Genomic DNA, 62,327 nt, shown 5'->3' with positions numbered 1-62,327 from the left:
AACATCTGTACCAGTCACAGTAGTTAAGTAACATCTGTACCGGTCACAGTAGTTTAGTAACATCTGTACCAGTCACAGTAGTTTAGTACCATGTGTACAAGTCAAAGTAGTTTATTAACATCTGTACCAATCACAGAAGTTTAGTAACATCTGTACCAATCACAGTAGTTTAGTAACATCTGTACTAATCACAGTAGCTAAGTAACATCTGTACCAATCACAGTAGTTAAGTAACATCTGTATCACTCACAGTAGTTTCGTAACATCTGTACCAGTCACAGTAGTTTAGTAACATCTGCACCAATCACAGTAGTTTAGTAACATCTGTACCAATCACAGTAGCTAAGTAACATCTGTCCCAGTCACAGTAGTGTAGTAACATCTGTACCTATCACAGTAGTTGAGTAACATCTGTACCAATCACAGTAGCTAAGTAACACCTGTACCAGTCACAGTAGTGTAGTAACATCTGTACCTATCACAGTAGTTGAGTAACAGCTGTACCAATCACAGTAGCTAAGTAACATCTGTCCCAGTCACAGTAGTGTAGTAACATCTGTACCTATCACAGTAGTTGAGTAACATCTGTACCAATCACAGTAGCTAAGTAACATTTGTACCAGTCACAGTAGTGTAGTAACATATGTACCAGTCACAGTAGTTTAGTAACATCTGTACCAATCACAGTAGTTTAGTAACATCTGCACCAATCACAGTAGTTTAGTAATATCTGTACCAATCACAGTAGTTTAGTTACATCTGTACCGCTCACAGTAGTTTAGTAACATCTGTACCAATCACAGTAGTGTAGTAACATCTGTACCAGTCACAGTAGTGTAGTAACATCTGTACCAATCACAGTAGTTTAGTAACATCTGTACCGGTCTCAGTAGTTTAGTAATATCTGTACCAGTCACAGTAGTTCAGTAACATCTGAACGAATCACAGTAGTTTAGTAATATCTGTACCGGTCACAGTAGTTTAGTAACATCTGTACCGGTCACAGTAGTTTAGTTATATCTGTACCAATCACAGTAGTTTAGTAACATCTGTACCAATCACAGTAGTTTAGTAACATCTGTACCAGTCACAGTAGTTTAGTAACATCTGTACCAGTCACAGTAGTTAAGTAACATCTGTACCGGTCACAGTAGTTTAGTAACATCTGTACCAGTCACAGCAGTTTAGTAACATCTGTACCTGTCACAGTAGCTAAGTAACATCTGTACCAGTCACAGTAGTTTAGTAACATCTGTACCAGTCACAGTAGTTAAGTAACATCTGTACCAGTCACAGTAGTTTAGTAACATCTGTACCGGTCAGAGTTGTTTAGTATGTTGCTTAGGGAATTGATGGGCATCTAAATATGACTTGCCTATACGTATTCTTGTATGAAGCCGTGCAGCGTCATATTTTTTTATAACTATGATTTTCATCTTTATCAATCAATATATGAATTTACTACAACTGAGTACTTAAGTATGGCGTTTAAGTATGAAATTTTGATAAATAATGTATAGATAATAAACATTTAAGGATTAACGTGAATGATTTTTTACGTTATTGAGCCATAACATAGAAAAGGAATGTTATCTGAATAAACCGCAAAGCGTTTTATGAAAAGAGAATATCGCAAAAAAATCGTTCAAGTTTATACTTTTGATGTAATTCTAATATAAATAAAGAAACAATTAAATATGTTCAAACATTAAATTTAATAAATCACGCATCAAATGATGCAATACTCAAAATCAATTAAAACAATCAATACGCCGACGTCATAACGAAAGTGTTAACATCATCCAATCAAAACGCTTGTAACAGTTCTTTCGTTCGAAAGTATAGCACTTTCATCATTTTTCTTTATGTTATGAGCTGATAACATAAAACAATAAACCAGTAGAAATGCTTGTTTCAAACAGAATTAAATTATAACAGAATAGCTTTAACTCCGAAATAAATAGTTCTCTGATCGAAAGCTAAGGGGAGAAATGACACACACAATGTGGCAGGTAATGAAGTCTACGATTACATCAGAACAATTTGACAAATAAAGAAATTACTTAAAATAATTTAAATCTCTGGTTACATGTAAACCTAAAACAATCCAGGGGAATCGGGAAACTGTTGCCGAAAGACTCGTTTGACCTTTTAGACCTCATTAAATGTGTAGACGCGTGTTTCGAGAACTGATATTAGAGAAATATAAACAGAATCCAGATTAAAAACTACATATTACGTATGACCAGGTGATACCAATTGCGACTATGACCAAATTTTTAACAAGAAAGAAAAAAACAATTTCTGTTGGAGAATATAACTACTGTTCCCTATCACGTGATCTGTTCTAGGCGAATCATACGAGGTGAAAAACGAGTCCAGCACAATTTGGATTTTTTATTTTGCCCCAATCCCCGCTCAGAATCGCCCTTCTGTGACGTCATTCTCGTTTTATTACTGAATGTTTTGTTTTCGGACACGTTCAAGCGAGTTTTACAAGTCACCTAGCTGTTCTTTGATTTTGTTTATGAATTACGAACAATGTGCACTTATTCTGCATGTAAGTCAATGATCAATGATTGAACAGCCATATTGAAGATTTTCATAACAAAGATTTGTTTATAGTTTGAAAACTTGAACCAACTTCTCTTTAATCACTTGACAGATACATCATAACAAACAACAACACAAGAGCAATGTACCAGATGATAGCATCTCTCTTGGATATAAATCCTCATGTCACCCCAACATGAGTCAACAACTATATAGAAAAAAACTCTCTTGATCTCCGATATGACTAGTTTTAAGAAACGCACAAGTACCTTTACATTCTAGCTGTCAAAAAAGTGAAATTTACATTGGAATATTGATTTATCGGCCTTGCATAGATCGAAGTAAAGACTGTTTAGATTGTTCTGATCTTCCCAAGAATAAACAGTGAGAGTATCGCCCATAAAACTCTCGCCACAATAGTGTAGCTCTATTCTGTGTAGACCTTTCGTCAGATTCTCCTCGAAAGGTGGCAAATCGCCTTTACGTGATGAATGGTGCGCGGCGTCAACGACATAACGGGCGTATGACGCCCAATTTGTGTGACAATAAGCGTCCGTATCGCTCCAGGACACGTGACACTCATACGAACTAGCATTGTCTGGACGCGCCATCTTGTCAAATTTCAGGGAAACGTGTTCTTTCGCTGACGCGGCGTATTTCTCCCGCCACCAATCCGGAAGTGGTTTCGGTCGCCGTGTCTCTCTATCGATGCTCACGACCTGTGTGACGCTTGACGATAATAAGACTTTTTCTGTCGAATCAAACATTTTGGTGATCGTGTTTAGAGACGAGCTTCCAATGTATCCTCCTAGAACATGCATTCGAAGAGGTGTTTTTTTGATGGAGAAATCGTAAAGTTCTTTGTAGAAAATTATTTCTGAAGAAATCATGAATGTCATCCTATCACTGGACATTTTTGAAAAATCTCTGAACGTTCTGCCTGATTGGTCTAGAGGGTGGGAGTGAGCGAAGAATCTAGCCGCTCCCATCAGCCTCATCATTTGCCAAAGTTTGGGTTGACCTGAAAACATAAACAAAACAATATATGAACACCATGTGTGTCCGGGTAATCAAAACCCAATCATCTGTAAGCCTCGAATTGAGTGAGTGCGGGGAACATAAATAACGCCAGTGGACAGACAAGAGGGATGCTATCGGACAATCGGTCAGAACGAATGACTGCAAAGTATAAACAAGAGGGTTGTAGCCTTGTCATTACTCTGGTGTTTTGTGACGCGCGAAGTAACTTGGTGAGGGGGGGGGGGGGGGTCATCCACATTGACCATGGTCATCGTTAGCAATAGCTCCCTCTGGTCGCGTTTGTCATCTTATACATACGACCCACACCTGTAAGACTTCTAACTGTTAAAAGTCTGGTGTTGGGACCAGAGAAAATGTATGCTTAGTCTCTCACCTAAACATCTATCAATGCTCTGCGTATATAAAAATATGTAAAGGACATCATCATTGACCACAGCTACCGTGTAACACGAGACAAATTAAAGTAGAGAGATGGGCGACGATCGGTCAAAGTACATGTACATGAAAGAAAAAAACCCTAATGCAAAACGCAAATGGACACACAAGTGCTGAAAAGATGTGAAAGCTGCGAAACTACAATGGAAGTAGGATTTAACTGAGGACATCCGGAACCGATTCGCACCGGAACCTCCAATGATTACAAATTCTACAATGCATGTTTTTCCCGTGACCATTTTATTACTTATTGCTCGATATCTATATTTAGGATTTTGAAAACATGTCATTGGTCACATGTCGGAGACAAAGGTGATACTACATGTAATAGCGTCTGGGTCGGTTATACAGAAAATAGGGGAATCGATCGTGAACGTTAACATTGAATATAAAACGCATAGTGTGTTCTGTTGTTATCAAAGCTATATTCTTCAGTATGTTGTTTCCATTACATGTATGGAAAAATGTTAGAAAAATATATCAAAATAATCAAAATGATATAACATTTTCTGTTGTTTGAGGTTAAATATTTCACATTTTACTGACGTTTTTGTAGCATTTTGTCAGACAAATGAGTGATTGCGACATAGATAAGATATCCAATTTTGAATCTTGAAGTCATAACCATGCAAAAAGACATTACGTCATACACTGCAAGGCGTCGTCGTCAACAATTAATTCCGTGCCTTATTCTCGTACAAACCTACCATTGACGTCATAGTCGCCGGAAACCATGCCCGGATGTTGGATGACAGCCTTCACCGCATCCTGGTCCTCGGAGATGAACGTGCAGTCAAGGATATGGCCGGCCGCCAACTTTCGGATCTCCCTGGTAATCAGGAATTGTCGAGTATAAATACATTTGCAGAAGTAAAATGTTCATTAATTTACTCAAATGGTGAAACATGTATGATGGGAAAACTATAATTTTACGACCATAAGATGATATACGTACAAATCCCGTTATCAAAATGCAGTCAAAAAAAATAATTAAATAGACATGACTTAAAGTACTTGTAAACATACACGTCCACAATGTTCCGAGGTGCAAGCTTGACAGAGAATTTCGGAGTCTAGAAAACGTTCGATCCCTCCAGTTTAAACATTTAACAAAAGGGTCTACTATTCCGTCTTTTCGTATTGCAGAGTTATCTGCACTTGTGAGCAGATATTGATTGTAACGTCATTTGTTTGTGAGAGTAACGTCATCAATTTTTGAGAAAACGACGTAATTTTCTCACACAAACCAATGACGTAACAATCAATACCTGCTCACAAGAGATGATAACTCTGCAATACGCAAAAGCGGAATAGAGATTCTATGGAATTTAGCCTCTTCTATTCTAGCAGACTATTTTTCTTGACCTATACTTGTTTCTTCGTCTCTGGTTCTACATTCTATCACAGGTACTAGCCTCGTCTGTCAATATACCTATAATATAATAGGGTGTATTGCCAGACGAGGCTATAGTACCTGTGATTCTATTTGAATCCTCCTATTCCAACTAAATAATACTGGGTACATGGGTATTTCTAAACATTTTCTTCAGGTTGGTAAGTATTGATTATGAGAAGTTCTTTTTTTGGTCATTTGTCTGATGAAGGTGACAGTGTACATATCACGTACTAGTCATCGAAACGTCACATAGAAAGTTTTATTGGTTGTGTAAAAAGAACTTCTCATAATAATAATAAATAATATCACATGAGGTATTAGGTTACAACTGTAACGAGAAATGATGGTCATCCGAAACTGCACTAAATTAATGCAGTTCAATATCACAGGGACCTGAGAATTTGTTACAGCTATATTTGACACCTTAACTAAGGTGTTCAGAGTAATTTTACATGTTTTGGGGGTTTAAATCGACTTTCGGTAAAAATGATCATATATACGAACACGACTGCACCGGAGACAGGTGTCAGGACTATACTGTACATTGTACATGAATAAACGTGAATTAACTTACAATATGTAAGCTACCATCCTGGTTAGACTTAAACTACATCCAGAACATAATAAATTATACATACAATGTAATAGGCCTATAGGAGAACACTATTTTCCTATATTTAGTGCCGTACGGTTGATGGGTGAAAATATAAACGTATACGTGTACATATGTATGTCGTACGATTGATGGGTGGACACATACACGTATACATATATATGTATGTAAAGCTTGCGGTACATCATGATGATCAAGAACATCCATTCAATGAAATATATCTCTCACTCTCATCCTTTACCAAACAAACCTCAGTTTCTCGGCTCTGGCTTTATCCATGCCTGTCGGACTAGTGGTAGCTGGTTTAGATATAAAGTTTGTGATGGTGAGCTCGAGGTGACAATGTGTGATGTGCACGCCAGATCTACCTCACCCTGTTCATGTGTCACATAGGTTCGCTCCATATCTTGAACCCTACGGAGAGACACGGGTAAGCGGTGTGCTGTAAATTTCAGTGGCACCCGTTTGTTCCGGCGGCTCCGGCGGATTACTGGCTAGATATATATATATAGATGACTATGTCATATAAGGTCACTGATAATGGTAAATACTCTTTCACTACTTTACCAACTTCCATTAAGTTTGTGGAAATATTACTAATACTTAATAATTTTCTCCATCGTATATATATCAACTTGGAGTGAAAAGGGTGGTTAATGGAAATACGTTACGAAATTTCGGCTGTTTTCGGAGAAAATATATCATAAATATTTTAATTCCTCGAGCCCATCCCAGCATCCTTAATTAGTTCCTTCAGATGTGGTAAGCTGACTCGAGCAGTAGAAACCAGGCGATATTGTAACCCAAAAGTCCCTTTTGACCAAAGACGTGTGCAAATATTGTAATTTAAACGTTATAGATGAAACACATTCTTACATGACTTTGAACATATAAAAAAATCCGTTTTAAGATTTTAAGTAGTATGAATAATGTAGACCAGGTTTGTGGGAATAAGAATTCCTTGAATATCAAAATTTATCTTCCATTTTATGTAAAATGTTTAAATAGAAGAAAACATCCACAAATGTAATATTTGATGTCATGAATATTATTAGACTTTCATATAAAGAAATATAGTGTCTCGTAAGCTGGTTTGGCTTGGAGTGTTTAAATGTTATGTTATTGATGTTATTGATAAAACGTGTAAAGACGATCATGTATCAAACTGAAATGAAATAAGCTATTTTATTTTATTTTGATTCATATTTAAGCTGGGGTACTGGCATATACACTAAAGAATAAAAGTAAAAAAAAAAAAAAATGAAAAAAAATGAAAATGCATAACTATACCTTATAATGTTTCAGCTTTTGCTTACAAATATTGACAATAAGCTCAAAATGATTTAGCTCGACGGTGTATCTATAGAATATAACAATACCTCACTTTTGGCTTTGATGTTGAACGTTCGCGCAGATGAGGAAGGCGATGGGTTCTGTCGCCATGCCAGGACATACCAAACGCCTTGAAATTGGTTGTTGTATTCGCTGCTTAACGTTCAGCATGTAAGGTAATAGCAGCAACTGGTTCACCCGTTGTCAGTATATGTAACCGGGCGAAACGCTGTGCTGGGTGCCTTTGGCATGGTAGTTCACAACATCCACGCAGAGTTATGGTCCTTGCAATCCCTTTAGTGTGTGTGTGATTGAAAAGGAACGACAACTCTGGGTAGAGATGAAGTACAGTAGCACTATAAAACCGGTATCAGATCGGCGCTATCGTAAGGAGGCAAATACACATCTATACCCTGCCTCCAACACACATGCACGTGACCAAAATAGTAAACAAATATGAAATCATGTTGAAAACGAAATAAAATATTTCAAAATTACAATGAATATTGTCTTAAGACATGCCTCAGGTCGATGTTGCTAAGTAAGAACCAAGCGAGCTTTCACAAGGTCACTGTCCGGCTTGTCCGCTCGCTTCAATTAAACATAAAATGTCGCTATCAGTACCATCAGCTAAGTTTGTCTTTCCAGCTGTAACATGAAGTCGACCATCAATATCTTGTTTACTCTTAGTTCTTTCTTCGCTACCAACAAATAACAGGAAGGCGATATAAGCTTAGCGCGAGGACCGCATTACTTAATTTTCTTATTGAGCGGACAAGCCTCCGCGGCGTGACGTCATTAAAACGAGACCAATAATATTTTCTTATGATTTAAGATTTTTTTTATGATCGTTGATATACAAAACATGACATAGGAGATTCATATCTTTTTAGTGTCGTCATTATTTTTCTATAAGGACAAAAAGACGTGAAAATGTAAAGACAGGCTTTAAAATGATTTCAGGTGCGGTTCGTAGACATTATAAAGGCGGTTCATCTTTTTATTGAAATTCAGTTGGCATTCATTATGTCTGTATGAACCGTATCTGAAAGTATTTTAGAACTCAAAAATGAACTTTACTGTTGATAGGATGTTTAACCCTTTACACCGAGCCGATATATATCAATCTTAGGAGATAAATATTAGTCTAAACTTTGTCGTCAATTCCTTCTTTGCGTATTGCAGAGTTATCTTCTCTTGTGAGCAGGTATTGATTGTTACGTCATTTGTTTGTGAGAGTAACCTCATCAATTTTAGAGAAAACGACGTAATTTTCTCACACAAACCAATGACGTCACAATCAATACATGCTCAAAAGAGAAGATAACTCTGCAATACGCAAAGACGGAATACACGTACACTGTGTCTATTTTCCTTTCACAATACAACTGTCTAAAGCCAGATAATTCTGGGATATTTTACATCTATAATAACGTCAGTGTGATCTAGTATTACCTCTGTAACCCCGGATATCTTTAATGTGGGTATAAAATTGCCCCAACACTCATTTCACAACAAACCCAGCGATATGTTGCCGACGGTGTTGAGAAGAAGCACGAATTTAGCGAAGCAGATGCTTTATAATCGGGGCAACTTAGCTCACAAACGTCTGTATTCAACAGATAATACCGAGAAGCACGGGTACGTACACGTGCATCGAGTCCTTTTATTACGTGTAGCATTAAACCACGTGGCTGTGCAAGTCATGGTGACCCCGACCAGATCGTCTAGCAGCTAGCTAGCTGTCAATTAATATGCCTAGACCTACACATGCACGTATTGATAGACGAGGCTAGTATACCTGCGGTACTGCATGTGTTGTGGTCAAGCCAATTAAGTACACGTGTACCCTGTCGACTTAATTATCATGTTGTACATATAGAGCTCTAAGAACAAGGTCACATTGATAAAACCTTTAAGTTTTATGGCAATGTTGACAAAGAAAGCACATAATTTAGGTAACTTTTTTATTGTTCATGTTATATATATATTATATAACAGTAAACACGACAATTCTTTTTCTTCGAGATGTGGGTTCTATTCATTTTGTATCCGAATATATGGATGTTGAGTCATTCCTACTTAGTGTCTTAAAGGATGTAGCATATTTGGGCGCCTCATTATTGACGTCTAGGTCCGTATCTAGCCCCTGTACCGTGCCTCAGCCGCGCGCCCTTTTCACAGTCAGGTGGTCGATCTTTGAATGTGTTCGAATTTCCGTCAAGACAAAATCGTTCGACTGATGATGATTGCTTTTAACTCATGAACTCAACTATATGTAATATCAATTAATATCAATTATCAATTGATATCACAATCGCCTAAAGGCATATGAAATTATTGAACACGTTTAATAAATTCCATATGACATGGACGCAAACATTTGGACGCGACATAAAGTGTGTTTTAGTAGCTAAAATTGAATGGCTTCAAGCGCAGGTGGATGACATGTCGGTTTGATTTATTACCGCGGTTTTCACTTCTAAAATCTCAGTCCACCAGTTCTCTGGGAGATGAGGTCTTTCTTGAAACAGGGTGCCAATTCTTTTGAGTACGGATGTTCTCAATTTTTCAAGTTGCCTGGGTTACTGGCTTTACCTGTGTGAAGTTAGTGAATCATTAAATACTTCTATTTCGTTGACACAAATGTCGTATTTTGTCGATTATTTATGATAATGTAAGGACAGGAAGATGTCTTGACGTTTTGGGAAATGACGACAGGAGCTGTGAACTTAACTGATAAAGCGTCACGCATTGTGTTGCTAGGTACTTCCACGGTTGAGGCAGTTGTATTATATATATATATTACATAGATGATTAAAAATTGAACGGTTATCTAGCGCATCGTCTCTGCTGGACGAATGTTTTAAAGCTGACTGACGCTGACCACGAACTCTTGATGGTGTCGGGAGAGAAATATTGCTGGGGTATATGGGTATATATAATGAAGCCTTTCGTCCTCAGACATTATTTTACAATGTCATGATCACTTAATCATGGAGTTGATTTGCACCAATACAAGCGAAGATCGATTTGTGAGTACATGCAGTCTTGCGCTCTTTCTAGCAAGGAGTCTGTTCTGTTTCAAACAGACACCATCAGAAATTCAGTATACACTTGGGTGACTCTCCAAAATTTTGGCTGATGCGTTTTTATGTGTACATGCTTTGTGGCATAATAAGTTACGTGTCTTTGTTGTTCTAGGAATAACCGGAAGGAGGCTTTATTGGCACTGAACTACCGCCTTGAGCACGTGGACAGCACTGTACCGGAAGCTGTGGTTAAACATCCGGGTCTCTCCTACAACGACTACGACTCTAATGGTATACAGGCTCTCAGAAACATCAAAGGCGGATTAAGGTTAAAGCGCCATGTAACGAGAACGACATCAGTCTAGAGATATACTAGCGGAAAAAAGAAACTGTGCATGCCTAAAATGTGTTATAAAAATGAATGTGTATGACGTAGAACAACAAGGTTTTCAGGGACAATTTATTTGTTATTTATTAACAGTTGCATTCCATTTTCCACGTTATGGAATCAATAAGTTCCGCTCAGGAGTGACGTAAACACAGCAGGTGTCAATACTGAGCTCACAAAGTTAATACCTGGTATGTCCACCGTTTGCCTGAATGCAAGCCTGGCAACGTCGACGCATGAAGCCTATCAGACGGTTCGAAAAAAGCTTGTGGGATGGCATTCCAGATATGTATAAACGCTGCAGCCAAATCAGCCAACGTCACCGGTTGATTAGGTAATGCCCGTAATCTGCGTTTCATTTCATCCCAGACGTGTACAATGGGCGACAGATCGGGGGATACATTAGGCCAGGGCAACACGTCAACGTTCTGTTGGGCCAAAAAGTCCATAGCGACACGAGCTGTGTGTGTCCTGGCGTTGTCCTGCTGTAGCGTAATGTGACGTTGCTGCCCTTGCACGAATTAAACGACGTGGGTCCGGAGGATCTCGTCACGGTACCGTAGCGCGTTCAAATTCCCGTTAACAACCACCAGAGGCGTTCTCCCATTGGCTGTGATGCCGCCCCAAATCATAACGCTGCCTCCGCCGAAAGAACGTCGTTGTACCACACACGCGTCACGGAAACGTTCTCCAACGCGACGATACACTCTGGAACGGCCGTCACTACTCTACTATTCAGGTGGACTCGCGTCTCGTCCGTAAATAAAATACATGCCCAATCCCGTCGAGTAAATCGCAGATGCCTTCCGTCGCGGACGGATAGCTCGTTCACGCAATCGGTTCCGTACAGTTCTCGGGCTTATTGGTAGCAACCCAGGGATTGTCCGTGCAGTCAAACTTGTCGTTTGGAAGCGATTTCTCAAATGGACAAGCTGAATATGGTTGTCCTGTTGACGTGACGTCACACGTGGACGTTCCGCACGAGGTCGATCGCCGACGTGGCCAAACTGTTGATGTCGTCTCCACAAATCCCTGATTGTGTTTTCGATGGACATGAAAACGTGTAGAGACAACGGCTTGGCCCATACCAGCTTGAAGCATACCAATAATCCGGAGGCTGTCATTTTCATTGAGCCTCGGCATAGCATTAATCACAAATTAAAACGTTATAATGCTGTTTTCACTGTTCACTGGTCTCAACAGAGTGACCCAACAGTTGAAATATAAACCTGCATTGTCGAATTGGATGGCTGGACGAGAAAAACGTGCAAACTGGTCAACGCCTATAGAGATCAAACTGCACGGGAAAAACTGTCAATGACACACGGATAGTGTGTATGTGTCATACTCGGTAATGTGTGTGCATTTTCATGTATATACAGTTGGTAATACATGTTCTATAACAATTCTCCGCATGCACAGTTTCTTTTTCCCGCTAGTATAGATTTTCCTTATATGGTGTAAACTTTTCAAGGTCACACGAGCATGGTTTCTAGGCGGTTTCCTTTGGATGTTGAAGCATTTTTAGCATTTTATCAAATGGTAGAACAGACATTTTTGTGAGGACAATATGTGTTTTCTATCGTTACCATTTCTGTCCATGGACAAAGAAATTATGCATGTATTTCCGTCTAAGTTCATCGAGATTGTTGGTCTCCGATTAATATCACAGCATTATGGAAACATTAATGTGTAATAGCGTTTTATCATAATTTCAGAACAATATTATGTGGCCATATAAATGCGCTAAATAATATCTAGATTTTTTTATAACAAAACTAATATGCAACTGAAAAAATGTTACACCAATTTGATTGTTTGTTGTAGGTCAGCCAAAGATATGGATGATAATGAAGATGTTAGAGTCTATACGTTTCTTTGCTCATCACTATCCCCTAGACGACACGGGACGGACTTTCAGAGACTACGAACAAATGACCAAGGATTGTCTCATGTTTCTGGTCACATCGGAGTTTATACTTAGCAAAGGAATATACAGGCCTTCCCCGATTACACCCTGGATGAAAACCAGCGTTAAGGGCGGTTATGTAGGAAAAACTTCTTTGAATGCCTCGACGGAAATGAGGTGTGAAAATAGTGGACAAATCATGGCTTCCAATATCAACCAAATCGTCTGCGTGGACAAGCGAAGCAGACGACCCATGCCTCTTCCGTTGTGGTGGCGGGAAAAATATTCCGAATCTGGGAAAAAGCACAAGGCTTTAAATATCAACAAGTTTGAAATACCTGACGAAACCTGTATTTATCATACTAATGTAGCTTGGAGTGATACCGATTTAAACCTCCACGCCAACTGGACAGCCTACGCACGTTTTGCGGTAGATGCAGCCCACCACTGTTACCAAAATGGCGCGTTGCAGAATTTTGAGGACAATTTTGCCAACGGAATTCACAAAGTTCAAATTTATTTCTATGGAGAAAGTGTTCAGGGCGATAAACTGGCCGTGCATGTATGGGAGGACAAAACAGACCATCGTTTATTAATGGTGGACATTTTCAACAAAGGTCAATCTATTTGTCAAATTAAGCTGTTTTTCCATTAAGTTCTTTTCGTTACATGTAGACCTGTTCAGACTTACTTTTATATTTTATTTGTCAGTTTTTATGTCACATGTCATACAAATACATACTTCAGAAATAATCAGCAGATGAACATACGATGAGGGAGAGGAAGTGCGGACACAGTGTGAATAAACAGAGGGCCACATTGCCAAAATTAATTGTTTTGTCCATTTTTTTCGAATCTTGAGTTACAATATATTCCATGCTGGAAAATCATATTGATGTTGATATATTCTATTCTACCATGCTAAAGTGTAATTGAATCTACATCAATGTTTATAAGGCATCGCGACCTATATTATAATCTGTCAAAACATTTGTCACGTATTTATTTATTTATCATTTATGCATTTCACCAACAAACCGATATATCAGCTGATGTCATGATTTCTTCAGCAGGAATCAGTGGTCAAGTTATGCGACATTAACCTATATAACGTAGACTCATGTCGAATCTTTTTGATATGTACATTTACGTACACGCGTGTCCACTCAATAAACCTAATTCCTCCAAGACCAGTCACACGCGGCTCACATGTTTAACCTGCAATACCGACGTATAGGCATTCGGAAGAGCGATATGCGCGTGCGTGTCTCTTTCCCAACAGAACACGGTTAATAACCAAGAGAATTAGTCATTACATAGTGAATGATGTAGAATTATTCAGGGAATTAGATTGGATAGAATAGCCAATGCCTGTTCTGAAAATTCAAGGGGTGGCATTAAATATGTTTTACCCAGGGGTTGATTTTGACCCCTAAAACGTCTATTTTTCCCATGAGTATAGGTCAAAACATGGCCGCTGTAACAAATTCTCGTGAATATGTAGTATGTTTAATTGGAGTGCACATGATTATATTCTGACCTGGTCCGAGTCAATACTATGGGTGGTCATGTACATGTGTCACAGTGGTTAGCGCACTCGCCTCTCAACAAAACAGCTAGGGTTCGATTCCCAGATGAAATTGTGGAAAGGTATGGTCGCCTCCCCGATCACGTGGGTTCCTGTGGGTCAGGTTTCTTCCCGTTAAGACCCTCTGCGCACATCCATCCAGGCCAACAAGAGTAATTAATAAAAGTACGAAAAAAAGTGTTTCATAATTGTTTTAAAATAAATGTCGAATTAGAGAGTTATAGAAACGTTGGATACCATTCTAATATTTTAAGTACAAGTTCAATATCCATGGCGATTTAATTGGTGTCATTTATCAGGGAGTTGAAACCTTGAAACCAAGGAGACCTTGGAGGGCCGGCCTTAAAGTGTAGTAAAGCACGAGATATGGACGGAAAGGGAGTGGAGAGAGAAGAAATTTAAAGAACGTGTTTGTTTGTTTTGTTTCTGTGTGTGTATAGTTCTATGATATTGTACAAATTAAAACTGGGCCTTCATAGGTTGCACCTAAATACAAGTCAAACAGAAATATAAAAACGAAGGTACGCAGGTTTTGAAGGACAAATACATGAGAGAATTGAGTACAAAGAAGATATTTTTGAACGTTACACGGGCAATTCATTGATAATTACGGAAAAATAAACGCATGTAACTGTGCAGTAAAACTATTGTTTTATTTATGTAATTATTCGGTGAAAATACCAAATGGTACCCGACTTTGACATTACACGTAAACGTGAGTATACAAAAAGACGACAATTATTCCCACAGTGGCGCATAGTATTATATTAAAAGTTCTTTTCTGTGAATGGATTGACAGCTGGGATTTCCTATGATGTACCTAGCTATATGTATGTACAAATTCTATGTCAATTTATGAAACAGTGGGTACATATGCTCTGGAAACCAGTCAGAACGGACGGACACACGCACACGGACGCACGGACGCAGCGAACGGACGCACGGCCCCGACCTCGTCGAAGCTGGGATATAAAAACTGTCATTTGCCAATTTGGTGATCACATTTGTTATCACTTGTACACCACAGGGGCTCAGTTTTGGGATACTTTTATACACATTCTAAAACCTTATCAGTACAAATTGAGGGTACCGAGGTAGGTTTTAGAATGTGTATAAAAGTATCCCGAAACCGAGCCCCTGTGTTGTGCGCATGCAGCATAAAAATAGCTGTATTAATAATTGTTGGCCACATTCATAACTACACATTGACATATTTAGATACATTTATCAAAATATAATCCACATCGTTAAGTAATTTGCAGCAAAGCTGACCGACAGTACACTGCCGTCATATATATAATGGATTCGAATAATGAACATTTAATTACATTGAGGTTGAACAAATATGATATTTTATATGATATAGTGCAGTTCTGTATAAAATTATAAACATATGTAGGCCTACTTGTACTTTTGTACAGAATCAAAATGGCCATATAGGTACTCTGCACAGTTGATCACAACGTTACATAGAGAATAATGCATGCCCTTTTCAATATCACACCCAGTATCGACCCGAGACTGCAATATCAGCCCTCGGGCTGATATTGGTCGAGGGTTGATACTTGGTGTGATATGGAAAAAAGGCATGTTTTATTATGTTTATTACATACTTACTAATAAAAGCTACTATCTTATGATCTTTTTTTTTTTAACTATTGAAAAACGAAAAAAAATCCAAAAGGGTTGTGGTACGGGGTTTTGCGAGCTGATACGGAGAGGACTGATACGGATTTTGGGGTGTGATACGGTGGGGTCTGATACGGATTTTGGGGTGTGATACGGCGAAGGCTGATATGGGTTAGAGCAATTGTGTCGTATCGCATATACAGAAAAACCACATATTTATTAGTAAGTATGTAATAGATTTGATTATTCAATTTTGTTAATAATCACATTTATTACATACTTACAAATAAATATGTGTTCTTTTTTGTATATGCGATACGACACAATTGCTATGAATGGGGTAGCACGTGTGATTTATAAATAAGGTGTCAGTTCAAGCTATCACCTATCGTTGTCATACCCCAGTCACAGTCAGGTGATGGAATCGTGACGTTTGAAGGGACCATACATTAATTACCTATGCATTTCATGTTTTCTTTTCGATTCTTGTTTGCATATTTACAAAACTGTATTGATAATAAACACTCAATAGTTTAATAAAGATGAACAGTAATGTTATATTGTAAGACTGGTGTATTCGATCCATTATAAATAACGTAATCATATACGAAATTATAAATGGTCCCTACCGGATGTGACGTCATTCTTAATCACTCTTGCTCTGTTTACTTCCTGACATCGGTGTGAAATCCGTTTCACTTCAGTTTCTCCTCAAATAACAGAATAATCAGCGAAAATGAACCGACTATTTGGAAAAGGCAAAGACAAGGCTCCACCACCGAATCTCAATGACTGTGTAGCGAACGTGAGTAATCAAAGGAGATGTTCATTCCTCAAAATACGCAATAAAATGCATATGACCAATTTTCACAAAAGTCATGTGCCCGTCACTTTGGAATGTAATTCCATATCTGCATTTATTAAAGTTATCTGATTCAGTAGCAAAATAAAGCTGACAAATGTAATATCATATTGCCATAACTGGTGTCTATATAATATGACAATTTTGATCAGGTCCAGTACACTCTGCCGATTGAGCTATATAGCTGTAAAGACCTATAATAGCTCTATTGACCTATCTGAAATAGGTCTTTTGACCTATTTTCAAGTGATTTTCTTTTTTTAAAGAAAACGAAACAAAGTCGCTTTTAAAAGAAGATTGTATCATTAGGTTGATAACAAAAGACATTAAATATAAGTATTCTTTTAAAAAAATAATGGTGTAAAAAAATCGGAAATTTTACATTTATGAAAAATGAAAATAAACATCTAACTGTATGCTCTTTGTAGTCAACATTACCATAAACCTTATTGTTTTATGCGACTTTGCTTTAATTTAATGAAATTTGAAATCTGAGAAAATATAGCTCAATACAGCTATAACTTATAGGTGTATATAGCTATATAGGTCTTTAAAGCTATATAGCTCAATCGGCAGAGTGTACTGGACCTGTCAATCTATTCGAAAGTGAAATTACCCTTTGGCAATCTATAAGGGATGCCAATGAAATTGGTACTTGTTGTTGGTAACAGAAAAACTTGGTGTGATTACAACTTAATCGTATCTAAGAGATATTCAGGTTTTGTGTATCATTTTGTACACCAGTTGTTAAAATAAAACAAGCATAAATATCTACCGCAAAAGACGCCTACAAATTCTCTTTTTTTCCCAAGAACTATTATCACCTGGAACTCATTACCAACGTCACTGGCCCTTAGTGAGGAATTACCTTCTTTCAAGTCCTCACTTGAAGGTTACCACCAGTCTCTCTACTAATTTTGCATCCTCGATATGTACATAGTTTTAATATAATATTTACCTAAAAATTATAAAACAATGTTATTTGAAGTGCGACCTCCCAGGGTCAATTGCACTTCAACCTTGCAGTTCTGATCCTTGTAATGGATGATATAAAGAAGAAGAACATTACCATTTACTAGGCCGAAAAGGCCGGGTATTAATATTAGTACTAGTACTGCTGGTGCATGTAGCAGTATACTAATACTACATATCAATATCTATGATGCTATCTTGGAAACATTTATGATTACCTGTTACAAACGTTTATGCTTATATTATTTGTCAAGTGAGGTACTTAATTCACCCATTATTTTGGTTAAGTGTCTTAAAGTTTTATTTATGATTTCTTCTTCTTCACAGATTGACAGTCGAGGGGAGTCTATGGACAAAAAGATAGGCAGACTTGATGCAGAATTAAATAAATATAAAAATCAGATGAAAAAGATGAGAGATGGACCAGCCAAAGTATGTATATATTCATATTATAGCACTTTTAGTTGATTCTTGACACTTAGTAATTACAAAACTCAAATAACATTTTCCTTGTATTTAAGAGTGTCAAAACACGTGTCATATAGAAATGTCCTGTCAAACCCAAGAGTCAGTTGTCATTTTGGGGGGGAGGTAGGTGGGGGATGATCAGGTTTTATAACACTCTCCTTTCACCAAGGTGACCAGGGTTCAACCATTTCACTGAAATGTACATAGACTTATATATATGGGGCAAAGAAGTAATTCCAACAGTGTGGACAAGTTTAGGTTGTCAAATTTTCTATTGTACTATTTTAAGTAATTCGTATCCTACGGACATACCTCCATTAGGATCCAGTGTTATATGGGATTTTACCGTCTATATTACTTCTTTGACCCATAGGCTTATATATGTATATACCTATATATATCCGAATCAATCAGTCGATATAATTGTCATCTCTCACATATTTTAACACGTTGATGTACATCAGCCTTATTTTTATTTGTCCATGATTTGACTGCTGGAGTTGACAGACTACATAATTATCATGCTAGTTACCCAAATGTCATACTTGAACATGTAGACTATACAAACTTGTTATCTTGACATCACAAATTTCATAATCAAAATATATATATCCATTCTTACGACCATTTCCTTTTGTTCTGTAATCATATCGACACGTTGGTTTTCATCGGGTACTTCAGTTTCCTCCCAAACTAAGACCCACGTCCTGCACGCTAAAATCTGGGCCAACAATGCACATTATAACAGTCTGCTATCTGAATTTATAACAGTATAAGAAAACTAAAATGATACAAAATGACATGTTTTCCGATCATTCATATTAAGGTTACTAATTGCCTCTAAGATTGTGATATCTGTTGTAGGATTGCAATTAACACATTCAGTTAAACCTGGATACATGTCTAGTTTATATGTAAATTTCAAGATTCTATTTATAGGCAGTGTTCAAGACTTATAATATGGTATATATGCATTTATAGGAATGAGAATATAGTAGAATACATTTATAGGAATGAGAATATAGTAGACTACATTTATAAAAATGAGAATATAGTAGAATACATTTATAGGAATGAGAATATAGTAGACTACATTTATAAAAATGAGAATATAGTAGAATAGATTTATAGGAATGAGAATATAGGAGAATACATTTATTGGAATGAGAATATGGTAGAATACATTTATACGAATGAGAATATAGTAGACTATATTTATAGGAATGAAAATATAGTAGACTACATTTACATGAATGAGAATATAGTAGACTATATTTATAGGAATGAAAATATAGTAGACTACATTTACAGGAATGAGACTATAGTAGACTACATTTATAGGAATGAAAATATAGTAGACTACATTTCTGGGCTTGTGTTAACCAAAGTAGTTTCTGAATCCTTTCATTATTTCTTTCTTCCAGAATATGGTCAAACAGAAAGCGATGCGAGTGCTGAAACAAAAAAAGACGTGAGTACGGAACATTCATAGAAAATCAAGAATTACAGAATACAGAGTTATGGTTCTTTGTTAGTACATTTCATAATAGAGCATTCAATTCAATTTCCTCTTAAGTATGTACCAATTCGTTGGCTTATGGGAATGAGAATATGGTAGAATAAATTTATAGGAATGAGAATATAGGAGAATACATTTATTGGAATGAGAATATGGTAGAATAAATTTATAGGAATGAGAATATAGAAGACTACATTTATAGGAATGAAAATAAAGAAGGCCTCATTTATAGGAATGAGAATATGGTAGAATACATTTATAGAAATGAGAATATAGTAGACTACATCTACAGGAATGAGAATATAGTAGACTACGGTTACAGGAATGAGAATATAGTTGACTACATTTATAGGAATGAGAATATGGTAGACTACATTTATAGGAATGAAAATATAGTAGACTACATTTACAGGAATGAGACTATAGTAGACTACATTTATAGGAATGAAAATATAGTAGACTACATTTACAGGAATGAGAATATAGGAGAATACATTTATTGGAATGAGAATATGGTAGAATACATTTATAGAAATGAGAATATAGTAGACTACATCTACAGGAATGAGAATATAGTAGACTAAATTTACAGGAATGAGAATATAGGAGAATACATTTATTGGAATGAGAATATGGTAGAATAGATTTATAGGAATGAGAATATAGTTGACTGCATTTATAGGAATGAGAATATGGTAGAATACATTTATACGAATGAGAATATAGTAGACTATATTTATAGGAATGAAAATATAGTAGACTACATTTACATGAATGAGAATATAGTAGACTAAATTTATGGGAATGAGAATATGGAAGAATACATTTATAGGAATCAGAATATAGTAGACTACATTTATAGGAATTAGTATATAGTCGAATACATTTATAGGAATGAGAATATGGTAGACTACATTTATAGGAATGTGAATATAGTAGAATACATTTATAGGACTGCGAATATAGTAGACTACATTTATAAAAATGAGAATATAGTAGAATAGATTTATAGGAATGAGAATATAGTAAACTACATTTACAGGAATGAGAATATAGGAGAATACATTTATTGGAATGAGAATATGGTAGAATAGATTTATAGGAATGAGAATATAGTAAACTACATTTACAGGAATGAGAATATAGGAGAATACATTTATTGGAATGAGAATATGGTAGAATAAATTTATAGGAATGAGAATATAGAAGACTACATTTACAGGAATGAGAATATAGGAGAATACATTTATTGGAATGAGAATATGGTAGAATAGATTTATAGGAATGAGAATATAGAAGACTACATTTACAGGAATGAGACTATAGTAGACTACATTTATAGGAATGAGAATATAGGAGAATACATTTATTGGAATGAGAATATGGTAGAATAAATTTATAGGAATGAGAATATAGAAGACTACATTTATAGGAATGAGAATATGGTAGACTACATTTATAGGAATGTGAATATAGTAGAATACATTTATAGGACTGCGAATATAGTAGACTACATTTACATGAATGAGAATATAGTAGACTACATCTACAGGAATGAGAATATAGTAGACTTCATTTATGGGAATGAGAATATGGTAGAATACATTTATACGAATGAGAATATAGTAGACTAAATTTATGGGAATGAGAATATAGTAGACTAAATTTATGGGAATGAGAATATGGTAGAATACATTTATGGGGTGATATCTGTTGTAGGATTGCAATTAATACATTCAGTTAAACCCGGATACATGTCTAGTTTATATGTAAATTTCAAGATTCTATTTATAGGCAGTGTTCAAGACTTATAATATTGTATATATGCATTTATAGGAATGAGAATATAGTAGACTACATTTATAGGAATGAAAATATAGTAGACTACATTTCTGGGCTTGTGTTAAACAAAGTAGTTTCTGAATCCTTTCATTATTTCTTTCTTCCAGAATATGGTCAAACAGAAAGCGATGCGAGTGCTGAAACAAAAAAAGACGTGAGTACGGAACATTCATAGAAAATCCAGAATTACAGAATACAGAGTTATGGTTCTTTGTTAGTACATTTCATAATAGAGCATTCAATTCAATTTCCTCTTAAGTATGTACCAATTCGTTGGCCATTTTGAAAATGTATATTTTAAATGAGAATTAACATCTTCCCTTCTTTTGAATTCTTTAATCTAAAGGATGACTGCTACCTGCAACGTACAAACATAATATAATTATTAGTTACATTTCTTGTCCTTCATGAAAAGCCAAAATTACACCTTTTTTGAAACTAGATTGATCACTTAAATTGTCATTGTGTCACCATTTTTAGGTCACCTGAGCTTTAGCTCAAGTGACCTATTGCTATCCGTTTTCGTCCGTCGTCGTCCGTTAACATTTTACATTTCAAACTTAAAGTCAAGTTCTGCTGGGCCGATTGAACTGAAAGTTGGTAGGAATGATCGCCTCATGGTCCTGACAAAGTGTTGTTATTTTTCGGGTCGATCAGAAATCCAATATGGCCGCCACGGCCGCCATTTTGAAAACCTATTTCAAACTTAAAGTCAAGTTCTGCTGGACCGATTGAACTGAAAGTTGGTAGGAATGATCGCCTCATGGTCCTGACAAAGTGTTGTTATTTTTCGGGTCGATCAGAAATCCAATATGGCCGCCACGGCCGCCATTTTGAAAACCTATTTCAAACTTAAAGTCAAGTTCTGCTGGACCGATTGAACTGAAAGTTGGTAGGAATGATCGCCTCATGGTCCTGACAAAGTGTTGTTATTTTTCGGGTCGATCAGAAATCCAATATGGCCGCCACGGCCGCCATTTTGAAAACCTATTTCAAACTTAAAGTCAAGTTCTGCTGGACCGATTGAACTGAAAGTTGGTAGGAATGATCGCCTCATGGTCCTGACAAAGTGTTGTTATTTTTCGGGTCAATCAGAAATACAATTTGGCTGCCATGGCCGCTATTTTGCTACTAAGTTCTAATAGGCCGATCTCACTTAAAATTGGTCTAGGAATGATCAGCTCATGGTCCTGACAAAGTTAAGTTAACATTATACTATTTTTTACTCAAATTGGTACATATTTCAACAACAAAAATAAATACTGTTAACTCAGGTGACCGTTTAGGCCCATGGGCCTCTTGTTAGTTGTAGCAAGTTCATTTTTGCTGTACAACTTCATACTGTTCAATATGATGGTGATAGGCAACAAAATGGAAAAATGTATATTATTGGTATTTTAATTTTAACATATTTAGTGTAACTGAATCACTTGATTTTTGACCCTGAAAAAGGTGAAAAACACAAATAATAATCAGAGAGAACAAAGAACTTTTTTTATATCAAAGCATTATATCTGCACAAAATGATGAAATAGGGGTAAATAAAATTACTTTTCCTAGTTAAAAGAATAAGTTTTGGATTTTTTCTGCCATAGTCTAAAAGAAAATACTATTTTTATTAATTCTGCAAACATTCATACATATCTGGTTACACATCTGGAAGATATTGTATAGATTTGTTCTGCAACTGGCGGTCAAAACCAAAACATTCACCTAAAACCACATATCATGTGAAATTGGTATCATTGACAGATCATAGCACAAAATCGAACACACAGACATATAATTCTATTTGTATTTTCTACTATACTATTAAATCCTTTTTCCAAAAATGCATATAACAAGAAAAGAAACTTTTGACTTCTCAGTTGAGTGCATTCTTAATGAGAACAGACTTGTAAATGTAAGATCCTTTTATGTATTTTGTGTTATTTTTCTGCAGGTATGAAAATCAAAGAGATAATCTAATGCAACAGGGTTTCAACATTGAACAACAAAGCTACGCAATTCAGTCATTGAAAGATACCAAAACCACGGTAAGTATTGTACATTGTACATTGCAAAGTGTCAAAACTTTCTACTCTTGCATTAATCCCTTGACGTGCTTTTCCTTAATGTAAACATCACATTTGAAGTAACATTGTTAAACTTATTCCGTCTTTGCGTATTGCAGAGTTATCTTCTCTTGGGAACAGGTATTGATTGCTACGTCATTTGGTTTGTGCGAGAAAATTACGTCGTTTTCTCAAAATTTGATGACGTTACTCTCACAAACAAGTGACGTAACAATCAATACCTGCTATCAAGAGAAGATAACTCTGCAATACGCAAAGACGGAATAGCTGAAGATGATGTTGTGCTGATACTTTTGACAATGTATCTGTACGTGTACCACTGATGTTAGTTTCATGATATATAGCGGGATTAGACACTAACGATCTGTTCTTGGAAGTCCACAGGACTAGCTGACTAGGTTATCTGCCAGTCCTATATCAATGTTAATAGGCCAACATTTCCTTAAGGGAACGTTTTCACCAAGAAACATTAAAAGTAATTGACCTGAGGGGATATGAATTAAATATTGTCATATATAAGAATATGGTGAAGTTTTAGGAAACTTTTGACAAATATACAATATGTCTGTATTTTGAGCAATTTTCCCCCTAAAAATATCGTTATTTTATAACCTTTTCTGTCAAATGATATTGCGCTTACATACTTTTATTAACAAGTCCAAAGGACCAGTTAGCTTAGATGATTCACTGGTACTTAGTGAAAGCTACAAGTCTCGGGCTAGAGGACTATTGTTAGTGTCAAACCCTGTATTAATACACCAGGGACTCACTCTAGCTCTAAATTATCCTCATGAATTAAAGAATTTATCTACGTATATTGAACACTCTGCATGTGATAATTGTTTGTGTACAAATAACATAGCTGTCAACCCTCTCGGGATCATTAGGAGGGATATCGGGACTCCCTCTGTTTGACCAAAATTTACCAATATCCCTCGAAACTCCCTCATTCAAGTCTAAACTCACACAAATTAAAAATCTACATCCTGTGGTCAAATGATCTCCTAGTTACTGCAGGGTGTGTGTAATGATCATAACAGGTGTGTCTGAATCAAATAAATGCTTTTTGGAGTTATTTTGATACGTAATAAGGGGGGAAAAAATTGAGCAAAGCAGCTTCAGTCGTGTTTCATGCACTTTCTTCCTCATTGGTAATGTGGAACGAGGGAGATCTCCCTCATTGGAGTTTTTTTGAGGCTGACACCTATGCAAATAACTATTATAAAGAACCAGAGCGTTCCTGGTTTAGAACCTGAACAGTTACCATTTTTGTTGTATTTTTTTGACATTTTCTTACCGTTTTATCATATAAGGTGGATGCCATGAAGATCGGAGTGAAGCAGTTTAAGAAGGAGTACAAACATGTCAACATTGACAAGATTGAGGTGAGTTAATACTTAGGCTGACAAGCTTGAGGTGAGTTAATGACAAGATTGAGGTGAGTTAATACTAAGGCTGACAAGATTGAGGTGAGTTAATACTTAGGCTGACAAGATTGAGGTGAGTTTATACTAAGGCTGACAAGATTGAGGTGAGTTAATACTTAGGCTGACAAGATTGAGGTGAGTTAATACTTAGGCCTACAAGATTGAGGTGAGTTAATACTTAGGCTGACAAAATTGAGGTGAGTTAATACATAGGCTGACAAGATTGAGGAGGATTTATACTTAGGCTGACAAGATTTGAGGTGAGCTAATACTTAGGCTGACAAGCTTGAGGTGAGTTAATACTTTGGCTGACAAGATTGAGGTGAGCTGATACTTAGGCTGACAAGATTGAGGTAAGTTAATACTTAGGTTGACAAGATTTAGGGGAGTTAATACTTAGGTTTACAAGATTTAAGTGAGGTAATACTTAGGCTGACAAGCTTGAGGTGAGTTAATGACAAGATTGAGGTGAGTTTATACTTAGGCTGACAAGATTGAGGAGGGTTTATACTTAGGCTGACAAGATTGAGGTGAGTTAATACTTAGGTTGACAAGATTTAGGTGAGTTAATACTTAGGCTGACAAGATTGAGGTGAGTTAATACTTAGGCTGACAAGATTGAGGTGAGTTAATACTTAGGCTGACAAGATTGAGGTGAGTTAATACTTAGGCTGACAAGATTGAGGTGAGTTAATACTTAGGCTGACAAGATTGTGGTGAGTTAATACTTTGGTTGATAAGATTGAGGTGAGTTAATACTTAGGCTGACAAGATTGAGGTGAGTTAATACTTAGGCTGACAAGATTGAGGTGAGCTAATACTTAGGCACAAGTTCTTACTTTTTCCTTTACATATGGGAGGTACAAATATCTCATGTGAGATAATGTTTTCATCCACCTGTATTTATAATGTTAAATAGAATCTATCACTCCTGTGTGATGTAGATACAGTAATCTCGACCCCTGGGATAAGATTTCTGTCATATAGTGCTCATCAAATCCTCCTGCTAAGAAAAATATCAACCCTTGGGATAAGATTTCTGAAATATAGTGCTCATTGAATCCTCCTGCTAAGAGAAATCTCAACCCTTGGGATAAGATTTCTGTCATATAGTGCTCATCAAATCCTCCTGTACCTTCTGCAGTACATCACACAGGAATGATTGATTGTTTTTCTTTTGTACTTTTCTACCAAAAAAACTGGTGATGTTGTCAAACCCAGTGCATTACAGTGCCACCATCAAAGGAGTGTGAAACGTGTAATAAAATTGATGATGATACCCTGATTACACTGCATTAAGTGGTGAAGCACTGAGGCAATGGTGATATTTACAGAATCAAAAACAAAGTGAGCAGATCAAGGGTCACGTTTGATATACCTACTATCACCCTCCTTTAACCCATTGGGAAATGTGCAGAGGACATGATCTTACATCAGTTTAAGTCTTACAGTAAGGCTTCATGGTACAGTGGAACCAACTTATTATGATATCGGTTATTATGATATATCGGTTATTATGATATTTTCCCCATGTTCCGATTTTTTCCTTCTTTAACTAAGCAAAAATTATCGTTTATTATGATATGGTCCAAGGTAGGACCCCGCTTATTATGATATTTTTTTCTGCCGTTTATGGATTTTATAAGGTAAAAACTCAGGTAAGTGTGTAACCAATAAGCATTCATACCAGCATAAACATTGTAAAAAAGCTGATAAATCCTAATATAAAAAAGAATCAACATAGCAATTTCTCTTATTTTTTAGGATTTACAAGATGAGCTTGAGGACCTTACGGAACAGTCGAGCGAGATACAAGAGATAATGGGCCGCAGCTACGGAATGCCGGAGGTGGACGATGACGAGCTGGAGGCCGAATTAGATGCCCTTGGTGATGAGATGGGCCTTGACGAGGATACCTCCTATCTTGACGATGCCGTCGCCGCGCCCTCAATACCCTCCTCAGAACCTGGCGCAGACAGTTCACGGGTAAGATGGGCCAAATTGTCACCTCGATTAAGTCAGTGATACATATACAATCCTAAAAGCTTGATTGAGTCGGTGATACATATACAATCCTAAAAGCATATCATTACAAAAAGGTTGTAAATGTGGGTTAAGAGTTGATCTGTTGAGTTTACTCATTCACCCCTGAAATTTCATAATGAACTATTCCAACCTTTGAATTGGAAGAGTGCAAATGTGTCTTCAGGGTGAATTAGGTAAGGGGCGTAAAAATGTACTGTTATAAGACCAAACAAAGTCTTCAATAGGTGATGTGGATTATGCTGCAGTCTTTATATTAATTTGTGGTTCTATTCTGCTCATTGTTTTAACTTATAAACATAAATGACCTTTTGTTGGATAAATCATATTTGACAGTTAGAGGAATGTGTATAAAAATGTTGGAAGTCTGTCTTTTTAAAAGATAAAAGCTTAACCCTTTCACCCCTATGTAACTTTAGTGAACTCTTCCATGCATTGATCTGGATGAGTCCATTATGGTCTACAGTGGTGAAAGGGTTAATATAAATTAGACACGTTATATAGTGACAAAATATCAAAGGGAAACAAATGAACAAAAGCGATTATTCCTTTGAGCGTACATATCTCTTTCTTTATCTGTTGTATGTATAATATGCATTAAAACTAAGGTATACTGTCCTCATTCATTTACCACCTCTTTTTCTGCCAACATATTTCGATTTCCCTTTTTCTTGTTTTCTTAATCATTTCTTTATACCTTTCCCTCAATCTATTGCCAGACTCCATTATAATGCCAAAATCTTTCTGGACAAAATAGTGGCATTATAACGAGGTTTTACTGTATGTACATGTACATGTATTTCACCCAGGTTTTACAATATCAAACTTTCATGGTTCAATGATTTTGACCATGTCACAGATTTGATATTTTATAGTACTGATGTTACAACAGTTAACCCGTTCATCTCGTTGACTGCCAAACATATTTCAAGATATCATTGTCCTTTAATTTTAATGCTTTATACACCTCCCTCTACATATTGTCCGGCAATTATAAAACATGTTGCTAGGCAAATGGTAGCATTATAATGAGGTTCACTGTGTATGAGTTGATGTACCTGCTTGTTTGAGGTGTCAGCATCAGTAACGATGAAAGTGAGGCATGTAGCTGCCATGTTAGCAAATAAGCAGTTGCATGGACATAAAAAAATACTCAAGTGTACTGTCTAATTTTATTAAGTGTGCTCAGAATTTTTTCGCCTTTTCTAATTTTTCCAATTATAAAGTATATATTTTTATAATGGCTGCCATATATACACAGATTCCTTGTAGCAATTCCTTTTATTTTATATAAATAAATGTATAAATGTTTATCACTTTAATAGTTTGAAAATAATTTACCACGATAATTTTTTTTTTTTGCAGGATGTACCGGTGGATGAGTTCGGATTACCACAGATTCCGCAGGCAGCAAAATAGTGTAGGGAGCGGTATTTGTATGACTGTGTTTATGAGTACCACCAAAACTTAGTGACAAGATGTGAAAAATCGATGCAAGGTTTTCATCACACGTTAATGTGCTGATAGAATATGATGTAGGGGAAGTAACTCCTGAAAAACAAACCTACTGTGATGAATGGTATGATGGAAGGGAAGTAACTCCTGGAAGACAGACACCAAATAGATGGACAACTACCGGGCAATCTCATTAATCGTTATTAACTTTTAAACTTTATTGAAATCATGGCAGAAAATAATTTTTTTCCAAATCTACACTAACATAGATTCATGAATACTTACTATGGTATATTTATGATCAGAATGTATGTTTTTTGTCTGCAAGTGCCAGAAATTTTGAAAAATATCCAAGCTAGAACCCCTCGTTCCTTTTAATGGAAACCCTCATCTGTCTTTGTTTATTTTGTATAAAACATACATGGGAATATTTTTTTTCTGATCATACACAGAACTTGTACAGAGTGATCATGGAGGGAGTATAATCATTCCTGCATGCAGGCTAAACCTGCATTGATTTAAAGGTGTATGCCACATTTTCCCTGTCGGGCCTAAACAGGTTTTATTGTAAAGCAGCACATCCCATGATTTATAATTGCAACAATTGATAAAAGAAAAAAAGGAACAATTTTAGTTTGGTTGAAAAAATGACTATCAGGTATGGTAAGTTTCCATTGTAATGTTCTGAGTCCATTGGTTTTAACATGTCCATGGTGAAAAATTCTGATATTACGATTTCATTACCAGCGGTCAGATCGTGTTGCCTTTACCTGAGAGTTAAAAGAGTACCAAGATGGTACTGGTTAGATGTTTGTCAGTCCAAAAACAGTCTCAAATATGGCTTGCCTATGAAATGGATGACGCTTCATGTTTTCTCAAAACGTGAGGCAATCTTTTTACATATAATCATAGATTTCAAATAGCTCATTATTAAAACTCTTTTGTTTTGCATTACACAAAGTATTTCAGATCAAATCGAAACAACTATTTATTATGAAGATTTATTACTGAATGCTTTGCTAGCGAGTTATTGTGAAACTTGTTAAGTGTTTACAAATAGATCATTGTAAATATTAAACTTAAACTAAAATCACATCTTGTTTGTTTGTTTTTGATTTACATTTAAGAAAACATGGATTAATATTTTCCTCCAAGTGGCCGTGTATTGTATACAATGCATACTTGGTATGTAAGACATTGTGTGTATAAGGGCATTTAGTTGACTCTAGACATTAAGCAATTTCAGAAGTCAAATAGAATTTCCCCTGCGTTTTGGGGAGCCAAAACACATGTCAAATTGACATGTCCTTCGAATTCAAGAGTTAAAAAACATAGTTGAAGTGTTATACATTTTCCTCAAATAAATGACCTTGACCTACATTAAAGATCACAAGGGTCAAACGTGTTTAAAACCTTTAAACATCTTCTTCAGAATAACCAGAAGGCCCAGAGTACTGATACTTTTCCATAGGAATCTAGGACAGAGTGATATAAAGTTTCGTCATATAAATTATATTGACCTACATTCACGGTCACAGGGGTCAAATATGTAAATATCTTTAAACAGCTTCCGCAATACCAGGAGGCCCGGGGTGATGATATTTACAAGGAACATTCTTGGAAAGAGTAGTATAAAGTTTCATTTAGTCTGGAACATTCTAAAGCCAAGGAGATCCAATATTTTGAAAAATGTTTGCAAAAGTACGTTTATTGAGAATATTTTCCCCATGATTGCTCAAATTCCAGTTAGCATACGGGACCTCTGGGCCTCTTGTTCTCTGAAAGCCCTGTATATGATCACAAAACTACCTGATATGATATAAATGGTACATAATTGTACAATTCACGCCCGGTTATAGTATGTTAACCTGGTTATAAGACAATACTGAAGGATAATTGACTTGTTTGCCATTGGTAGTAGCCCACCTGGTAGGACCGAGTTACCTTATGCCGTGGTGCAGTGGCCTTCATCTGCTGGTTCGAATTGTCCGTCCAGCGTCAACATTTTACTTTAAACAAATACGTTAACAAGAGGTCTACGCATTTGTTGATATTTGGATAGTAGCATGCTGGGATGAAGGGCTATCGCGTTTGTTCAAATGAGTGACCTTCACCCATATTCAAGGTCATGGTATTGAATTCTTCTGAATAACCATAAAGTCTAGGGTGATGCTGTTTGGACAGTAGCATTCTTGAATGAAGGGCTATCAAGTTTGTGCAAATGAATGACCTTCACCCACATTCAAGATTATGGGGAGTCAAATATGTTGACAAACGTTTAATTAACTTTTAAATAACCAGGAGGCCTAGGGTGATGATATTTGTCCAGAAGCATACTGGAAGAAGGATTTGAGTTTGTCCAAATGTATGACCTTCACCTACATTCGAGGTCACAGGTGTCCAATATGATGGAAACCTATAAACATATTTTGACTAAACAAAATATCTATGGTGATCTTTTGACAATAGCATACAGCCTATGAGACAATGTCGCAATATAAAGTGTTTTAGTGTTTGTAATATCTATACTCATAAAAATACCATGTACACTGCAATTACAAAATCAATATTTATAAGATCAGTAGGATTAATAACAGCTGTATACTTAGACCAAGTACTGTAGTGCCCGTCGTTTCATTAACTGAGCCTCGAGCTCGCACGATCGTATTTCACGGGTATATATAGTACAGGAGAAACGTTTTATTTCAAATATCAACAAAATGACTTTTTAATAATTGTTTTTTAAATTTCCTGTAAGCGGGAGTTTCACCAGGGTGGAGCTTTATTGTTTATTTTGGTCAGTTCTTCTCTAGTTACATGAAGATGAAGTAGAATAAAGAACAGTCGCAGACATTAAAAATAGTTATTAGGTAAAAGGGCGTGACACGTATATATTATCCCCATCCCAAATATGTAGATACAAAATACACATATTCCGAGTCGACCGAGGCCATGGGGTGGGGATCTTTTGACGTAACATGTGCCTCCGATGTTATAATAGAAACCCGTCTAATCGATTACGACTTGTCAGCGTAAGAGTTGTCTTTCTTAGTTCTGTAATATACTACTACAAAATCTGATGTTCAGCTCTCGGCTCGGCGAATCAAGATTCGCTCAGAGAATAAAGCTTAGCTCTGAAATATTTTTCATAATTAAATTTTACATCCCATGGTTTTATGAATAATTGCTGAAACAGTTACAAAACATGTACCTATCCGGGAAAATTCGTAGGTTTAGATTCTCGCTCTGTTTGGGCTACATTACATGTTTGTACCTATAAACTAAGATGGTCAGAGTAATTTTACACGTTTCATGGGTTTATATCCACTTTCGGTAAAATGCAACCCCTAAAAGTTTACCTAAAACGTATAAAACAACCATGAGCATCTTAGTTTAGGTCCAAATATATCTGTAACAAATTCCCAGGTGGTCCCTGTTGGCTATATCTGTTACAGTACTCATTAAACAGTCCTCTTATTCTTCCATAATTCCGAGTTTCAGACAGAACTTTTGAAATTGAATATTCATTCTTATAAATTTTGGATGAAAATTGTAAACATTTATCATAGCCTTACTCAGACTTCTTTTAGTACAAATCAGCTGGGCATTTGATTTTAAATACTCCTATTCTAGATTAATTGATATTTTCAATTTTACGCACCACGTGTGTGCACTTTTGAAATACTATTTCACAATGAAAAGTAAAATGAAACTTGTAGATGCAACGCTTTATATGGTCACATCATAAACGAAATTAAAGCCCATTTAGATCACCTTTAAAATGGCAATAACCTATACGGGGTGATGTCTTCAAAAAGAGGCTTCAAAAAGGGTGTAACCCGTAAAAAAACCTTAAGCACATTGTGCATAATGAGATGTAATATTCTATTAAAATGTAGCACGAATAATGAGTATTTGAAGCTACTCGACTGGCAATTAAGATTAGACTGTATAAGGCCCGAAGTCGGATTACTCAAGACAAATATATGATATCAATAATCCGGAAAGGAAAACAAACCATGAATTTAGAATAACATCCCCAAAAGACCAATTGACGTTAATTTTGTGTTCTCCTCACGATATACAGGTGCATTTTTTCTACATAGCTTCCCCCATGATAGAAAACTAGGGCAAATCCGTATAGTGTTATCATGAACGCATCATTCGAAGGAAAATTTGGTGCCCCCTGTTTATAAGTCCTTTACTTCAGATTTTTTGTTCATCTTTTTAGGTGAGGCTACAAATAAGCATTTTTTATGTTCTCCCATACGAAAACACAAGAACCAACAATGATACAATCATTCGTACTTAAGCATAAAGCAAGCTAAGCACTATTCTAATAATGTGCTGACGTGATAAGGACGGTGCTAAGGGACAAATGGACCATAATTTGCATAATAAACACTATAAATACAAAGTGTTATAGATGATGAATTTAGACGGATCTGATATACCGTTTTAGTAATGTTGAAAGTGTAGAGGGCGGCCTTGACGCAGTGTTTTAGTGATATAGACGGTAAAATCAGACGGATCTGATATACCACTTTAGTAATGTTGAGGGTGTAGAGGGGCGGCCTTGACGTCGTGTTTTAGTGATATAGACGGGAAAATTGTACAGATCTGATATACCGCTTTAGTAATGTTGAAGGAGTAGAGGGTTGGCCTGGACGTCGTGTTTTAACGACAGATATGATATACCACTTTAGTAATGTTGAAAGTGTATAGGGGCGGCCTTGACGTCGTGTTTTAGTGATATAGACGGTAAAATTGGACAGATCTGATAAATAACTTTAGTAATGTTGACGGTGTAGAGGGGCGGCCTTGACGTCGTGTTTTAGTGATATAGACGGGAAAATTGTACAGATCTGATATACCACTTTACTAATGTTGAGGGTGTAGAGGGGCGGCCTTGACGGCGTGTTTTAGTGATATAGACGGTAAAATTAGACAGATCTGATATAATACCACTTTTGTAATGTTGACGGTGTAGAGGGGCGGCCTTGAGGTCATGGTTTAGTGATATAGACGGTAAAATTGGACAGATCTGATATACCACTTTAGTAATGTTGACGGTGTAAAGGAGCGGCCTTGACGTCGTGTTTTAGTGATATAGACGGGAAACTTATAATATCTGATATACCACTTTAGCAATGTTGACGGTGTAGAGGGGCGGCCTTGACGTAGTGTTATATTGATATAGACGGTAAACTTGTACAGATCTGATATACCACTTTAGTAATGTTGACGGTGTAAAGGGGCGGCCCTGACGTCGTGTTTTAGTGATATAGACGGTAAAATTGGACAGATCTGATATACCACTTTAGTTATGTTGAGGGTGTAGAGGGGTGGCCTTGACGTCGTGTTTTAGTGATATAGACGGTAAAATTGTACAGATATGATATACCACTTTAGTTATGTTAAAGGTGTAGAGGGGTTGCCTTGACGCACTGCTTTTCATAAAGGAAATACCTTCGATTAATTATCTATATTGATTGACTTTTAATCAAATTCCTTATGTAAAACTGCACGACATGTTGTAATTTGATTAAATCTTAGAGTATAGAGCCATAAATATAATGATAGACTGTATCTTTTTTTATTACTCATACACCGCGTATATATTTCTTCTCCATATCGCTAGAATCTGTAACCATTAAAGTATAGAAACCAGAATTGGTAAAAAATTAAAACGGAACTTTCTTTTTTGTAATAAAAGTGATACATTTATGTTTTATGGAAACACTTTGCATCTAATTACGATCTTTCAGGAATCTAACACATTTTCGATAACATCTTCACCAGATAACACCTAATTGAAAATAATTTTCTTCTACCGATTTTTATCTTTTGACTTCAAAGACATGATAACAGCCACAACTACGGGGTGAATCTTAAATAATTGTCTATAAACATGCACAGGTAAATTCGAAATTTTTGAAATTCCATTTTTATATATTCTTTATTAGTTTTTGAACATTTTATAAGTTTTAGCGTCTACTGTATCAATAGAGGTTTTGGAGGAGAACTTGAAAGTGATACCCTATCATTATCCGTATTTAGTTTGACTGGGATGAGCCGGTGATACTCTGCCCCTTCATTAACACGCCAAACCGGCCCCTTACCGTAAGATAAACGAGATAGTCCCATGCGCTATCGGATTGGCTATATTTAATTACAAGGATGTTCAGTTGAATTACACTATGGTCAAATGGGGCTCTTTTGGGGGCATTTTGAATAAAATGAATTAATCGAATATTTATGTTTGTAGAGTATGAATTTATATTCCAAAAGTTATAAAATATATTACATTTGGATCAAAATAATTTACATCAGACACAGCGTTTGTATTTACGTAATGATAACAAAGGAAAAAAACTTTCTATGGTAACAAAAATGTAAAATTCCCAACAATGTCAAACAATAAATACAACATCTCTATCAAGAACTGAATAGCAAAAAGATTGCATTTTGAACAATATATTAAAACATCTGCAATTTAAAATTATTTCTGTACTAATTTAATATTCTTTCGCAATAGCTAATTTTAAATACATGTATACTAATCTTCAGAGGAAAAAAACCCGTATTTGGCCCCAGAGATTGCCGTTTCGGATGATGTCTGTAGCTGTCCCTTTCCGGACTAATAACACGTCCTCCCTTTCGGCGTTTAGTCAGCGTGTGCTCGTGTTTAGGGTAGGACACGCCCACGTCTGAAGTGTTTGGTTAGTATAAAATTAATGAAGTCTTTTGGGACCTTTATAAGCATGACAGTCCAAAATATTATAATTAAAGTTTCATGTTTCTGCAATTTCTAGCCCGAGGTTGAAATCTCTGGACCCGAGATTACACGAGAGTGTCTGTCGAGGGGCTACTGTGTGAATCCGATTAAAGGGATGATTTTAATTTACTCGTATTTTATTCATCAAACAAAGGGAATTGTAAATGCATATTTGGTGCAATATTAATGACCATTCCAGTTGGCATTTCGTACTTTTCACGACCCTCCTTTGACTGCCATAGCAAATAACATATAACAGTTCAACTAAATGGCCACATGGTCGAGTAAATGTATAGTTCTCGTGAAACAATCGTACAAAATGTCACAGTAACTGTACAGTTTGTCGGCATGGCACGTTGGGCGTGATGTTAGAACAGTAAAATCATGGTCTTAGCCAAACGATATGAAATCAAGCAACGTATTGAAATGGAGTGCGTCAATAACTGTCTAACGAGGTGAATATTGCAGTAAAACACTCAAACATATTCATATTTCGTTTATATTGCCTATATATAAATCTTTTATTTTTATTTTTACAATAGATATGAAAATAGTAAGTTCATTTTATATTAATCAATCTTGTTCAGGCCGTCAGGATGTTAGAGCGCGATGGTCTTAATGTGGGTGGAAATCGCAGTACCCAGAACAAATCCTAGTGTAGGTGACCTAATACCTTTTCACGTCCAATCAGGGAATCGAACCCCGGCCTCCTTGTTATGCATTGTTTACATGTACACTGTCGATATGATTAAATGGATATATATATTTGATTAGTGAAATGTGTTATGTCAAGATTATACGTATAGTCCACTGGTTCATTAGGCACAGCCAGTGAAATATTTCAGTGTGACGTTTGGGTAACAGGTACGGTATGCACTCTGTCAACTTCAGCAGACAAATCACGGACCGATAAGGCTGATGTGCAACAACGTGTTAAATATATAAGAGATGACAATTATATCGACTGATTGATTCGGCTAGGATATAAGCCTATGTACACTGTGGTGAAATGACTATCAATTCGATACCGCTTCGAAACAGATAACAAGTTAATCATACATCATTTTAATAATTAAGACCGAGTACAGCAAGTAATTTATAAACTTATCTGTAAATCTTCATTTTTGCGGGAACTTTATATTCCCGAATGCTTGAATAACGATTAAAGGATGTTTTTTTTCTCGGTTTTGACAGTAATGATGCGCTTAAAAATGGAAGTCGCGAACGAATCTCCTCGTTCAATAATTCAAATTTCTTGCGAAAATAAAACGATTTACAACGACTATTAAGTTGTGAGTAGTTTCTCATTAAACAAGTGTTAAGAAATGTGTATTTGTGTTTAAAATTTAACCAAGAAACAGTGTAAATATTGTGGAAAGTATTTGAAAAAAAATATTGAAATGTATTTACGTGATAACTGTGGGTTGGCTAGTGTCAAAACATAAAATAAAATAAAATAATAATATTGACGCTTCAATCCACTATCCAACATCGTTTTGGCATGGTCATTTGCGGTAAGCTAATTGAAAGATGACACATTTTTTTAAAAATGTGTTTCTCTTAGTTTCTGTCATTCCTTTTCATTATATCTCCCAATCTGTAATTTCCTTCACCAACCTCCCAACTCCCTTCTCTACATATATAGTATTTCCCAGGTATCGTATTTGAGTGATGTCGGTGTTTCACTCTCTCTCTAATTTCTCGTATTTTCCGCTTTCAAGGACTTGTCAATTTGTAGGAGTATCTCTACAATAGCATCAATCTAAATTCCTCGCCAAAAGGCAGGCTGTTCGAGTTAGGTGTCTATAGGGATGATTTCATTGTGTCCGGAGACATTAATACAGTGTATACACAGGGGGACAATCAGGCGGTGACACAATGTTCTTGCTACAATAAGCTGATTTCTGACTCACATACGTATTACAATAAACATTAACGCGGAACAGCTACTTCTGTGACAAAACCTGAACGATTTCCCACGGAATCTCATTGGAAACGATTTGTAATTTTCATTTCCAAATTACGACAATTCACTTGATAAGATAAATTACTTAATTCGTCATTGCTGTGTTGACCACTGTTGACCACTACTGACCAGTCCTCTTACTCCAGTAATTGCTCATCTGACTTACAACTGGTCATTACAAGACCGTCGACTTTTATAAATGTCTCAAAGACGATGGTCAGTTCCGACTCTGTCAACATATGATTAGTGTCCGAAGTAAATTGACCCTTAGCCCTCATGTCCACTTCGGTCATTTATGAATTGACATGGGTCAGTGGCAATAATTTTCGGACTGCGAGGTGCTAATCACGTCGCGTTTAAGTAGAGCTTGAGTTACAAACCACGTCGCCATATTTCATTTTCTGTTTCTGGGTAATTGCTATCCCTTCGGTAAGAAATATGTTCGCTGGCCTCGCCTCCTGTGTCCGAAGTTATCTCCGGACTTCGATGCTTGACCTAAGGCCAGACGATTAGTCGTCCAGAATGACCATTATGTCTTTGGTGATCAAAATCAGAAAACTGGCGCTACCAAAGGCGACTTACTTTCTCCATATCTTTTATAATTATATCGTTGTACTTACTGTGGGGTGCAATTGAATTTATTTAGAGTCAACAAGACACTATATCATCCCTTAATTAGTAAAACTACCGTAAAAAGACACCCGTTTATGTAGAGATACAGTCTAGGTTGTCTACAACACATTTACTGCTGTGATCAGTGCTTCTTTATTTATCTATCCCTTTTCGTAAATGTTCTAAGATAAGGCGTCAACGAAACTGTAGCTCCATTTGCTATTCCCCGTCATCCGTTTCTGTCCGTTGCCATCCTTTACTGAAACATCCGTTCTTTCCTGTCCTGGGAAATCTAGTCTTTAATTATTTTCTGGTGTCTTCACCGCTGGCTTGATTTCAGTCTCTGTTATTCTTTTTCAACTCACGTTTTCTTATGTGTTTGTCTTGTTATAGCTTCTGTTTCCATGCCAACTTCAAAACAAACAAACAAACAAACGACAAAAAATAAGTATACAAATATTTTTGTTTAAATTTCGATACGCACTTGGTAGCAAACAGAACATTTTCAAACTTCCTTTTCTTATTACCGCGGTGGTGGTCATTGTTTAGAGTTACTAACAGTTTTGAACACTTTTTTTCCCCAGTAAAGTGTTGGTAGTTAAAGAAAGCTGTAACCCACAGCGGTCGGAGAGTGAGGAGAGAGGGGAGTCTTTTCCTACAATCATTTGTGCTTAAGTTCACTATTACATTGATATATTTGTTGGGCTGGAGAAGACTTAATAAGTCTGAAGCACACAAGTCCAATTACTATGCTATCAAGTTTTAAACCGTGTTTAAACAAATTTAAACTGAAGTGACAAATGGATTGCGAACGAAATGATCAGGAATACCACCAAGACGTGGCGTTAAATGGAATAGGTTCTTCTGCACAGATGGTTGAAAATTGGAGGCGTATATTTTTTAAATGTAAATGTCGGAATAGATTTTGTCATTGCGTACGATAGGCTGCCGGTGTGTGGTAAACTGACGTGGGTATTTAGGTTAGACGAAGAGGTTAATTACCACAGCAGTATCTGATGAAATAGAACAAAAATATGTCCTAGTTGAAATATAAACACAGTGCAGACAAGATCGGAAATCGAAATCAACAGGATAGACAACAATAGGAACTGAGGGGACACCAAAGCAAAAGTCTGGAAACCAGAAGTCACGTGTTTCATTGGGAAGTGTTTCCGGTACCACATGTGTCCTCCGTCACACTATTTCCCTCACAACATGTATGGTATGTGGTATGTAGGTCACCAGAAATCTACGACATAAACACAAGTCTAGGTAGGTAGGTACCGAAGTCTGATGGTTCGATCATTCCTCGTCAACGATTGGAATACGAATTCTAACAAAAGGTACATACCTCAAGTACATTTTATTTCTAATTGATTTCAACTTTAGCAGTGTATTCATACTTCTATTCTTGCAGTGTTGGCTTTATCGCTGAAATGGTATATTTCAATGATTAAGAGCAAGTATCAAAAGGATGGTAGTGATAATTTTTTCGAAGGATGAAATTTGTGTTTAATTTTCTTATCAATCAATGTCTAACATATATTTTTCTTTTAACTACCTACGCAAAATTTGGCTTCGATGAATACATGCATACAAATGATTGATTCTCGATGGTATTTTGAAATTGCTTCATCAAATAACAAAACCGATTGTGAAAAGGAAACACATTTAGATAATAAATAAAACATTTTTTGATAACGTATGTTTCAATTTGCAAAGTCGCATCGACGATAGTGTATTTAAACTTCCGACGTTTTCAAGTGTAAGATAAAGGAATTACTACACATATAAACATTTCGAGGAATATTACGACAAAGATAGTTGCAATTTAGAAATATGGAATCTGTATAAACAATAAAATGGAATATCTGTGATCAATGCTTCTTAATTCAATTATGTTGATAGATCTAAAACTAGTTAATCGTGCCCTCCGGGGAACTATGGTTAAGAGAAAGGATACATTTATAACCTTATACATTATGACAATTCTCAGTAGGGACCTGTTGTATGTTTGGATAATTTTGCTTTGTCATCAAGCTTATTTATTAAATTCTGAATTTCCGATATGATTCATGTTCTTATGTTGTTCCAAATTAGAGAAAGAACATGAAGTTTATTTAATACGATTTTCTGAATTTCTTTTATATTTTGCTTATATTACAAATATTGTTTAAAATCAGAGAAAAAATATCTGAGTGTAAGGAAAAGAAAATTTAATTATCAGTAAACAATGCGTTTACTTTTAAGTATGATATGTATTTATTGTACAGGAATGTTGATTGCTTACACCACAATTTAAAGAAAACATTCTAATAAATTGTAAATGTGTGATTAACAGAAGGTGTTAAAAAAATACATTTGAAACACACAACGCGCTGTGCATTGGTATACATACAAGCGATGCCTAAATTAGTCTGAGCTGAAACAATCAGACGTTTAATAGAAAACATGCATATCGGTAATGAAATCTCAAATTTAATATACATGTACATCCCTGATTTCTTTACAAGATGGTCAAACTTTATCTATAGAGACAGATTATAATTATCTAAAATCTGAATTATCTCCCTTGGCAATAAATCAAAGGCTGGGGAGTGTTTGAATCAAAATTCAATCTATGCTCCGTCACGCTATGGAGAGGGTCGCACGGCTTGGACGGAACCAGCCTGATGCGTTTTGATAGGCTGCAGATAAAAAGTGTTTGTAGACCGAAGAAATGAGCCATTCGTGACGTGCCTTATCCACGAGACTTCACGAGCATATGAACGTGATGTTGGATTGCACGTGTTGGAAGTGACAGGGGAAATGCAACAGTTTGCTTTTATTGCTAGATATCACAAGCTAGACGCGATATATAGCGTGCTTACTATTCATAGAATGGACATTAGAGAACATTTTCGTTTTAACAAGTTTGGTAAAATTTTGTTAATTCTTTCCCTACATGAAATTGATTTGACGTATGCCTACTAATAACTCGGGTTTACATACTGATTGTTGATGCTCCAATGCTAACGACATGATTTCATTTCAAACTGCGATAAGTAAAGGGTCGATTTGTCAGGAAATGTATTATCGGAAGAATATTGAGAAAATTCATTCAGAATGATTTAAAATACAGTGTTTTTAGTAAGTAAGAGTTGTATATCACACGTAATTTTTAATGAAAGGCATTTTTATCGCAGTCCTTAATTTTCTGAACTGATTATTTTGATCACCCAAATTATTGTAACACACTTTTGATGTACATTAGGGCGTACAAAATCTACCCATCAATCTAACAAAAATGAATGGTGGAAAAGCTAGATAACTTGCACATGTAGAAAATACTCGATCTGTCACCTGAAACACTGGCTGGATCATGCACTGAACAATCGGATTCATGGTGTCTGGATTGGCGAGTCTTGACCGTTTTGCAATATCGATCCTAGACACAAAAAACTCGAAATAGAATTACACGGACGTGCCTCAATAAAAAAGCAATATATGAATCAAACACAATGATAAACACAATGATATATTTATTTACTCTTCAAAAATCGTCATTATTCGTCATCATGTTCCTATTGACTAGTTTGGTATCTTTTACAATTGACAATATGTTTTCTCTTAACTGTTTCTGGAAACCTGTGCATACCTTCGGGTAGTTATTGAAGTGTCTTCCTCCGAGTTATTAAACGATAGCTTTAAGTGTATCTATATCCCGGAGAGAAACCACCGACCTACGGCCAGTACCTGGCGACTGCCCCACGTAGGTCTCGAACCCGCGACCCAGTGGTGGAGGGCTAGTGGTAGCAGAATGTCAGACGCCTTAACTACTAGGCCACCGCGGCCCCCTTAGATGAGAAAGTAACACAATGAAACAAATGGCGCGTTTGAACAATGAACACATGTTAGAATTCATCAGGCGACATATTTACGTTGTTTCTTAATTCTTATTACCATGGCCTCCTGTAAAATATTTTGTCAGTTTGGAACATACCTCTGTGTGGCTACATCAATAATTAGTGACAGAGAGGATAACGCATTATTTATATGATGTTGATAAATATAATGTGTTATCAACAACAAAAAAAGACATGTAAAACGAAATATCATTATGGATTTTATTTTACACTGACATCACCATATATTGATTGAAATCAATAACCTTTACTGATCTGATTACATTGATAAACAAATTGTGTTGTTTTAGTTTTTAAAAATAATTATTTGACATTTAACTTGTTATTTTCGGTTTATGATTTTCTTTTATAGGATCAGTTCAAAATAAATAAAAAATGAATAGTCCTTTTCTACAGCATACAATTGGCCTGTGCAACGGCGTCAGAAATCTTGGTGATCAATACAAAGGCTTATTTTGCAGATTTGAAAATGTCAATATTAATTCTCCGATAAATATGTTTCTTCACACGCACTGGCGATCACTATCACTTTCATTAAAGAGTCATGTTTCAGAAATTTAAACCCATTAATTTTAGACTGGCAAAACACATTATTTCATGTCGTTTTAAACATTGATATGAGTCTATCATAAAATTAGTTATTGATATTGACATCAGTCTTAGACTATGCTATTAGTATCAGTATTTATGATGTATTAAGTTATTAACAAATTACTAACCTTTCATATAGTTCACGTTAAGCTGTCATTTGGTAATACTACACACCATTTCTATTGACATCACAATAAATTCATGTAGAAAATATTAAATAATATTAAGGCAAATAAATCATAAATACTACTGACTTTCGTCAATGACACCGATACACGTCCAAACTAAGGAATCCAATTCGTTTGTTTAAGAGTGTATGGATTACATGCGATGAAATGGATACAGACGAGGATCATTGTCGGTCATTGAAAAGGATATGGCAGCTGTTTTTATCCTGGACTAATCTCGGCAGAAAAAGAAAGGAAATTTCATATAATATCCAACATTATCCTTTCTGTTTTCCAGGTTGTAAATTAATACCTGACTGTTATGGAGTTTTACAGGGTTGACATTCGGAGCATATGGACACATGCATCGGATTTCATTTGCAAAAGTTGCAAAAGTAATTAATAAAACGGTAACATTTGTACACAATTGACGCGGTCCCTATTTCATCTTCAAACTGACTTTTTTATCCATATTCTTATGACGATGGACGCAATTGTTTCTGATAATGGAACCCATTTTTATTCAATTATCTAGAATTTCGAAACCTTAATGTATTATCATGCTTTATTAGTAGTAAATATAAGAAGCATAAACAAGAATAAAGTTTTTTTGTATGAAAAGTTGTATGTGAAAAAAATAAACAAAAAGGTAAAAAATATTATTATATCAACAAAAGCAAGTAATTGCTTCTCCAAACAAGTAGACATTTTATATCAAATAAAGCAAGCATTTAAATGTCAATATTAACGTCATTTCACTGAACATATAAAACAGAAATCACTTCAACTCATTATTTGGATAAAGACCTCATAGTGTTAGATGCACAACGTAGGTAATTTGTATTGATCTCTATGATCTAAATATATCGCTGGTGAATAAAACAGGGTTGTTGTAAAACCAGAACTATGAAAATAAACAACGAAACATGTTCAATTTAAAACTGTGAGGATCTTACAAATACAAGGGCTTAATTTGGTAGCTATTTGTGATTATTACTGTAGGTCAGATTAAGAATAGTCAGGGGTCGGACAAGACAAGTTTCACAGATCTGACACTGTTAGTCACCAAAACCTGGAAAATAATATCAATAACTATTTGAGATATAAGTTAGGTACCAGTTGCCAATTTGGTCTGTGGTTAATCGAATGTATAAATGTGCCATGCATCATAACAGGACTCGTCGATATCATCCTAAATAATTGTTTATTGCATACTCCGGAAGTCGTTGACAAAGTCCGTACCGGTCACTGGATGAGCTCTGGAGGAGCTTTCGTTCTGCAGTTCCTTTAAAAACAATAATTAAAAGTTCATCATCTTTAATGTGTCTTATGCTATGACGTCAAGGAAACACGATACGGTTTCCGTAAATGACTTGAAGCCATGTAAACACATCCCACTATATAATCATGTAGAAAGAAAGCGGATTAAATTTGACAAAGATATAAAGATATGCTCGTCATTTAAACATTTAAGTTTATGAATGGTGTAAACTCAGAAAAACACACCTCACTGTCTGTCTCCAACTAGACCACAAACAGGTACAGGGGTTGTAATTAAATCCTCGCGGTTTTAGCGGTACTCATCACTCGAACGCTAACCGAATGGGGGCCCGGGCATAATTGATGTTTAAAACACGAAGATTTGACAGTAAAAGTTTACGCCTTCATAAACATTTAAATGACTGGGTGTACATAGTCTGGTTATCTTGAAACATTTAAAACGGTCTGATTCTCCACCTTTGCGACGTAGAATCAGAGAGGATAATTATATACTATATTTTGTCCAGTGTTTATATCCGGTATTCAGTGATTTACATGAATAAAGAATTTCATTTTCAAATATAAATCAAAATCCGTCTTTTCCTTTTTGAAATATTTATATTCCTAAATATAACTGTTTAAAAGTCATTTAAGGAAACCCTAATTTGTTTGTTAATTAAAAGTGGAAATTCATATACATGTAAATACTATTACCATATCACATTAGGTAGAAATTGGAATTTTAATTAGATAAAAATACTTTTTATAGGATCTGAGAATCTGAGATTCAAATAGTTCACGGATAACTTGTTATTCAAGGACAAACATCATCAATATAATAGAAAGTAGATAACTTGTTTCCTTTCTTTAATAATGCTTGTATAAATCTGCTTCATATGACATGGAGTATAGGTATATACCATTGTGATATATTCTTCCACCGATTTCCTTAAAGTGATACACATTATATCTTTGGAATGGACATTTCTTTATATTTACAAGTGAAAGTCGAAAAACTATTTATTGAAGTACCTATTGATCCATGCAACCCTTGAATTTGTGGTTTTACTGATATGTATATAATAGTGTAATTATCTCTGTATCTACCTAATTAATCACTATCTACCAAACCTTTCGAAACAGGTTTTGTGTTATTTCCGTTTAAAACTATTCTTTCGTTGTTTCTTTTTCTTAGCCTTTTCTCGAGTCAGGCCAAACATTTAATGACAATTTTCGAGATAGTCTACCTTTTTAATAGTTACCTGTGAAATACATGAGATATTTCTCTATCAGTATAAAAAGTTTTCCTTGTTAAAACATTTACAATTTGACATTCACCAGGTGACTTACAGTCGTCTTATTACAAAGATATCAAGAGATACATTATTTTTGCAGTCCAAACCATTTTATACTAATTTTTTGGGTCAATTTTACGTTATTTTGATATATTTATATATTAATGCTGTTCAAATATTAAAATTACTTCAATATTATTACAAATCAAACAAGATAAGTCATCTGCTTAATTATGAATTTAACGGTGGACCAGAAATATAGAGGACATATCCTAAATGTATTTTGTTCTATTACAATCCCTCACGAAACTGATAAAGTTTATAATAGCATAACCGGTATAGTTTACTGCCTTTAGATAACAATCACAAGCAGTGCATTCTTATACTATCTCATTTATAATTTGTGTGAATATATAAAATAACAATAAATCCTTAATGAATGGAAATACTACCTTCATTAAATTCAAATTCGTTTCGTATATAAAGGCTATAAAACATGGAACTGCATAAAACTTGTGACAGGGTTGATATGGTCAATAGTGAGGGGTCTTTGTAATTTTTGTTTTCTGGTGTAAATTATTACGTCAAGGGAAAATAAAAAAGTGAAATAGTGCTCATAAAATGACGGATAATTTGCATAAAGGTATTGTGTCTGCTTCCTGAATACGTGTCATTCGGCTGTACTTTGACATGTACGATCGTTTGCACCTTGCTATGCAAGGAACTGTATTCTTCAGAACGTCATACACAACACTTTGACGCGACATCTCTGTCAGGAGCTCTCCAACCTTTGCCCGGTTCTTTCACGAACAAAATTCACCGTTTAACCTGTATTGTCCTTTATCTGTAAGAATCTGTAAGTTTTCTCATATTTTAAAACGCCGTCTGTGAATTAAGACAGTGCCATATAGTTCTACAACGTATTGGATTTCAGCATTGAGTTTTAATTAAATTCTTATGGCATACTCACATTCTTACAAACACTTGATATACGTAGAAAGGCAATTAATCAAAGTCTCACACACGCTTGATAATGTGAATGGTGTAATGTAAAACACATACGAATTTGTTCCCGTGCACCTTATGAAACTTGACTTCTTAAAAATAAAAACTACTTTTAAATTAAGATTGTGTTAGGGTGTTAATCCTCGACATTATGCGTCTTGTAAAAATGTACATGCATGCATGCTTTATTATTGATCTAACCACAGAATGAGTGAAAGCAAGGTAAGTCCGAAGATGCATGTGATGTATGATGTTATTTTATGGAGTTTTGAAAAAAAAAATCATTCTATATTTGCCTTATTGGCCACGTGTCTATTATGACTAATATACGCTCTTAACTATACTAGTAGGTATGTGATCAATACACTCATTTATTGACAAGAACGTTTATGTTTGCCAATTTTATGTCGGTGCGTTAGTTGTACAAGGTATTTACACGAAATAAATAATTTTTCTTATTATTCGAGACTCCGATAAGACCTTACACACACAGTCTTTATGAAAAAAAAACATGATTTTTTGACATCTGTGAAAAAATGGATACTGCGAATATAAAGTTAACTGCACATGCAGACCAGTTGTTTAATTAAGAAATCTTCGCAAACAGTTGTGTTGTCAATAAGACCAATCCATGACATTTAGTTGGCAAAAGTGTTTCTAACATATATATAAAAAAAATAACTATGGTTGCTTAGATACTTTGATAAACTGATATAGCATATAACTTTCCCAGTTAATTCACGATGAAATATAGCAGCACACTCAAATATCTCTCAAACAAAGACCCTACCTGTATACTGTTATTTGAAAATTGAATATTTTTATTTAAAATCAATTATTTATATTCATACTGAATGTTCTGAGTACAACTCTTTCCTTAAAATGTCTTCATTACATTGAAGCCACAGAGGTAGGATTATCATTCACAAAAATCTGAGATCTTAACAGATCTAACATTTCGAAAAGAGGATGAAATTTTCAACTTCATTAAGTTTAGATTTCTTTTTAAACAAAACAATAATATACTTTTGTTTTATTAAAATTGTTAAAGTGAGGTGACGAGGTGAAGATACGCTATAACACACATAAATCAAAATAGGCCAATGCGAAGCAAGGATGGTATTCAGTTATAATTGTACCCGTTTTAAATAACAGTTGTATGATAACAAAGAGGTATTTTAACTTTTTCAACTCCTGGTGCTCTATAACACAATTAATTTCTAAGGGTTATGTTCTATATCAGGGTAAGGGGCCAATAAACACATTTAAATGCAGACTTAGGAACTCAGGGTAGCTACTACAGTAATAAAACTATCGATAATTTAATTTTATAACGTTTTGAACAATATACACCACTCCTGCATATCCGTTACACAACTCTCTGGCAGGTTCAATAGTCCGATTGTCCTGAAGGTTCCACGCTTTATCGCTCAAGCTTGTTCAAAAATATCTTTTTTCGTGCAGGTTCAACAAAGTAACGATGGCATGTTATGGGGATAGTTCAACCCATCTTCGCCAGCACAGTTTTACGATACTATTGACCTATTCTGTTAAGGTAAATCTGATCTACATGCTCAGAGTTGGAAGTTCGTGCCGGATTGTAACCATGTGCTGGCGAGGATGGGATGAACCCCACTATATTGATGTACTTGGCTAACAGCTTATGGTTATGTGTATATTTCGGGCTTGTTCTTCTTTTTTATGATAAAATGGGGCCCCTTCTTTTAGATCCTTCTCTTCGACGTCTGCCTTTCGCTTATTCATATTATAGTCTGTTCATATGCGGTTGTATTGTTCTGATATATCGTTAAGATTATATGATACATACAACAATGCAATGTACTATGAAAATCCATGAACATAAATACACCTCAATACCTCTCAGATACTTTTTATTAAACAAACTGAAGTTTTTCAAGATATAAAAACATGCAAACAAACAACTAATGTGTATTTGTAGTGTGTATTAAATTACACAGCAGATAAAAAACAGGACGAAAAGCAAACGAAATAGGAAAATAAAGATTGAAGAAAGAAAAACACATTGTTACCCTTTGACATGGAGTAAGTATGTCTGCACGATCATATGCTATATTAATCAACAGGGTTTGATGTCTTGATGATTTGCCATTCGCCTCCACCTTATTATCTATATCAGTGTTTCTTATGATTGATGCAAGACAGATGTCATATTCCACTTATATGTTCATTTCATCATGATTTTTATTATAATAAGAGAACTTATGTTATTATTGTTTAATGATATTATTACTCCATGTCTTATTTAAATGTTTAAATTAATGCACAGCGTTAGAGGTATGATATCTATAAAAATCCATGAAAAGTGACAAACTTTCGAAATATCGCAAAAGAAGTGTCCTTCGGGTTTTTTCATGAAGACTCTTCTACAAACATATGTATAAATACTCAATCGTATGGCCATCATTACAACAACAGAAAACAATGCAATGTATCTCGGAAATAATAATAATAAGTATGGTATCAATGTAAATAGACACCGAAATATATTGCCTTACCATCAACATAATATAAATGTTTCTATTTACTTAGATTATAGACTGTGTGATTGCGGGTTCACATCTTAATACATGATTAGTGTTAGGACAGTCTCTGTATGCTTTGTAACGGATGTTTCTATTTCCGATCCCTGCACGTGTGTAAAGGATACTACAAAACACTTGTTGACACGTACACGCATTAAGTACAAAAACACGCCATGTTTCCTCGCCATGTTGCTCGCTTCGCTGTTTACATTCACGGTGGGTGCCCTGCACGGAGCTGTGTTCGATTTCCTGCCAACTGTGGTGGTGGCAGAGTGTCAAGCTTAAAGAGGACCTAGACGGTATGGAATCTCAATCATCTTCACGCTTTCTTTAGTCGGTAATTTAACTGTTGTTTTGAAAGTAAACTGTGTGCGTTGATACTATATCTGACCCATGGAATCGAACGAGGTCGACCGATAATGTTCTCTACTGCATCAAATATCAGCCATGATGCATAATGTTTTCTTAATGCAAGTGGCGTGTTTAATAGTATAGATATAAAAAATATTGACTTTGATGATATTTGGCGATACAGTTTCCTTAATTTAATTTCCGGTGAACCAATGCCTTGTAAGCGGAAGGACAATTTCATATTTTTAATAGAAAGAGTTCTTTAGCCGGATAGCTAACTACAATGTATTGTAACATTCAATGCATATGACCAATGATTTTTATACTATGTTTTAGATAACTGGTTACATGTTTTTGATATCACAAAACATGTATGCATCAAACATTTCATGATTGCTGTTTGAACGAAAATGAAATTTATTAAAATAATAACAACAAAAAAAGAATATAACATATTTAGGATTTTAACATTGCAGTATTAATGATTAAATTAACACTAATAAACAGGATGGGTCTAAAATGTCATGCATGGCCACTAAGAATACTGTTGCTATTAAAAAATGTTGGTTTTACGCGACTTCACGGCCTTTACGCTTGGTGCTTCTTATTGTCAATTAACGCTTTAAAACCAGAATTAATTTGAAAAGAATACCATATATCTGTCATTTGTTCTGGCGTTGTGTAGTTTTACTAATCATGGTATGGTTTTCATTGTTATTTTACCATCATTACCGCCTATAGCGAGGCTGATATAGGGACTATTACCTTCAGTCATTAACACTACACAGTAATCTCAGTTTGAGAAGTTTTCAAAACAAGAAATAAACCGGATGTTAAAATTCAAATGGACTGGAACAGGAAGATAAATCGGTGACAGATTAACGGGGTGTAAAATCGGAGTCGGCAACACGCACTGATCCGGAAACTTTTCAGATTATCACGTGACTATAATTAATCCCTATGGACCTCTGGTCACTGTGTATTAATAGACGCGTTGAGCATGAACCTGTCACGCTGTGTATTTGTACTACATGTATGTAGTGTAATATTTTCTTCATATTCTGTCCAAAGATTTACAACTACAACTTGTATTAAATCAAATATCGATTTACTGTTCGTTGCTTTTGTCTTTTATAAGGATATCAAGGTCTTTGTTTAAGTTTTCTATTTACACAATTATTTAAATAATGTTCACCGTTTTCGATTTAACATTTCTACGAAAAAGTCTGAATAGGAATAAAAAAAATCTGAATGAATTCCCTTAAACAGCAAGGTTTAAATATCTGAACTATTTGTTTTTCTCGATTTAATGTAGAGCGTATCCGGTCAATCGGCACACGAATAAATGTAATTTTCCGTTTCACATGTACATTTCTTTTTGGTTTCAATACTCACTCAATAGCTCCATCGTGTATTTTTTGTGTTAACACAATGCGTTCTTATTGTCACAGCGTTTTGGTAAGGGAATGACTATGGTATTGGAATTGAGAAGTGTTTTTCTATGAAACGTGAAATACCATACAGGTAAATATGTAGGTTGCGTAGCTGACGCTGAAAGATAAGTATTTGAATAATACAATGATAAAGAGCGTATATAAGGCAAACATAATAATGCATGTTAAATGTATATGTAAACTTTATTTTCATAAACATTGTAAAATAATCTAGGAACAAAATAGAAATGTCACCATATGCTTAGCTTGAGGCATATCTGTAATCAACCATGGGAGTTTTCGACAATATGGCAATTTATTTGCGAGATTTTAACACCTTTGTCAGGTATATATAGGTCGGCCAGTGGAATTTCTGTATGGCTATGATGTGTATCCATTCGGTAGATTAGTCCTTATGTTACCTTTGGGGTGAATTCCTATCGTGTTCTGCCAAATATCATCAATACTGATTCCTCCTTAGGTGTTCTGGTACAGCGTTCTCCTGTATACTGAAAATAGTGGGCAGAGTTCGTGGTCTGATCTCTCCATTCTCCTAGAAATTAAATGATCTCCTACAGACAACACGTATTCCATAGGTTGTCAATATCAGCGCTCGTGCACATTTGCATTAATTTAGCTAATTCAACAATACACTGAATAAAGTGAATTGTTCTATGATATTAATTTTGCCTCCCTGGGCACGTTAACTTTCAACGTAAATGATGTTTTAAGAAGTTTTTACGAATATTTGCATGTTTATGGTATACAATGAGTCCTTCTGAACCTACATAGATGTTATTTGTTCACAATTATTATGAATATCTCAGATAAACTACTTTGTATTTAGTATTTTGGAGTTGTTTGAATTCACTTTAACATTTTAATAACACAGATTTAGATTAATAAACTAACAATCACTTAAGCATACATTTTTATCATAAACATTTGTTACACATTGATTATTTTTTACTGATAGGAATGCAAAACCTTTTGATAGTCAGCACGTTGTAAACACATAATATTCACGTACATAAAATTATAATGATTTATCGTAAGTTAACACGGAAATTAAACCATAATTATTCATACTTAGTTATGAAAATTTGTGTTTTATTTCGGCCAAAAAATAACAAAATACCAATATAATTTCGTATTGATTTAGTGTATGTAAGCAGCTTGAAACATGAGGTATGCGACATGAAGATATTATTTGATAATGGAGACAGCAGAGAAGAACTCTTTCCATCATTTTAATGACATATTTCTTGTTCTTGTATCTATTTTAAAGACACATGATGCATACAAACATAACCTAGAAATACTCGCGTGCTCATGGTATAAAACCGAGAGGTGCGCATCTAAAAAGCAATAGTCAAGAAAGTAAAGATGAGTATACACGTAAGGAAATACACAGTTCATTAAATCCCGCCAGAATAAGTCTTCCTATACTATCATACAATAGAATACAGTAAACCACGTTTTCATTGATACCCATAGAAACACTGTTTAACGGAAGAACCAGGAAACAACACACTAGGCATTTGGCCTGTATTTATATCATATACATATATGAATTACTATGACTTAGATTCTGTACACTAACTCAAATACCATTTCAACTGACTTTTTAAGAAACAAAACTATTTCGATTCCTTCATTTTTATGTCTGATTTCTATTTTGTTTTGGTCAATATCGATAGAAAATTAAGACATAATGATGTAATCCAATGGGAGGTTTAGTTGGGTTTTATGATTTATAGAGAAGATTTAATGGTTTTCCGTTTAATACCATACATATTTCACGAGTATGGTAGATTCCGAAAAATTTTACCAGTCCAGAACGAAGCAGAAAATATGTTGCAGTAAATAGAAAATATGACTGATTGGTTTATATAAAACCGCAACTGGATATTATGTCATTATAGATGATGATAAAATATTTCACTGCAGTGAAGATTTTGGCTTTAATCACAATTATGATTTCCGATAATTCATAGGTAGAATGTGTTGTTTGTTTCAAATTACTTTCCATTCCACTAGCATTGTCACTATCAGTTTAGCTAACTAGGAAAACTTGAATCTGAGTAATATTTTGAATTTATTATTTGCACTAAAAACATCTTTAAACACAATGATGAAATGAGAACACATTATCAATATGACTGGAAAAACCAAGAATCCAAAACAAAGGAAAGACAACGTAATTCCTCTAAATTATCCAAAACGAAATGAAGGCTACATCAACCTGCTCAGATGAATCCATAACAAAAATAAAATGCAAAAAAAATCCCCTGAATAAAATCCAAAATAAAAGGAAATGCAATGTAACGAAAACCAAAAGGCTAACAAAAATACACAACCTTTTCAAAGGAATCCAAAACAGAAGGCAAAGCTACATTACCTTTGCAAAGGAATCCAAAACAGAAGGCAAAGCTACATTACATTTTCAAAGGAATCCAAAACAAAAGGCAAAACTACATTACCTTTTCAAAGGAATCCAAAACAAAAGGCAAAGCTACATAACCTGTCAAAGGAATCCAAAACAAAAGGCAAAGCTATACAACATTTCAAAGGAATCCAAAACAAAAGGTAAAGCTACATAATCTTTCATAGGAATCCAAAACAAAAGGAAAGGCAAACAGAACTTTTAAATGGGGCAAAATTACGATTCTCTTACCGAATTTATTTGCCCCACATATGATCGATGTAGGTAAATATAAGTAAATAAGCGCTACACGAATAAGAAACAAGATATCGGATTGCCAAGAGCAGACAGCGCTAATACATAGTAAGTATGTGTGATGTATCTTTTGATGATACACTGATAAATCTAAAATATGGAACACACATTCTTCGCGAGGGACTTAATCTGTTCGCTAGGATTGTATCTACGATCAAATGAAGGTTTAAGGGCGACAAATATAGCCAAAACGACCCGCCGATGGAATGTATTTGTTAACGTTATACGGAACGTAATACGATGATCTTAGCATATGACGGAATACTTTGTTTCGAATATGATATATGAATGTGTATTTAAAGAGATTAATGTCTCTACTGATAAGTGATCGTACGTCTATGGAGATTTTTCTATTCACACTTTGCCGTATAAGATATCATGATAATATTTGATAACATGAAAAAATTAAAATTGCAAAGTCACCACAAAAATAAATGTCAGTATAGAGCCAGTCAGATTTCTCTTATTTCAAATTTATTCTGATAAGAGAATTATCTTTTGTGTATACGCATGTGTCGTATTCCTCATGAAGATGTTCATTATGAGTGTATATGTGTTATAATAGAGTTCGTATTTGTCATTGCCAATGTCTTTGTTGTCATCTGTCATCGTTATCTTTGTTCCTGTCATTGAGCCACCGTACTTGCCTTGAACTTGTTTATCTTGTTGTCATCCCTCTTTTTTTCACCCTTCCCCATATTCTTGTAGGGGATAGGGATCGTTGATTATAATATATCAGTGATACCTACTTACCTTAAACTCCGTAGACCGTAATGGACTTATTCAGTTCAATACATGGTAGAGTTTATCACAGTTTCATAGGGGTGAAAGGGTTAATGTGCCGTCAAACTTGATCTAAGTAAACGTGGATGGAGGGAGACGGAAGAGAATTGGCAAGGATAACCATTTGTGTAGTTAAGTTCAAACATATTTTCTATTGCAAAAGATTCTATATTTACCAAGCTTATAACCAATGCCATGTTCAAACGATATGAAATACAAATTATAAATATGCATAGCATTATAGAATTACTAAAAGGAATGAGAATATAGAAACATTAGAAAGATATGATAATTATTTTAATTTAATGATTGAGTAATACTAATGCCGAACAAATCTTGAGCGAGATTAAAACATTTTACTTGATAGCAAATCAACATACTAACAATCATTCTGTGACGTTGTCTATCTCATTCCTTGTAGATCTTTACATGAGTCCATTTCCGTCCCTTTGCCATGTCCTACCTTGAAATGCTTTAATCTTTTCAGTCAGAGCTTTTAACAAGCACTCAATCTTAGCCTGCTATTGATTTTGAGACATTATCGGTAAATAAACATATCTTTTGTCCGTGTAAATATAAGACCTTATATTTTTACTATTTTGTTTTAGGTCATCTCCCTCTTCAGCTGTTCATATATTTTCTCACTATCTGTGACTTAAGTCTACCTAAAATCATTTGTTAATTCTAAAACATCTTTGCAAATGACGAAAAAATAAAGAGTGCTCTTCTATAGATGCAGTTGGGGAACGCAGCAGAGTGCATAGGATTTAGTAACGTTGATTTGTGGTCAAATGAGACGATATCAGTAGTTTATCTAGGACCGACTCTTAACACTCGGTTGTTAAAGATTGTTCAGCTTAACGAGTCTTTTAACGCAAACAAACCCCAGTATTTAGTTTAGTTATAGATATATAGAAAATAAAAACAAAAAACTACATACACGTATTGAGATTTCGAAAGAATCCTATGAAAAAAGGTGACAAACAAATTATTTAGAAATTGCCATTATTTTTTTTTCTTTTTTTTTTCTATTTTTCTGTCTCACCAATTTAATCATTTCATTAAGTAACTGGTTATTGTCTCAAATATAACGAAAAGATGATAGATTGCAACAATCTTATTCTGAAATCCTTTGCCCCTACCATGTGTGACTAAACACATTCCTTTATAAAAATTACGTTTGCAATAAAGTTGTTTCTTAATTACCATATAGATGCTGCATTTGATTGAGCTACTGCATTAAATATCTAGGAGAGAACAACTTCCTTATGTGAACATTTGTTTATCCTTTGGTAATGTTTTTATTTTTTTTTTATTTTAGAAAATATAAGCAAATTTAAAATACAAACAGTTTAGGAAAACATATTTTGTATTACTACACTTTATCTGGGTAAAACAAATGTTATCAACTTTGAGTTACACAAAACCAACGGATGACTAGAAATGAGTGACACGGTTTCCAATATTGATAGTTGTAAGCCTTGTCAGTAATTTCCTCAGTCCTTCCGTCAACTCGCACCACCACAGAGCGGTACACAATGCTGTCAAGTAAGAAACATTTCTATCAAGTTTATACAAAATTATTCGAGTAATTAAGACATTTCACTATTCAGTCACGAATGTGACTGTCTTTTCAGAGCATCACTATATAGTATGGTGTTATGTCAGCGTGGTGTTCCGGGTAGTCTAGTAATGACGTGTCAACAACACAAGACTGTTAAATTTATAGCTGAGAAACAAAGGAGTTACTTTAAAAATTACCGATACCTTGTCATATTCAATTAACCTTATTGTTAAAAACATAAAATGATTAAAACTGTAGCAGATTTCCGTCGCCTTGGTCAGAATAAGTCAAAGGCTAACGGTCAATTAAGATATAATCAGGAAGCGAAAAGACAGAAAGCGGAAGCACGATGTCGCCCTTGTATGATTAAATCATCGGACATCGGACATTGACACGAGTTTGGTCATTATGGGGAACCATTATTTACATATTTATGTCCGAATAGGTTATACTTTGCGTTTAGCATTCATGCCGTGTCACATATTCCACAATAAATCTTACCAGGTTCACTATGTATTGTCGGGTCTCTACGAACTGATGGCTATTCCCCACTATTCCCCACACGCGCATGCGTCATGCTCCGGAATTCTGACATTATGCGTTAAGAACTATCAACCATTTACTTCAAAAATTTTATGTTGAGATATATAGATGCTTGTCTGGGCTAGGGTTCTGGGCTATGGGGGGTTAAGAGCGACACACTTTTGACTGAAATTTGTATTTCATTATTAGATGATTTACATAAAAACAACCATTGCAATTTTTTTTATTTTTTTTTTCAAATTTAAATTATTGTGAATAAAACGAGTAAATAAAGAAGCAATAATGTATTTATTTAACTGCAGATAAAAAGTATTCTTATGTTTTTTGTGTGTAATTTTTCTGAAACTATATATAATATTACATATTGTACTCAGGAAACCCCAAATGAACCTCTGTTTTTTTTAACAAACTAAAAAACTGAAAATGGTTTGTGAATGGACTCCGAAAACGTGTCTCTCATTATGCCATCTTCACGGACTCCGTGCTAGCGACCGTTTCAATTATTGGGATTTCAGAGAATTCCATTACTTTAACATTTATTCCTGTAAAAGAAGTCCGTCGTTTACTCAGGAAAAAATAAACATGGCACGGTTCGTTGCATAAGTTTGTCATACATCTTTGTGGAATTACTCGCGCCAGATTGCTGTTGTCAGCGAACGCTTGGTGAGGCGCGAACATAGACACAGTCACATGGCTCTACGGCCGGCACAGATCGCTCATCATTGCGCGCACAGAGAGTCATAACCACGTTTTTTTTACCCGTCAATCATTTCGTCTTATACACATATTCTCAAATAGTCCGTAAAATTAAATTTCACATTGTGATATTTCCTTTGTTTCAATTTGAAGACCCTTTAAATTCGTCAATATCAGATAAGCAAATTAAAATTATACTTTTAGACCCAATCAATGTTGATATTACCCATATCACTGTATTACCATAAAAGGACAAACTCGATTCTCTAAAATCGTTCAGATCCAACAACACCAGGATCCGAGGAGATCACGGAAGGGACACGTTGAAACTTCGCAAAAGATGAGTTCTGGAAAGAAAAACATTTCCTTCATCACATGTGACACCTGCCATTCTGTAAACTTCAGGAAAGCATGTGGGGCACTAACGATCCTAGAACGGTGATCATACTTCAATAATGATATATATTTCTCATCTAAATAAATCTTTCGAAGGAAAATGGCGAAAATGTTTACTCGTGACATTTAAAACCGCATTAAAATTGATGATTTTCACTTGAAAATCGACCCGATGCCACATATCAGCTCAAAGGTTCCAAACTCCCCATTTTGGTATTAGTCGAGGGTCGATATGGTTATCAACCATAAATGTGCAGCAGATGCCGCGACACAAAGCAAACAATTAGGACTAAAATTATCTTTAAGGAAAATCGGATCACGATCAAACTATATGGCTTCAAACCCTCAAACAGCTTTAACCGAAAATGCAATATATTAAAAAACATCACATAATAAACATGTTTCCATGAAGTTGCCTTCGGCAAAAGATGGCTGACACAATTACAGTGACATGATTTGTCATTCTGCCAGCAAAAAACATAATCCAAGCGGCAAAACGGAATCACGAAATACATATTATTGTTTAAAAACCTGCAACTTCCATTAAATTATAAAAAATGGAAATAGATATACATCGTTGGGTTCTTTGATTGTTTTTGCATGATGCTCAGTAAGCATAAAAACTGTAAAAAAAAAAGGAGGCAGTTTTTGGAATACTGCTCTATTAACAATGATGCAGTATTGTGATCTTTTGCACATGGCATTGTAAGTCTGTTCATGCAGAAAATAAATTCTATAATGATTGCCGTCCGCTGTCACGTCCTTAAAGTCACAACAAACTTCAACAAGTTTGAGCTTGATGATACTGTTTCGAGTTCAGAAAAGGATATTAAAAATTTTTGATTGACTCATTTAAAACAATTTTTAAAATCATTTTTTTTTATGTTAAAATGTCACGAAGCTTATACAACTTTGTATAATGCAACCCAGCGATTGTTGCTCACTGTCAAACGCTACTCATAACGAGTCCGAAGATAAATATTCATGTCTGAGACAATTATCCTTACAATAACGTGTATTTGTTTATGTAAGTAAGACTGAACTGATACATTTATGTAGAGCTTGCGGGCATTGACCTAACGAGGAGTTGTAAACGTACAAGTGTAGTTATGACAGCATGTCGTTGTGCTAGCCTTGGAGATTTTAAATTTTATCACCAAAGATGAAATTCCCGAGCTTTTTTTTGTTGTTTTCTTTACTTGATTACCTTAAAATGTTCATGTTTCCGTGGTAAGATTTGTTGAGAGGTTAAGTCTATTGTTTCGGTTCTAGTCCAGTTTAAATCAATATGTGCGCAGACAGTCATATGTGATATATCTACTGTAGAAGTGGAATTTTTCGCGTGTAGAAATGTTCGCGTTATGACTCTTTAAACAGATCGCATTTAGGAAAGTTTCGCTTTGGCAATGCATCAAAAATCTGTTTACACTATATATCTATAATTTACGTAATCTATCAATATATATTTACTCAAAACCAAAAAATGCGGACATTTCCACACCGCAGAAATTTCCATTTTCACAGTACATATATTCTAATAAACATTTAGAAATTTAATTACACTTGTCATTTTCCAGCAATTTCTTACGGTTTTCCTTCTGCTGATCGTCGAAGTACTCTTTATGTAACAAATAGATAAAACAGCAATGCAGATATCACAACTGTTCAACTTTAGTTAGTCAACTTTAATAAAATGAACAATGTACCTTTTACCAATAGACACACTACTTGTTTGGTATATCAGTTGCTTGTCTAGTTGTTACCGTGTGTTAAGACACTTCCTTTAAATGCAGTTGATTTGCATGTAAACACAGGCAGAAGAGCGATACGTTTTCTTTGTCACGCGGATATTAACTTCCCTATTTGTTCATTAATCGTAATTTTGTCCTTATGTTTTGCAAATTACTATGTACAATGAGCAGTGGAAATTTCTTTCATCGTACAAGGGATACACTTTAATATAGAAAAAGGAAAACGATGATTATATTTACAAATCTCGACTATATATTTATATCCAAAAGTACAGCAATCTGCATTTACCAAGCAACATATGGACATTATAAAGAGATATGGCTGTATATCGATGGAAAAGTACTAATAGTTTCCTTTATGAGAAAAGAAGGAAGGTTCTTGTGAGGCGTTGGTGTTAGCGAGGTTGGCGATTAGCGAATCGTTAGCAATACATTTGTTTAAGGATAAAATTGAATATATTTTTCATGTTATGGAGATATAACATAAAAAACGGAGTATACTCTAAATAAACCGCGAAGCGGTTTATGATGAGAGTACATTCCGGTTTTTTGTGTAAGAGCTCCATAACATAAAAAATATATTCAGGTCAATCCTTATAATTTAATCTACTATACACAATCCCTGTGGAAATCCACTTTTATTAATGGACTCTTTTTTCTTAGAAGTTATTATACCGCTGAATCAGCCAATCAAAAGCGAAGTTATAAACGGCGACGTCATTTGTTTACGTTATGGGCTGATAACATAAATGTTTAAGCCAATGAAAATGCTTGCTACAAGCAAGATTAAATTATATATAAATATCAAAAACATAAAATAAGAATCATTACAATGAAAATGAAAAAGACTAACCTACTTCAGGGGGTTTGAAGTATATTAAGTTTTGTTTGTGAAAACAGAAGTCGATCATTGTAAGGTACAACTGGAGTTGCTGTTCCTGTTTTGACACAAACAGTCTACGTCCCACGACCACTTCCCACGAAAGTAAAAGACACGATTTATATGAGAGTTAAACTAAGTGTGATAGAATGTGAATTCATGTGTAATTTGTGTCGACCATATTCTAGCCCTGTGTATCAACGTTACGTCAAAAATGCAAATCCCCGGTCTACGTCAGAAATCGTTACGCAACACGTTGCCACACAAGCATATTTTATGCGTGGAGTCCAAGACTTCAAAAGTCACATTAGGCGAATTCATTTTTGACAAATGCATTCTTGGCATTTGGTTGTTGTCATAGTTTAAAACCTATATTCGTCATTATGACGTCACTTCCGTTATACTACAAAACTATCTTACGACGAAGCTGGAATATTTGGGGGACAGTTGAAATCTCGAACCACTTCCACGGTAAAAATCGAGATTTATCTCCCCCTGGCACATTGTTTGTTGTATCTAATTATATATTTCACCCATCATTTTGCGTACCCGAAATGCAAAGCTCGTGTGAACATTGTCGCCTTCCTGTCCTGCTGCATACCTTGTCGTGTCCCGTATGACAGTTGTCAGGGCTGATTATAGACGTAACTAATTACTTAGTGTACAGTTAGACACAACATTACGAAAACCACTTCCCAGGAAAAGCGACACGATTTATTTGTCACTTGAAATTCTGTGCATTTAGATGCTAACGTTGCTTAATTTTCAAACATCTCATTCGCCCTACCGTTGCACGACCCGTGTGAAAGTTGCTTTAGTAAAATAGACGACGACCTCTGTCTTTTAATATTGAATATTACCGCTTTATTTACTTCTCATCAAGATCTGTAATTTAGTAAAATGTTTTTGAGATATCTTTTTATAGCAAATGCAAACACTAGCAGCATAAACAGTGATTGCTTTTTTTTGCATAATTTTGTAACAATTAAGTTAACTGAGATTTGCATATTGAATATTTGAATGCAGAAAAATGAAGACCCGTTATTTCTTTTAATACCTAATAGCTGTAATTTATTTTGGCACCGTCTCCATGAACTATTAATTTAAAGCATGAATTATCCGTTATAAAACGTTTTGTTGGTATCTTCCCTCATTTTTTAGTTTTTTTTATCAAATACCTTTTAGCATTGCGTCTATTGGAATGATGTCAAAGTAGCATATTTATGCTGTGATTTAAAGTTATATCTCGACAACTGAGCAAAGGATAATAGTACAAATAATACAGGAGGGAACATTGGATCATTCTCTCACAAGATGTCAAGTTTTATAAACATTGGATGTCAAACAAAGACACGAAAAGTTTTTGAAAAACGTTATTGAACAGAGAATCCAATGGGGAAATGACGTAACGGGAAAGACTAACGGCACGTCACTGTATATTTTGGATGACTTTAGCACAACGGAATGAGTCCTAAATGGTCCGGCTTTCGGATCAACTTACGTCATGTTTAAATATGTATTTATAGATATTTCGTATTTCTAGTAATTATTCAAAACTGTAAGTATCATCCGTCTGGTTTCTAGATTTCTAGAAACCGTCTTCATACAATATGGCCCAAGCTGTTACGTGGACAACAATCCCGCTACAATCACAAATTTGGGAAATTCTTACCATCCCCTTTTCATAAAGTTTTATTTATTATTTGTTTATCATTATTTTCCAAATGTCATACCACACACCAAAAAGGTTACTTGCGAACCAAATACAAGCACTTTGATAAAAAGATAATTTACAAAATGACACAAAGATATTTGATTACAAGAAGATACTGAAAATGAATTCAAAATTGTTGTAACTGTGTCAGAAACTAATGTTTTGTTGAAATAAACGGATCGATATTTCACAGTAGCCAAGAGAAGGTCAAAAACTGAAAACCATCGGGAAAAAAGAACGGTCGTAGTTCAATGTCTATAAGACGAACAAGAAGCAGGTTGTAGCGACAAGGAATTGACCCAAATAACTTCAAGCGCTGCGCATGTGTAATGTGATTGATGATGCATACTGCCGATATGTTGACCGTTAGATGACAACAAAAGATTTCTCGCGTTAATCTGACGGCGAACAGAAGTTAAAAACAACAACAGTGTTAGCGATAACTTCAATTCAATGAAGTTTATTCCAAAAGCAGTACAGCTAATAGGAGTCATAACAACATGGGTCAAACATAGTAAATCAATTGTATAAAGATAACAGAGACTGAACAATGTGCTCCGTGTCATAAATAGTGCAATTAATAAATATACTATTCAAGATAACATTATCATATAACTAGTAGCTGTCACGCCTGGCAGTAGTAATACACAACAATTTACCAAGATTATTAAGTTGTTTTACATTCCTTACAGACAGAAGTTGTACAAGCTTAAATACAGAACGGCGACGCCAGGAAAATGGCTTAATTTATTTT

General features: G+C 35.1%; 3 protein-coding genes across 4 annotated transcripts; 2 read left to right on the top strand and 1 right to left on the bottom strand.

Annotated features, from left to right (window-relative positions):
* Positions 1–1,703: 1,703 nt before the first annotated feature.
* Positions 1,704–6,461, bottom strand: LOC110462886. Its single transcript, XM_021517123.1, has 3 exons — positions 6,289–6,461; positions 4,737–4,858; positions 1,704–3,574 (listed from the first exon to the last, which is right to left on the bottom strand). The coding sequence occupies exons 1-3, from the start codon at positions 6,315–6,317 to the stop codon at positions 2,832–2,834; spliced, it is 894 nt and encodes a 297-aa protein (XP_021372798.1). The 5' UTR covers positions 6,318–6,461; the 3' UTR covers positions 1,704–2,831.
* A 2,416-nt stretch (positions 6,462–8,877) lies between these two features.
* Positions 8,878–13,675, top strand: LOC110462892. Its single transcript, XM_021517130.1, has 3 exons — positions 8,878–9,011; positions 10,575–10,693; positions 12,618–13,675. The coding sequence occupies exons 1-3, from the start codon at positions 8,899–8,901 to the stop codon at positions 13,352–13,354; spliced, it is 969 nt and encodes a 322-aa protein (XP_021372805.1). The 5' UTR covers positions 8,878–8,898; the 3' UTR covers positions 13,355–13,675.
* A 2,874-nt stretch (positions 13,676–16,549) lies between these two features.
* Positions 16,550–29,674, top strand: LOC110462889 (charged multivesicular body protein 5-like). Of its 2 annotated transcripts, none has more exons than XM_021517126.1 (7): positions 16,550–16,721; positions 18,078–18,182; positions 21,687–21,733; positions 23,522–23,615; positions 24,968–25,039; positions 26,846–27,067; positions 28,490–29,674. In XM_021517126.1, the coding sequence occupies exons 1-7, from the start codon at positions 16,653–16,655 to the stop codon at positions 28,541–28,543; spliced, it is 663 nt and encodes a 220-aa protein (XP_021372801.1). In that variant the 5' UTR covers positions 16,550–16,652; the 3' UTR covers positions 28,544–29,674. The 2 variants fall into 2 exon arrangements, with proteins under 2 accessions (XP_021372801.1, XP_021372802.1); XM_021517127.1 differs by lacking the exon at positions 21,687–21,733 and adding an exon at positions 19,643–19,689.
* Positions 29,675–62,327: the final 32,653 nt, after the last annotated feature.

Source organism: Mizuhopecten yessoensis, unplaced genomic scaffold, assembly GCF_002113885.1.
Source record: "Mizuhopecten yessoensis strain PY_sf001 unplaced genomic scaffold, ASM211388v2 scaffold10841, whole genome shotgun sequence".
NCBI classification, from domain to species: Eukaryota; Metazoa; Mollusca; class Bivalvia; order Pectinida; family Pectinidae; genus Mizuhopecten; species Mizuhopecten yessoensis.
The sequence above is the reverse complement of the archived record's forward strand: the minus strand, read 5'-3'. Positions and strand labels throughout refer to the sequence as shown.

What these genes read in the sequence shown, in the direction of transcription:
- LOC110462886 (XM_021517123.1), bottom strand. Translation starts at nt 6,317, where the DNA reads ATGGATAAAGCCAGAGCCGAGAAACTGAG. An exon ending in GCCAGAGCCGAGAAACTGAG is followed by an intron (nt 4,859 to 6,288) that starts GTTTGTTTGGTA and finishes CCTGATTACCAG; the next exon opens with GGAGATCCGAAAGTTGGCGG. An exon ending in CGGCGACTATGACGTCAATG is followed by an intron (nt 3,575 to 4,736) that starts GTAGGTTTGTAC and finishes TTATGTTTTCAG; the next exon opens with GTCAACCCAAACTTTGGCAA.
- LOC110462892 (XM_021517130.1), top strand. Translation starts at nt 8,899, where the DNA reads ATGTTGCCGACGGTGTTGAGAAGAAGCACGAATTTAGCGAAGCAGATG. An exon ending in GATAATACCGAGAAGCACGG is followed by an intron (nt 9,012 to 10,574) that starts GTACGTACACGT and finishes TTGTTGTTCTAG; the next exon opens with GAATAACCGGAAGGAGGCTT. An exon ending in CAACGACTACGACTCTAATG is followed by an intron (nt 10,694 to 12,617) that starts GTATACAGGCTC and finishes TGTTTGTTGTAG; the next exon opens with GTCAGCCAAAGATATGGATG.
- LOC110462889 (XM_021517126.1), top strand. Translation starts at nt 16,653, where the DNA reads ATGAACCGACTATTTGGAAAAGGCAAAGACAAGGCTCCACCACCGAAT. An exon ending in TGAGAGATGGACCAGCCAAA is followed by an intron (nt 18,183 to 21,686) that starts GTATGTATATAT and finishes TCTTTCTTCCAG; the next exon opens with AATATGGTCAAACAGAAAGC. An exon ending in TCAACATTGACAAGATTGAG is followed by an intron (nt 25,040 to 26,845) that starts GTGAGTTAATAC and finishes CTTATTTTTTAG; the next exon opens with GATTTACAAGATGAGCTTGA.